Raw genomic sequence first — 72,089 nt, forward strand, 5'->3', positions numbered from 1 at the left:
AAAATGTCCCTAGTGGGTGTAGGGTAGTGCTAATGTGCGGGGATCGCTGGTCGGCGCGGACCCGGTGGGCCGAAGGGCCCGTTTCCGTGCTGTATCTCTAAACTAGAATGTGCTGCCAGGGATAGGGGTGAAGGCAGATACGAGTGGAAATGTAGAGGCTTTTGGGTTGGCACATGGACATGTAGAGAATGGAGTGGGGTGGATAAAGTGCAGGTTAGATTAGGATTAGTTAGAGGAGATTAGTTTAACTTGGCATCATGAGCGATGCGGACTTTGTGGGCTGACGGGCGCGTTGCTGTGCTGTGCTGTTCGATGTTCTGTAAACGAGCAGAGATGGTTCACTGGAGGTGCAAATCATTGTTATAAAAGATGTGCAGGAAGATTGTTCCCGATGTTGGGGGAGTCCAGAACCAGGGGCCACAGTTTAAGAATAAGGAGTAAGCCATTTAGAACGGAGACGAGGAAACACTTTTTCTCACAGAGAGTGGTGAGTCTGTGGAATTTTCTGCGGTGGAGGGCGGTGGAGGCAGGTTCTCTGGATGCTTTCAAGAGAGAGCTAGATAGTGCTCTTAAAGATAGCGGAGTCAGGGGATATGGGGAGAAGGCAGGAACGGGGTACGGATTGGGGATGATCAGCCATGATCACATTGAATGGCGGTGCTGGCTCGAAGGGCCGAATGGCCTACTCCTGCATCTATTGTCTATTGTCTATTGACATTTGAAAAAACACCGCGCGTCATACGTCACCACACTGCGTCACGCTGACCTGATACGTTAGTCAATGATGCCGGCAGTCGCTGAAAAAATCGCCAAGTGGGACAGGCCCTTAATGCAATCCTTTCATTCAGATTCATTAAACACAACCACCACAAGATGGTGCTGTAACCAAAGACTGGATATTTTTAAGGATTATATATATAAAAGGATATTTTTAAAGCAGAGATAGATTCTTGATTAGTACGGGTGTTAGGGGTTATGGGGAGAAGGCAGGAGAATGCGGTTAGGAGGGAGAGATAGATCAGCCACGATTGAATGGCGGAGGAGACTTGATGGGCCGAATGGACTAATTCTACTCCTATTACTTATGATTTATGACTATCACTGCTTTGACTCCTGCGTGGGTTTTTCTCCGAGATCTTCGGTGTCCTCCCACATTCCAAAGACGTACAGGTTTGCAGGTTAATTGGCTTGGTAAATGTAAAAATTGTCCAGTATAAAATTGTCCAACTTCCAATACAGTCCCTGGTGGACTCTTCAGAAGGTACACGTTACAAGGTGCCCGCAGTCAGGATCGAACTCGGGTCTCTGGCGTAGCGAGGCAGCATTTCTTCCGCTGCGCCACCGTGCCGCCCCTTTGTACAGGTCCGATGGTTCATTTATCTGTGTTCACCCATGGAGAGGAGACGATCACGGCCTGTGGACCTGTTGGCCACAAGAGCTCATACCTTCCTCGTGAGGGATCACCCAACCCACTCGCAAGGGACGAGTAGCCTTCACTTAGTTTCAGACATTGTTACATTCCATAAGAACACAAGATTAAACTTGGAGTGGCCAGTGATTGCAGTATTGGCCTGGTACCGTGGGATAAGCAGTGACAAACCAGAGTGCATAACTGGGTCAATTTTCCAAAGGTCACTGCGACCGGACTTTAAAAAATAATGTTCCCCAGGGGTCTCATACATTTTTGTTCAATATGTATCCATGATTTTGGATAGCCAGCGCTATAGGAAGGATGTCATTAAGTTGGAAAGAGTGCTGCGAAGTTAAAACAAAGAAACTCAGGTGCAATCTTCAATCATCATCATCCTCCCCCTCCACGTCCCCCTCCCCCTCCCCCTCCACGTCCCCCTCCCCCTCCCCGTCCCCCTCCCCCACCCCCATCCCCTCCTGCTCCCCCTCCTCGCACCACCTCATATTTCGCTTGGGTAGTTTACACCCCAGCGGTATGAACATTGACTTCTCCAATTTCAGGTAGTCCTTGCTTTCTCCCTCCCTCCTTCCCCTCCCCTCCCCAGCTCTCCCACAGCCTACTGTCTCCGCCTCTTCCTTTCTTCTTCCCGCCCACCCCACCCCACATCAGTCTGAAGAAGGATCTCGACCTGAAACGTCACCTATTCCTTCGCTCCATAGATGCTGCCTCACCCGCTGAGTTCCTCCAGCATTTTTGTCTATCTTCGATTTCTCCAGCATCTGCAGTTCCTTCTTAAACAAATCATCGCTGAAAACATCGAAGGGCCCGGTGCGTCACAATGCCTTGTACGACACTATGATCGCAACTTCTACTGAAGTGTGGATGGCCATCGGCTCGCTAGGAGCTCATCCGCCCTTTGACAGGTCTTGTTCTTGGTCCTGCTGGGGGTCCACAGCCCCCTCCTCACCTGGCAAAGCAGGTGGGGGAGACGGTTTAGTCGCCGACTCTCCGACCATGGAGCAGGTAGCACGGGATTACATGGTACCCGTGGCAGTGGGAACACCCCCGACCTGGCCTGATCTTATACCAAAGATTGTTACAAAATGCTGGAGTAACTCAGCGGATCAGGCACCATTAGTGGAGAAAAAGGATGGGTGACGTTTTGGGTTGGGACCCTTGTTCTGACATAGCTTCTTCAGAGATTTATGAGGATCTTGTCGGGACTTGAGGGGCTGAGCTGTAGGGAGAGGTTGGTCAGGGTAGGACGTCATTTCTTGCAGTGCAGGAGGCATAGAAGTGATCTTGTAGAGGTGTATAAAATCATGAGGGGAACGATAGTGAATGCACGGAATCTTTTACCCTGAGTAGAGAAATCAGAAACAAGAGGATGGAGCTTTAAGCTGAGAGGGGCAAAATATAATACAAAGTCGAGGGGCAGCCTTTTCAATAGACAATAGGTGCAGGAGTAGGCCATTCGGCCCTTCGAGCCAGCACCGCCATTCAATGTGATCATGGCTGATCATCCCCAATCAGTACCCCGTTCCTGCCTTCTCCCCATATCCCCTGACTCTGCTATCTTTAAGAGTCCTATCTAGCTCTCTCTTGAAAGTATCCAGAGAATTCCACAGACTCACCACTCTCTGTGAGAAAAAGTGTTTCCTCATCTCCGTTCTAAATGGCTTACCCCTTATTCTTAAACTGTGTGGCCCCTGGTTCTGGACTCCCCCAACATCGGGAACATGTTTCCTGCCTCTAGTGTGTCCAAACCCTAAACAATCTTATGTTTCAATAAGATTCCCTCTCATCCTACTAAACTCCAGGGTGTACAAGTCCAGCCGCTCCATTCTCTCAGCATATGACAGTCCCACCATCCCGGGAATTAACCTGGTGAACCTACGCTTCACTGACTTGTAAGTTTCCAGTTAATTGCCTTCTGTAAATTGCCCCTGAGTGTGCAGGATAGAACTAATGTACGGGTGACTGTCGGTCGGCGTGGACCCGGTGGGCCACAGGGCCTGTTTTCCTGCCGTATCTCTAAACTAAACTCAACTAAACAGCAGGACATGAACTGGAAAATGGAAGATGAGCAGGTTCTGGGATAAGTTTAAGAAAGAACTGCAGATGCTGGAAAAATCGAAGGTAGACAAAAATGCTGGAGAAACTCAGCGGGTGAGGCAGCATCTATGGAGCGAAGTGAATAGGTGACGTTTTGGGTCGAGACGCTTCTTCAGACCCTTCAAGATGACGACAGCATGAGCTACTTTCAGTTCTTGTTGCATCTACTTCACTCAGTCAATAGGGTAATATCCCCAGTCATTTATTCCACAATTGCCTTCCTCATTCTTGACTCGTATTTCCACAGATGCGAAACTATCACCATGGTGACCAATTTGATCAGAGCTTTATTTCCGTCTACTTTGTCTCAAAGTCTCAGAAGCAATAACCTTACCAACTTCATGTTTCCTCATTTCCAAATAACTTCCTTATTCTTGTTCCTTCATTCATGACTGAGTATCGCGAGTTGACTTCTGGCCTTTCTTGTTCTCCTCTCACGATTAGTGTAACAAAGACCACCCTCGACTGCTCGATGGATATGAAACATTATCGAGGGTTGAAAGAGTTCAGTCAGACAAATAAACTCACCCTAACTTATGGAAAGGCCATTCACAAGATTCTTTCCTTCTGTTACCAGGCATCCATAAGCTGGGGTACGGTCCCATTCACCTCGGCCCCATTATAGACATACGGAACTGATGCACTACAAGCCCGACAATACTGAGATCTATAATCTGCACTCTGCATCTTTGTTACAATACAATACAATACCGTTTATTGTCATTTGAACCTCAAATGAAGTTCAAACGAAATTTGGTTTCTGCAGTCATACAACAAGAAAAAAAAGAAGGAAAAAAAACTACGACACACAATTAACACAATTTACACAAACATCCATCACAGTGAATCTCCTCCTCACTGTGATGGAAGGCAAAGTCGTTGTCTCTCCCCTGTTTTCCATTCTTCTCCCGATGTTAAAGCCCCCGGCAGGCGATGGCAAGTGCCGTTAAGGCCGCGCGTGCGATGTAAGGCCCTGCTCCGGGTCTTGATGTTGTACATGAGTTTGAACCACATGTGTATACAGAGATTTAAAGTAGCTTATAATGATGCCATGAGAATATTACTTCTTCTTGCGTGTGGTGTGTACAGCCTAAAGTTGTAGGACAACTTGTTCTATTTGATCTTATTTGATTGTGCACGGCAGGTTGATTGCATTCGTCGAAACAGGGCGGACCACGTGAAGGTTGCAATCTTCCCACCCCAGAATATTACTTAAGGGACCAAGATGGTGTCGTGCAAGTGAAAAGTGCGTGGGTGCAGGAGTCAATACTTTTTTTTTTCTCTCATCTTTCACAATTCACATTGTTATTATTATTTTTATCTAATTTATTTTTTTAATTAGAATTTATTAGTCAATACTTTACAAACTTTCTTAAGAAATCTTATGTATACATTTATTTGCCGGATTAATGACTGAAAATGAAATAATCTCGGCCTTATCAGACATAAGTTTTAGCGCTACACGCTATCAATCCCAGCTGTGGAGACATTGGTAAAGTTGCCTCGTTGTAGGACACTGATTTTTTTAAATTCTTGATCTTAAACCATGAATTGTGCTTCTGTAGGTGATTTATTTTATGTAACGTCTTGTCTTATCTGGACCTTGAGTCTGTAATAAAAAGTAAGTATTGGATCTATGGAGCGAAGGAAATAGGCAACGTTTCAACGTTGCCTATTTCCTTCGCTCCATAGAAACATAGAAAATAGGTGCAGGAGGAGGCCATTTGGCCCTTCGAGCCAGCACTGCCATTCATTGTGATCATGGCTGATCGTCCCCTATCAATAACCCGTGCCTGCCTTCTCCCCATATCCCTTGACTCCACTAGCCCCTATAGCTCTATCTAACTCTCTATTAAATCCATCCAGTGACTTGGCCTCCACTGCCCTCTGTGGCAAGGAATTCCATAAATTCACAACTCTCTGAGTGAAAAAGTTTTTTCTCACCCCAGTCTTAAATGACCTTCCCTTTATTCTAAGACTGTGGCCCCTGGTTCTGGACTCGCCCAACATTGGGAACATTTTTCCTGCATCTAGCTTGCCCAGTCCTTTTATAATTGTATATGTTTAAATAAGATCCGCCCCCTCATCCTTCTAAACTCCAGCGAATCTCCATAGATGCTGCCTCACCCGCTGAGTTTCTCCAGCATTTTTGTCTACCTTCGTTTTTCCCGCATCTGCAGTTCCTTCTTAAACACCAAGTATCTGATCTGTTTGGTTAGCCCGCAAAATAACGCTTCTCACTGTACATGTGACAATAATCAGCCTAAACCCAGGGCAGCACGGTGGCGCAGCAGTAGAGCTACTGCCTTACAGCGCCCGAGACCCGGATTCCATCCCGACTACGGGTGCTGTCTGTACAGAGTTTGCACGTTCTCCCCGTGACCTGCATTGGTTTTATCCAAGATTTTCGGTTTCCTCCCACGCTCCAAAGACGTGCGGGTTTGTCGGTTAATCGGCTTATGTGAATGGTCCCTATGTGGGTGGGATAGTACTAGTGTGATTGTCGGTCGGCGCGGACTCGGTGGGCTGAAGGGCCTGTTTCCGCGCTATATCTTTGAATTCGACGGTAGGTTTGGACAACTGCAAGGCTTTTAGAACAGTCGTCAATCGAACCGGGTTGCATCACAATCTGTAACCTCACAACTTGGCTGGCCTATCATGCTATAAACATTATCAAACTAGGGGATTGAGCCTGGTTCAGCGAAGGCACAAGAGTAAAATAGGACCAGCACCAGGCCTAAAGGGCCTGTCCCACTTTCACGACCTCTGCCGAGTTTGCCCTTGACTCATACTCGCAGCATGGTAATCACGAGGTCGTAGGAGGTCGTAGGTAGTTCGTAGCAGGCCGTGATGCTAGTCGTAGGTACTCGTGGCATCAAGTAGGTCGCGGCGTTTTTCTAGCCTGATCAAAAATGTCCACGAGTAAAAAAAGGTCGTGAATTAGGTGGTGAAAGTGGGACGGGCCCTTAACTAAAATAAACACGCCAACTTGGTGATTTATTCTCCTCTGACGCTCCCTGCCGTCTCAGAATCGAGTTGGTGAACCTTTGTTGTACTCGCACCACGGCAAGCGTTTCATTAATAAGGGGAACAAAACTATGCACAATAAACACAAAAAGCTGGAGTGACTCAGCGGGTCAGGCAGCATCTCTGGAGAAAAGGAATAGGTAACGTTTCGGGTCGAGACCCTTCCTTCAGACACTCCAGCTTTTTGTGTCTATCTTCGGTTTAAACCGGCCATCTGTAGTTCCTTCCTACACAAAGCATAATAATCCTGGTGTCGACTCCCTGAAGCCTGAGGCAATTGTAACATGAAACCCTAGCTCCTGTATTTAAAACCATCATGTCATGCCATGGTACACAAAAATGCTGGAGAAACTCAGCGGGTGCAGCAGCATCTATGGAGCGAAGGAAATAGGTGACGTTTCGGGCCGAACCCCTTCTTCAGACTGATGGGGGGTGGGGGGGAGAAGGAAGGAAAAAGGGAGGAGGAGGAGCCCGAGGGCGGGGGGGATGGGAGGAGACAGCTCGAGGGTTAAGGAAGGGGAGGAGACAGCAAGGGCTAGCAAAATTGGGAGAATTCAATGTTCATGCCCGCCGGACGCAGGGTACCCAGGCGGAATATGAGGTGCTGTTCCTCCAATTCCCGGTGTTGCTCACTCTGGCAATGGAGGAGACCCAGGATGGGCCGAGACCCTTCTTCAGACTGAGAGTCAGGGGTTTACAGTCTCTCACTATTTAAATATCACGGTGACAAAGAAAACATCATCGAGTCTTCTGGTTTTTGCTCCCAATATGAATGACCTTCACCTCAGTAAATGTGTTTAGTGCCTCTCTCAGTTATTTGCCTGTCGCTAAACTAAACCACCTTGAAGCGTTTTGGTTAGCAACTTCCGCAACTCCTGCTGCAACCGGTTTCCTGCCGTGGCAAATGAATGTATGTCAGACCTGTTTGTCATTCAACTCACTGACACTGTGAATGGCTGGGCTCAAACACCGATCCCACAAGTCACTGACTGCTTCCCTAAAAAGACTCGATCATTCCTACAATAGACCCAGACTTCAGGTCTGAAGAATTGTCTCGACCCGAAACGTCGCCCATTCCTTGAAACATATAAGATTGTTAAGGTACACAAAAGTGCTGGAGAAACTCAGCGGGTGCAGCAGCATCTATGGAGCGAAGGAAATAGGCAACATTTCGGGCTGAAACCACCAATTTTTGGTTCAATAGGGATGACGGTGATAAAGTCGAACATAATGCTTCTTCTTCCTACGTATGGCGTGCGCAGCCCAAAGTTGTTGGACAACTTCTATTTGATCTTATGCACGCCAGGTTGATTGCATTCGTTGAAACAGGGCGGACCGCGTGAAGGTTACATAGAAACATAGAAAATAGGTGCAGGAGGAGGCCATTCGGCCCTTCGAGCCATACCGCCATTCATTGTGATCATGGCTGATCGTCCCCTATCAATAACCCTTAGAAACATAGAAAATAGGTGCAGGAGGAGGCCATTCGGCCCTTCGAAATCACCCTTCGAAGGTTGAAATCTCCCACCCCACACAGTACTAAAAACTGCACAATCAAAATTACAAAAACATTTAATAATTGGATCACAAAATAAGAAGAGCATTTGCAGTACAGAAGAGTACATTGGCAACAGGAGGTCCATGGGGGAGAACGACAAGTCCAAAAGGCACAATACTCTATAGTACTAATAGCAAATAAAAAGCTGGAAATATCCAGGATGCCAGGCAGTATTTGCTCCCCACAGACGCTGCCTGACCCACTGAGTATTTGCAGCATGTCCTATTTCAGATTGCCAGCATCTGCAGTTTTTGCACTTTTTAAAACTTAACACGTTGTTCCAGTTTTATCTTCCAATTTGAAGGACGTGGAGAACAAAATAAAACCAGCATTTTCTTGGCGTCGAAGCTCTGACGAATCTAAACTCGGAGAGGTCGTGCAGTGCCAAACTGGATTAATGCTTTGGCTCAACACGACAGCCTAAAGCAATCGGCTTCCTCGCAGATGTTAATTCTAACATGAGCAAAACAAAACAAAAATTCACATAACTTGCTGGCCCTCCTCCCTCCCCTATTCATAGTCGCCTGTGATGGGAATCGCTTGGATTTCAGACATGGGTGGATGCTGTACTTTCCCATTGTGAAATACACACTAGACAATGGCATTGTGAGTTTGGAGCCAAGTGCAGGCAGGTGGGGGACTGGTGTAGATGGGACCATGCTGGTCGCTGTGGGCAAGTTGGGTTGATGGGCCTGTTACCAGGCTTTATGGCTCACAGTTTTGAGCTGGCTAAAGACTGCAGATGGCAGTGGGTAGGGGAGAGGTGGTGGGTGGGTGGAGGGGGAATACGCAAGAAATCGATCACGTATTGTCTATAACAGCGGTGGCTAGAGGCCGCGGACAGCAAGATGGCGGGTGGGTGAAGTGGGGGGGAAATGGGCATGGTCCAGATCACGTGTCAAGGAGCAATGACAGTCTGTGGGCACAGCGATGCACAAGTTACAATTAACTTTGCAAAAAAAGGGTTTGCCAATCGATTGCGTCAGGGTCAGGGAGAAAGCAACACGTCCAAGCCTGCATTGACGGTGAAGCAATGTGCAAGACCTGGTGTCCTGAACATTGCGCAAGGTTTACTGTAATCCCAGGGATTTAACTCAGCCACAGTCTCTTCACTGCTGCCCCTCCCCAACATCAGCCAGGCTTGAAAAAAATCCACTTTGTTTTGAGAAGCAACAAAGAGAAATGTAAACGCGGCGGCTTTGGAATGCTATTGGAGTTGGCAGGGCGGAAAAATTGGAAACAGGTGTCTGCTTTTTCCCAGCCAGACGACTCTCACGGACACAGAACGCCGGAGTAACTCAGTGGGTCAGGCAGCTTCTCTGGAGAAAAAGGAATAGGTGACGTTTCGGGTCGAGACACCCTTTGTAGGGCACGTCGAACGATTCCTATTCTGTGCGTACACTGGGCCTGACCCCGAACTCTATCTCCATTAAAAAACGTTGCCCCTTCTCTCGCAGAGAACTGCCACACACACACGCGCGCGCGCACACACACACATGCACACGCACACGCACGCACACACACGCACGCACACACACACACGCACACACACACACACGCACACACACGCACACACACATAGACACGCACGCACACATACATAGACACGCATGCACACACACACACACACATAGACACACACGCACGCACGCACACGCACCCACACACACACACACATTCACGCCCCAGAGCATTCACAACCTTTTTGTTGAAAAAGGAGGAAATATCTATTGATTTAAAAAAAAACAAATCCTTAAAAACAAGCTGTTCTCACTTAAAATGAACACTCTTGTGGGACGAGTTACAATGGCTGGAGACTCGAAAGGACAATCGCTAAACATTGCACCGTCACTAAGCGCTGCTTTCTCCCGTCTCCTTAATAACGAAACAACAAATACCCCCCCCCCCCCCCTTAACCCCTACCTCCCCAAACGTCAGCCACTTCACGGCAACGCCAGTAAGAGTTCTTGTTTTAAATTTGAAGAACATATTTTCGGAGGAAACAAATGTCTTCCTTTCGGGGTTTGTATTACAGGGTTTGTATTGCAAGTTAAACAAACATGAGGATTTTGGAAGGCAGATTAATATCAGCTTCTGGTCACAATCACTAGAGTAATGCCCCTGTCCCACTTAGGAAACCTGAACGGAAACCTCTGGAGACTTTGCGCCCCACCCAAGTTTTCCGTGCGGTTCCCGGAGGTTGCAGGTGGTTGCCGGAGGTTGCGGGTAGTGGAAGCAGGTAGGGAGACTGACAAAAAACCTCCAGGAACCTCACGGAAACCTTGGGTGGGGCGCAAAGTCTCCAGAGATTTCCGTTCAGGTTTCCTAAGTGGGACAGGGGCTTAAACATACTTGAAATGTTGCAGAGACATTCGCTGCGACAGAGGGGAAAGTTGGGACATGGCCACATAAACTCCAGCTGTTACTCTGCAGTGTCCGCGATGGGGTGCCGGGGTCAGTATTGCTGGCCTGGGTGCTCTGGCACGTACTCTGGATTGTAATCGGTGTGGCCCCCGTTCTGTCCTTGCTCAGTCTTGGTGCAATACTTGGGATCGTAGATCTGCCGACCCAGGCCGAAGTTGGTGCCACTCTGGGTGGCTCCTTGGTTGCTCCCCATCTGCAGCGAGGCCGTACTGTTGTCGCACTGCTCGTTGCCCAGCTTCTTGTCGTAAATGGGTCTGCGGGTGCCCGGTGCTGTCATCCCAGCCTGGGACACAAGTGGAGAAAGTTTAGTTTAGTTTAATCGTCTAACGTGTACTGAGGTACAGTGAAAAAGCACTTGTTGAAACATAGAAAATAGGTGCAGGAGTAGGCCATTCGGCCCTTCGAGCCTGCACCACCATTCAATATGATCATGGCTGATCATCCAACTCAGTATCCCGTACCTGCCTTCTCTCCATACCCCCTGATCCCTTCAGCCACAAGGGCCACATCTAACTCCCTCTTAAATATAGCCAATGAACTGTGGCCTCAACTATAATAATAATAATAATGGATGGGATTTATATAGCGCCTTTCTAATACTCAAGGCGCTTTACATCGCATTATTCATTCATTCCTCAGTCACACTCGGTGGTGGTAAGCTACTTCTGTAGCCACAGCTGCCCTGGGGCAGACTGACGGAAGCGTGGCTGCCAATCTGCGCCTACGGCCCCTCCGACCACCACCATTCACTCACACACATTCACACACAGGCAAAGGTGGGTGAAGTGTCTTGCCCAAGGACACAACGACAGTATGCACTCCAAGCGGGATTCGAACCGGCTACCTTCCGGTTGCCAGCCGAACACTTAGCCCATTGTGCCATCTGTCGTCCCAATCTTCCGTGGCAGAGATTTCCAGAGATTCACCACTCTCTGTGTGAAAAATGTTTTCCTCATCTCGGTCCTAAAAGATTTCCCCCTTATCCTTATCCTTAAACTGTGACCCCTTGTTCAGGACTACCCCAACATCGGGAACAATCTTCCTGCATCTAGCCTGTCCAACCCCTTAAGAATGTTGTAAGTTTCTATAAGATCCCCCCTCAATCTTCCGATTGGGTGCTAACCAGAAAGACACTGGGGAGAAGGCAGGAGAATGGGGTTGGGGGTCCACAGAGTTTTATTGCCATATGTCCCAGATAGGACAACAAACTTCTTAATTGCAGCAGCACAACAGAATATGTAAATATAGCAGGTAGACAAAAATGCTGGAGAAACTCAGCGGGTGCAGCAGCATCTACGGAGCGAAGGAAATAGGATAACGTTTCGGGCCGAAACCCAAAGGAAATAGGCAACGTTTCGGGTCGAAACCCGAAGGGTTTCGGCCCAAAACGTTGCCTATTTCCTTCGCTGCATAGATGCTGCTGCACCCGCTGAGTTTCTCCAGCACTTTTGTCTACCTTCGATTTTCCCGCATCTGCAGTTCCTTCTTAAACACTCTTTAAACAATATAATAAAGGGAGAGGTAGATCAGCCATGATAGAATGATTATTCATGTTTTATTCATGTTTTACTTGTATTTATTTATTCATTTTTCTTTACACAAATGTTGATGACCTCACAGGAGGGCCGATGCATAATGCATGAGTGTATTCTGCACCATCTGACACGGTGTCCAAAGACGTACAGGTTTGTAGGCTAATTGGCTTGGGTCTAAATGTAAAATTGTCCCTGGTGTGTGTAGGAGGGTGTCAATGTGCGGGGATCGCTGGTTGGCGAGGACTCGGTGGGCCGAAGGGCCTGTTTCTGCGCTGCACCTCTAAAACTGGTGCGTAGGATAGTGTTAGTGTGCGGGGATCGCTGGCTGGGGTGGGCTCGGTGGGCCGGAGACCCTGCTACTGCACTACAACTCCCACCGGATCACCTACAAAATCCTGGTCCTCACCTACAAAGCCCTCCACCATCTGGCCCCCCCCCCATATCTCACTGACCTCCTCTCCCCCTACCAACCCTCACGGTCCCTCAGATCCACATCAGCCGGTCTCCTCTCCATCCACATGTCCAACCTCCGCAGTTTTGGGGACAGAGCCTTCTCCAGGGCAGCTCCCAGGCTCTGGAACTCCCTCCCCCAACTGATCCGCAATTCCGTGTCCCTCACCATCTTCCAGTCCCGCCTCAAGACCCATCTCTTCACCTCTGCCTATCCTTAGCCCCACGTCCCCGTCCCTTTTCATCTGTGCATTAATTGCCTCATACTGTGTTTTGTATTGAATTCTGTCTTTACTTTGTGTACTAGTCATGTCTCTACTATTTATTTCATTCCCCTTACATGTTTTTCCTCTACATGCTCAATTTTTGTAAGGTGTCCTTGAGACTCTTGAAAGGCACCCATAAATAAAATGTATTATTATTATTATTACAACTAGAGCTTCAGCCTGGATTTTCAAGGCAAAGTGGGACATGAGAAAAACATTTTTCACACAGAGAGTGGTGAATCTCTGGAACTCTCTGCCACAGAAGGTAGTTGAGGCCAGTTCATTGGCTATATTTAAGAGGGAGTTAGATGTGGCCCTTGTGGCTAAAGGGATCAGGTGGTATGAAGAGAAGGCAGGTACAGGATACTGAGTTGGATGATCAGCCATGATCATATTGAATGGCGGTGCAGGCTCGAAGGGCCGAATGGCCTCTACTCCTGCACCTATTTTCTATGTTTCTATGTTTCTATGGACCTTGGGCGCGAGTGTCCAAGGCGCGAGTATCTGCCTACACCCTGGACCACATCGTGGAGCAGATCTGTGCTCATATTCGCAGTTGGCCATTGGACATCTACTCTTTACCATCACAATTGTCACAGCGGCGTTAGAGGGCAAACGGCACCAACCTGGCTCGCTCCCTTGTTGGTCCCCATCTGTAAACTGATCGTCGACTGGTCCATTGAGGTGGGGATTTGTGTCCTTGGGTCATAGAGATGCCGCCTGGTTCCATAGGCACTCATGCCACGCTGGCTGGCACATTTATTGGTTCCCATCTAGACAGCAGAGAGACACACACACACACACACACACAAAACCATCAACACAATGTGACAAAGCATCCAACCGCAGGAACTAACCACAAGGGACAGGTAAGGTTTCGGGTGAAGGACCAGACCTTCTTCAGACTGAGAGTCGGGGGGGGGGGGAAAGGGAAACAAGAGATATAGACGGTGATGTAGAGAGATGTAGAACAAATGAATGTGTTCAATAAAGTAACAATGATAAATGTAACAGGCCGTTAATTAGCAGGTAGACAAAAGTGCTGGAGAAACTCAGCGGGCGAGGCAGCATCTATGGAGCGAATGTTTCGGCCCGAAACGTTGCCTATTTCCTTCGCTCCATAGATGCTGCTGCACCCGCTGAGTTTCTCCAGCATTTTAGTCTCGCTGTTTGAGTGTGCAGTGGTATGCTGTAAAACATGACATGGATCAGGTCAACTAGTACTGACTGATCTACAGCCAGTGGTGGTGGGTCTGTGATGATGTTGGCTGCCCTTTATGATGGTGGGGAGGTCAGTGCCCGCGGTGGGCCGGGCAGTGCCCGCCACATTTTTATGATCACCTTCGCTCCTGGGATTGCGAGCTACTGAACCAGGCAGCAATGCGATCGGTCGGTCTCCACTCTGCGGAAGGTCAGGCAGGTACAACTCTCAATGGGGAACAAAACTTAAGTAAACATAAATACCTGAAGTCCAATAACGCAATGCCCTGCATTCAGGACCTCTTGATCGAACGACCGTGCCTGCTTGTCGGCATACTTGACACCAATGTCAACTCCAGCCTGCATGCCTTTGGTTTTGGTCTGGAAAAAGAGGAAAATGGTGTTTAAAAATTGCCAAACTCATAGAACAGGCATTTGCCCCTTTTCACAAGTCACAAATGGGCCATTGTTTAAGAATAGAAATATAGAAACATAGAAAATAGGTGCAGGAGTAGGAGTAGGCCATTCGGCCCTTCGAGCCTGCACCGCCATTCAATATGATCATTGTTGATCATCCAACTCAGTATCCTGTACCTGCCTTCTCTCCATACCCCCTGATCCCTTTAGCCACAAGGGCCACATCTAACTCCCTCTTAAATATAGCCAATGAACTGGCCTCAACTACCTTCTGTGGCAGAGAATTCCACAGATTCACCACTCTCGGTGTGAAAAATGTTTTTCTCATCTCGGTCCTGAAAGATTTCCCCCTTATCCTTAAACTGTGACCCCTTGTTCTGGACTTCCCCAACATCGGGAACAATCTTCCTGCATCTAGCCTGTCCAACCCCTTAAGAATTTTGTAAGTTTCTATATGATCCCCCCTCAATCTTCTAAATTCTGGCGAGTACAAGCCGAGTCTATCCAGTCTTTCTTCATATGAAAGTCCTGACATCCCAGGAATCAGTCTGGTGAACCTTCTCTGTACTCCCTCTACGGCAAGAATGTCTTTCCTCAGATTAGGAGACCAAAACTGTACGCAATACTCCAGGTGTGGTCTCACCAAGACCCTGTACAACTGCAGTAGAACCTCCCTGCTCCCTGCTATAAGGGGTAAGCCATTTAGAACGGAGATGAGAAAAAACTTTGTCACACAGAGAGTTGTGAGTCTGTGGAATTCTCCGTCTCAGTGGGCGGTGGAGGCCGGTTCTCAAGATGCTTTTAGGGATAGTGGAGTCAGGGGATATGGGGAGAAGGCAGGAACGGGGTACTGATTGTGGATGATCAACCATGATCACATTGAATGGCGGTGCTGGCTCGAAGGGCCGAATGGCCTACTCCTACACCTATTGTCTATTGTCTACTGTATTGCACATTCACCACAACTCTGCTGCCAAGCAATACAGCTGATCTCTAGGCAACTGAAAGGAACCATCCCACCACAACCAGAGAGCAGTGCTGAACTACTATCTACCTCATTGGTGACCCTCGGACTATCTTCGATCGGACTTTGCTGGCTTTGTCCTGCACTAAACGTGACTGCTTTATATCGTGTATCTATGCACTGTAAACGGCTCGATTGTAATGAAGTATTGTCCTTCTGCTGACCGGATAGCACGCAACAAAAGCTTTTCACTGTACCTCGTGACAATAAACTAAACTGAAGCTGAAACTCCCTCCTGATCTACTAGGCGGCACAAACCCAGTCTTCAACAGGAGCCGGCGTGCTTTGTAACTTTGTCAGTGCCATTGGTGGCCGGCATTTGTGTACTGATGCTCCCCGATTTACGATGCTGCGATTTACGATGTTTCCAATTTACGACGGTGCAAAAGCTGGCGACGTCAGCGAGCCGCAGATCGCTTCCGGCCACGTGGTCACGTGTATTAAATGCGTTTTCGACTTACGATATTTTCGATTTACGATGGGTTTAATGGAACGTAACCCCATCGTAGGCCGATGATCAACGGTACATTGTGTATGCATGCAAAGAATCTCACTGTGTGCCTAGTCACATATTGTATGACAATAAGTATTCCTATTCCTTCCAAATTCTCCCCCAAAGTTTCACACACTTCTCTCCTGCCTGAATGAAGACATTTCAATAATCGAAAGTGGCGTCGACCTCACCCACCTCCAGAGACAATCATTTAATTTGTCTTGAATGTAAGTAAGTAAGTTTATTGGCCAAGTATTCATATACAAGGAATTTGCCTTGGTGCTCCACCCACAAGTAACAACATGACAACACATTGACAGTTACGAATGACTCAGAAAACACTAAACATTCATAATAATAAAACATTAATGATCAGATTAATGTCATCAGATAAAACAGTAATAAGAAGGGACTGTAGATGCCGGTTTATACCATAGATAGGCACACATTGCTGGAGTAATGGGGCTGTCCCACTGTACGAGCTAATTCAAGAGTTCTCCCGAGTTTCCCCTAATTCGAACTCGGAGAATTACGGTAATAGCCGCTCGTAGGTACTCGGGGCTCTCGTGGACATTTTTCAACATGTTGAAAAATCTTCACGAGCCTTCCCGAGCTTACCGCATTTCCCGAGTACCTGCCGTTAGCGTTACGAGCCGCTAAGAAGCTTACCACGAGTTTGATTTTTTTTTAAACTCGGAGGAGCTTTTGAATGATCTCGTACAGTGGGACAGCCCCTTTACTCAGCGGGTCATGCAGCATCTCTGGAGAAAATGGATAGGCGATCAGGTAAATCAGGCAATTTATCAGTCAATTTAAGTAAGACTGCTCTTAGGGAGCGGCAGTGAGTGAGCGGCCTTGTGAGTGAAGTGCCCTGTGAGAAAAGTGTGAGTCTTTGGCTCGAGAGTCTTCGGCGAGGAGGCTGAGGAGAGGAGAGGAGACTACGCAAAACACTGCAGAGGGAGAGACGAAAGAAGGAGATGTCAGGCAAGCTGATTCAGTGTGATGCTTGCAGTATGTGGGAGGTCAAGGACACCGCTGGTGCCTCTGGCTGCTACAAATGCGAAAAGTGCATCCAGGTAGAGCTCCTGAAGGGCCGTGTTGGGGAACTGGAGAAGCAAGTGGATGACCTCCGGTTCGTCCGAGAAACGGAGTCGTTCCTTGACAAGTCTTACAGTACGATTGTTACACCAAAGGTACTGGAAGAGAGAAGGTGGGAGACAGTGAGAACAGGAGGGAAGCATGGAATGCCAACGTCCCCGGGTGTTGTACCTCTTGTGAACAGGTTCACCCACTTAGAAGCTGTCGGGACAGAAGAGGTGTTTACACTGGGCGGCGGACTGGCTTGTGATGCGAATAGGGCTGTTGAGCCAAAACCAAAAAGGCCTAAGGCAGGCAACGCCATTGTAGTAGGAGACTCCATTGTGAGAGGTACGGACAGGGGTTTCTGCAGCAACAGACGGGATGCGAGGATGGTGTGCTGCCTTCCTGGTGCCAGGATCCAGGATGTCACGGACAGAGTGCAGAAAATCCTCAAGGGCGAAGGTGAACATCCGGAAGTGGTAGTGCATGTCGGCACAAACGATGTCGGAAAGAAGGGGATGAATATTCTGCAGCGCGACTTTAGAGAGCTCGGAAAAATGCTGAAAAGCAGGACCTCCAGCGTTGTTATCTCCGGTTTGCTTCCAGTTCCTCGTGCTGGCGAGAGCAGGAACAGGGAGATACGGGACCTGAACGTGTGGCTGAGGAACTGGTGCACGGGGCAGGGATTTAGATTCTTAGATCACTGGGATCTGTTTTGGGGTAAGGGGGAACTGTACAAAAGGGACGGATTGCATCTTAACAGGTGTGGGACCAGCATTCTGGCAGGCAGGTTTGCCACTGCTACACGGGTGGTTTTAAACTGAATAAGGGGGGTGGGGGTGTCGAATGGGCTAGTGGAGGTTGGAGTTAAAGGGAAAGGGTTTCTTAAATGTGTGAGCGTAGAGACAGAGGGGTGTAAAATGAGGGTAGAAGCAATAGGTAGGAAGGTGAAAAGTAAAAGTGGCAGGCCGGAAAATCCAGGGCAAAAATCAAAAAGGGCCACTTTTCAACAAAATTGTATAAGGGGTAAGAGTGTTGTAAAAACAAGCCTGAAGGCTTTGTGTCTCAATGCAAGGAGCATTCGTAATAAGGTGGATGAGTTGAATGTGCAGATAGCTATTAATGACTATGATATAGTTGGGATCACGGAGACATGGCTCCAGGGTGACCAAGGCTGGGAGCTGAACATCCAGGGATATTCAATATTCAGGAGGGATAGAGAGAAAGGAAAAGGAGGTGGGGTAGCGTTGCTGATTAGAGAGGAGATTAACGCAATGGAAAGGAAGGACATTAGTTTGCAGGATGTGGAATCGGTATGGGTAGAGCTGCGAAACACTAAGGGGCAGAAAACGCTGGTGGGTGTTGTGTACAGGCCACCTAACAGTGAAGTTGGAGATGGTATCAAACAGGAAATTAGAAATGCGTGCGACAAAGGCAAAACCGTTATAATGGGTGACTTCAATCTACATATAGATTGGGTGAATCAAATTGGCAGGGGTGCTGAGGAAGAGGATTTTTTGGAATGTATGCGGGATAGTTATCTAAATCAACATGTAAATGAACCAACGAGAGAGCAGGCTATTTTAGACTGGGTATTGAGTAATGAGGAAGGGTTAGTTAGCAGTCTTGTTGTACGTGCCCCCTTGGGCAAGAGTGACCATAATATGGTTGAGTTCTTCATTAGGATGGAGAGTGACATTGTTAATTCAGAAACAATGGTTCTGAACTTAAAGAAAGGTAACTTTGAGGGTATGAGACGTGAATTGGCCAAGATTGACTGGCAATTAATTCTAAAAGGGTTGACGGTGGATATGCAATGGAAGACATTTAAAGACTGCATGGATGAACTACAAAAATTGTTCATCCCAGTTTGGCAAAAGAATAAATCAGGGAAGGTAGTGCATCCGTGGATAACAAGGGAAATCAGGGATAGTATCAAAGCGAAGGATGATGCGTACAAATTAGCCAGAAAAAGCAGCATACCGGAGGACTGGGAGAAATTCAGAGACCAGCAGAGGAGGACAAAGGGCTTAATTAGGAAAGGAAAAATAGATTATGAAAGAAAACTGGCAGGGAACATAAAAACTGACTGCAAAAGTTTTTATAGATATGTGAAAAGAAAGAGATTAGTTAAAACAAATGTAGGTCCCTTGCAGTCAGAAACGGGTGAGTTGATCATGGGGAACAAGGATATGGCGGACCAATTGAATAACTACTTTGGTTCCGTCTTCACTAAGGAAGACATAAATAATCTGCCGGAAATAGCAGGGGACCGCGGGTCAAAGGAGTTGGAGGAATTGAGTGAAATCCAGGTTAGCCGGGAAGTGGTGTTGGGTAAATTAAATGGATTAAAGGCCGATAAATCCCCAGGGCCAGATAGGCTGCATCCCAGAGTACTTAAGGAAGTAGCTACAGAAATAGTGGATGCATTAGTAATAATCTTTCAAAACTCTTTAGATTCTGGAGTAGTTCCTGAGGATTGGCGGGTAGCAAACGTAACCCCACTTTTTAAGAAGGGAGGGAGAGAGAAAACGGGGAATTACAGACCAGTTAGTCTAACATCGGTAGTGGGGAAACTGCTAGAATCAGTTATTAAAGATGGGATAGCTGCACATTTGGAAAGTGGTGAAATCATTGGACAAAGTCAGCATGGATTTACAAAAGGTAAATCATGTCTGACGAATCTTATAGAATTTTTCGAGGATGTAACTAGTAGCGTGGATAGGGGAGAACCAGTGGATGTGGTGTATCTGGACTTCCAGAAGGCTTTCGACAAGGTCCCACATAAGAGATTAGTTTACAAACTTAAAGCACACGGCATTGGGGGTTCAGTATTGATGTGGATAGAGAACTGGCTGGCAAACAGGAAGCAAAGAGTAGGAGTAAACGGGTCCTTTTCACAATGGCAGGCAGTGACTAGTGGGGTACCGCAAGGCTCAGTGCTGGGACCCCAGCTATTTACAATATATATTAATGATCTGGATGAGGGAATTGAAGGCAATATCTCCAAGTTTGCGGATGACACTAAGCTGGGGGGCAGTGTTAGCTGTGAGGAGGATGCTAGGAGACTGCAAGGTGACTTGGATAGGCTGGGTGAGTGGGCAAATGTTTGGCAGATGCAGTATAATGTGGATAAATGTGAGGTTATCCATTTTGGTGGCAAAAACAGGAAAGCAGACTATTATCTAAATGGTGGCCGACTAGGAAAAGGGGAGATGCAGCGAGACCTGGGTGTCATGGTACACCAGTCATTGAAAGTGGGCATGCAGGTGCAGCAGGCAGTGAAGAAAGCGAATGGTATGTTAGCTTTCATAGCAAAAGGATTTGAGTATAGGAGCAGGGAGGTTCTACTGCAGTTGTACAGGGTCTTGGTGAGACCACACCTGGAGTATTGCGTACAGTTTTGGTCTCCAAATCTGAGGAAGGACATTATTGCCATAGAGGGAGTGCAGAGAAGGTTCACCAGACTGATTCCTGGGATGTCAGGACTGTCTTATGAAGAAAGACTGGATAGACTTGGTTTATACTCTCTAGAATTTAGGCGATTGAGAGGGGATCTTATAGAAACTTACAAAATTCTTAAGGGGTTGGACAGGCTAGATGCAGGAAGATTGCTCCCGATGTTGGGGAAGTCCAGGACAAGGGGTCACAGCTTAAGGATAAGGGGGAAATCCTTTAAAACCGAGATGAGAAGAACTTTTTTCACACAGAGAGTGGTGAATCTCTGGAACTCCCTGCCACAGAGGGTAGTCGAGGCCAGTTCATTGGCTATATTTAAGAGGGAGTTAGATGTGGCCCTTGTGGCTAAGGGGATCAGAGGGTATGGAGAGAAGGCAGGTACGGGATACTGAGTTGGATGATCAGCCATGATCATATTGAATGGCGGTGCAGGCTCGAAGGGCCGAATGGCCTACTCCTGCACCTAATTTCTATGTTTCTATGTTTCTATGTTTCCAATTTAGTTTGGTTCAGAGATACAACGTGGAAACAGGCCCTTCGGCCCACCGAGTCCACGCCGACCAGCGATCACCCCGTACACTAGCACTATCCTACACACACGAGGGATAATTTACAATTTTACCAAAGCCAATTGACATATTAAACGTGCATGTCTATGGACTGTGGGAGGAAACCGGAACACCCGGGGGAAACCCACGAGGTCACAGGCAGAACGTTCAAATTGTGTGCAGACAGCACCCGTAGTCAGGATCGAACCTGGGACTCTGGCGCTGTGAGGCAGTGACTCTCCCGCTGCGCCACCTGTTGAGATTCTGAAGGAAACAGTGACTTTGGTCTTGAGTGCGATTGTTTTTAGCGGATGCTAGTCCTGTACTCACCATGCCTGCCAGGGCCAGTAGTGCTGTCTGTACCTGGGTCATATTCCCATTCTCAAAAAGATCATTTGCCTCAAACGTGTCGTGTGGTTTGATGCCGTAATTCTGCATTGCTTTGATAAAATTGGACACATTTTCCAGCTGTTTCAAACAAAAAACAAAGTTCTTAACCTCACCAAGTATGATGACATTCTGCATTATTTCCACTTTGACCTAAGTTAAGTTTAGAGATACAGCACGGAAACAGGCCCTTCGGCCCACCGAGTCCGTACCTACCAACGATCCTCACACATTAACGCGATCCCCGCACACTAACACTACCCGAAACATCACCCATTGCTTCTCTCCAGAGATGCTACCGGTCCCGCTGAGTTACTCCGGCATTTTGTGTCCATCTTCAAACGTCACGCGCTCCAGACGGCTGTGCGGGCGCATGAAATCGCGCCCGACCTTCGCGGGACCGTGGCTGCTCAACGCGACCGCGAGGTCACGTAATTCGCGTGCCAAGGACACGTAAGTGGGACAGGCCCTTAACTCTATCCTACACACACTAGGGACAATTTACATTTATACCAAACCAATTAACCTACGACCTGTACGTCTTTGGAGTGTGGAAGGAAACCGAAGATCTCGGAGAAAACCCACGCTGTCACGGGGAGAACGTACAAACTCCGTTCAGACAGCACCCGTAATCGGGATCGAACCCAGGTCTCGAGGCAGCAACTCTACCGCTGCACCACCGTGCCGCCCTTAAAGACACTACTTTATTTGGTTTGAAAGAAGATATCAATTTCCTCCCACTCCGATTCCGAATCCGACCTTTCTGTCCTGGGCCTCCTCCATGGCCAGAGCGAGGACCACCGTAAATTGGAGGAGCAGCACCTCATATTTCGCTTGGGCAGTTTGCACCCCAGCGGTATGAACATTGACTTCTCTAATTTCAGGTAGTCCTTACTTTCTCCTCCCCTTCTCAGCTCTCCCTCCGCCCACTGGCTCCACCTCTTCCTTTCTTCTTCCCGTCCCCCCTCCTCACCCTCACATCAGTCTGAAGAAGGGTCTCGACCCGAAACGTTGCCTATTTCCTTCGCTCCATAGATGCTGCCTCACCCGCTGAGTTTCTCCAGCATTTTGTCTACTATCAATTTCCTTTATTTATATTCCTCGGTCGGGCTTGAAGTCATCGTATTAAACTGCGGGATGAACTGTTTTCTCAGAATTTATAATAACTAAAGCTGCAATTTTCTTCATTCGAATATTTAAAAATGCTGGTAAAATCCAGAAAATGCACCAAACAATATAATCTTTCTTTTACGATGTGATATTGTACAATAAGTGAATACATATATGTACATTTTTATAAACAAGGTACCTTATGCCAGTTTAAAGCGGACATGTTGATTTTCTTTACAGAGTTTGGTTTGATTTTGTTAATGAGCCTGTCGGATGGGGAAGATAAAATAGGTTTAGTATAGATAGGTGTCTGACGGGCTGTGCAGACTTGGTGGGTCAAAAGGCCCCCATTGCTCACGCTGTTTAAATTGTACAAAATTAAACGGGCGTGTTCACCAGGGAAGGTTGGCACCACATTGTACGCCCATTGAGGTCAATGTTCAATGGGCAACTTGGAATAAAAACATCATCAGGTTCACCATGAATGACTGCGGCAAATGCCATATTCTACCACGGTCTGCCTTGGGGCCCAAGAGCAAAGTTGGTGAGAAGATGAGGACAGACACGGTGGCACAGCTATAGAGTCGCTGCCTTACAGCCCTGTCCCAATGTACCAGTTCATTCAAGAGTTCTCCAGAGTTTGCCCTGATTCGAACTCTGAGATTTACGATAATGGCCGCTCGTAAGTACTCAGGGCTCTCGTGGGCATTTTTCAACATGTTGAAAAATCTTCACGAGTCAAGACTTGCTTACCTGCCGTTAGCGAGTCTTCCCGAGTACCTGCTGTTAGCGTTACGAGCCACTAAGAGACCTCCCTGAGCTTCCGACGTACCCACTACGTACATTCAACGTGCTTACCACGAGTTTGATTTTTTGTTTTAACTCGGGAGAGCACTTGAATGAACTCGTACAGTGGGACAGGGCCATTACAGCCTTTGCAGCACTGGAGACCCAGGTTCGATCCCGACTACGGGTGCTGTCTGTGCAGAGTTTGTACGTTCTCCCCGTGACCCGCGTGGGTTTTCTCCGAGATCTTTGGTATCCCCCCACACTCCAAAGACGTACAGGTTTGTAGGTTATTTGGCTTGGTGTAAATGTATATTGCCCCTGGTGTGTGTAGGATAGTGTTGATGTGCGGGGATCGCTGGTCGGTGCGGACTCGGAGGGCCAGAGGACCTGTCTCCACGCTGTATCTCTAAAACTAAACCAAAATGACAGGTTAAATCTCCCCCCAGAGATGTGAGCTCCTTGGCTGACAGTTCGAAGATAGACACAAAATGCTGGAGTAACTCAGCGGGACAGGCAGCATCTCTGGAGAGAAGGAACGGGTGACGTTTCGGGTCGAGACCCTTCTTCAGATGCATCACTGGGAATCTTGTGCATTACTGGAGATATTGACTTTCAGTGGCAGTGCCACCTTATTGTCACATGTACAGTGAGTCCAGTTTGCATGTAATTCAGTGACCACCTCTCTATACATCTGGCACCATCTTACTAAATATAAGAGAAGATAAACACCAAAAAGCTTGAGTAACTCAGTGGGTCAGGCAGCATCTCTGGAGAAAGGAATAGGTGACGTTTCAGGTCGAAACCCGAAGACTGTAAGATAGTGGACCACATTGCATCAGTGTACAAGAGTCGCCACGTTTTAGGCGCCAACAATTGAGATGTTCCACTGAGGCCCCATCCAACCTTTCTAGTTGGCGTAGAGGATTACAGGGTTTCAAACGATAGCCCGGATCCTTCAGCCTGTCAATATTTGCAGCCCGTTGGAATAAGTCAACAGTTTGATGGCAATTGCCACAATGGGAGGAGGAGGTGGGTGGGAGGATAGGCAAAGCAGCCAGGTGTGTGTAGTCTGACTGGCTCTTCTCATCCATCACCCCTCCCGCTGCGACCCACGGCTTGGGGTCAGGTCATAAGGTCATAAGTGATAGGAGAAGAATTAGGCCATTCACCCATCAAGTCTACTCTACCATTCAATCATGGCTGATCTATCTCTCCCCCCCACCCAACCCCATTCTCCTGCCTTCTCCCCATAACCCCTAACACCTGTACTAATCAAGAATCTATCTATCTCTGCCTTAAATATATCCACTGACCTGGCCTCCACAGCCTTCTGTGGCAATGAATTGTAAAGATTCACCACCCTCTGACTAAATAAACTTCTCCGCATCTCCTTTCTAAAGGTACGCCCTTTTATTCTGAGGCTGTGCTCTCTAATCCTAGACTCGAGATCAATATTACCCGGAGTGCAATAAGCTGCAGAATTTGAGCGAAGGAAATAGGCAACGTTTCGGGCCGAAACCCTTCTGAAGAATAGGGTTTTGCCTATCTCCACAGATGCTGCCTCACCTGCTGAGTTTCTCCAGCATTTTTGTCAACCTTCGATTTTTGCAGCATCTGCAGTTCCTTCTTAAACGCATCATCAGGAGTGGTTGCTGGGGAAATGGCAGCAATGGGGCCACGTGAGGAGGGTTTGTTTTTTTTTTTGCGATGGATTTTTTTTCTTTGCGGAATCGCCTGCGTCCACAAGAACACGACGGCGGAACGGTACTCACTCGCAAAGGATGACTCCGTCCTTCAGGCCTTTCTGAAAGTCGTTCCCGATCTGCTTCCCGGTGATCCCCTCAATCCAAACTCGGAGCTCGCCCTCCTTCTGGTGATCATATTTCTGAGCGATCTGCGGGAAAAGAGTTTGGGATCAGATTGCTGGCGTGTGCGGGGTGATAGAAACATAGACATAGAAAATAGGTGCAGGAGTAGGCCATTCAGCCCTTCGAGCCTGCACCGCCATTCAATGTGATCATGTCTGATCATCCAACTCAGTATCCTGTACCTGCCTTCTCTCCATACCCCCTGATCCCTTTAGCCACAAGGGCCACATCTAACTCCCTCTTAAATATAGCCAATGAACTGGCCTCAACTACCTTCTGTGGCAGAGAATTCCACAGATTCACCACTCTCTGTGTGAAAAATGTTTTTCTCATCTCGGTCCTAAAAGATTTGCCCCTTATCCTTAAACTGTGACCCCTTGTTCTGGACTTCCCCAACATCGGGAACAATCTTCCTGCATCTAGCCTGTCCAACCCCTGAAGAATTTTGTACGTTTCTATAAGATCCCCCCTCAATCTTCTAAATTCTAGCGAGTACAAGCCGAGTCTATCCAGTCTTTCTTCATTCTGTGTGCAGGGTGGGAGGGGAGGGGACAGGAAGAAAAGATGGCAGGAGCTTATTTATGCCCTTCTGTATGAAGTGAGCACACACCACCAAATCAATAATTCAATCAAGAGTTCAGCAAGGATTTCTATGTCGCCACAACACCAGTTTACCTGACTTTATCTTGCACTAAACGTCATTCCCTCCATCCTGTATCTGTACGCTGCGATTGTAATCATGTACGTTTGTCCGCTGACTGGTTAGCACGCAACAAAAAAGCATTTCTTTGTACCTCGGTGGGCGTGGCCATAATCTAAACCACGGAGCAGTGGTAGAGCAGCTGCCTTACAGCGCCCAGGTTCGATCCTGACCTCGTGTGCTGTCTGTGCGGAGTTTGCAAGTTCTACCTGTGACCGTGCGGGTTTTCTCTGGGCTATCCGGTTTCCTCCGAAATTCCAAAGACGCACAATTTGCTAGGTGGATTAGCTTCTCTAAATTGCCCCTAATGTGTAGGATACTCGAGTGGGATAAGGTCGAACGAGTGTGTGGGTCAGCATGGACTCGGTGGGCCGAAGGGCCTGTGTCCATTGCTGCATCTCTAAACAAAACGTGGAAGGAGACATCTGTACTGATGGTAATCCATCAGCACAGTGAAGACGAATAAACCTCAGAAGTTTTTGAAATGTATATGCAGTGAATGAGCCCGGTGGAACAGCATGGAGTTAACTTTGTGTCCAATACATTCGGATTATGACCAAATATTGTTTTTTTAGTTTAGAGATACAGCGCGGAAACAGACCCGTCGGCCCGCCGAGTCCACACCGACCAGCGATCCGCACACGTTAACTCTATCCGACACACAGTAGGGACAATTTACATTTACACAAAGCCAATTAACCTACAAACCTGCACGTCTTTAAGCGGCCTTTTCACGGGGCGACTTGACGCAAGAGTTAACCAGAGTTTAACATCGTGGGAACCTCGTGCGATAACAGTACGGCATTCGTGGACCACCGTGGACCACCGTAGCGCTAACGGCAGGTAATCGTGTAACTCGGTGACTCGGGAGAAAATTCAAGAAAGTTTGAATTTCTCCAAGAGTGACTTGTACACTTGTGGTTGAGCATTGCAACATTGTATGAACGTAGTGGCCAGTGCGATATCCATGCGATATCCGTAATAACTCTTGCCGGTACCGTGGGAACTCCTGCGAACGGTGAGTAACTGAGCAGTTTGATTGTAAGTGCTTGTTTTACCTCATTGTTAAATAAATATATTTTTTACTATCAGATTGATGTCTGCAATTCTTCATTAACACATCACTACAAGATGAATGTCTCTAATGTTATAATCCCTCTCATGCTGAAACACAAAATAGTTGAAGGGAGGTGAAATAATCACATTTTCATTCTTTTTCATTTTTGAGTGTTCAGGTACCTCACTTGCTGAGCTTTTTTACTCCAGCAGTTTGTGTCTCTTTTTGTCTAAAGCAGTTTCTAAGACTGTAGGAACTCCGCGGGCCAGGCAGCATCTACGGAGGGAAATGGACAGGCGACCCTTTCTTCAGGCTGCCTTATCTCTCTCTCTCCCCCCCCGCTCCCCCCAACTCCCACCCACACACACAAATGCTGGAGAAACTCAGCGGGTGCAGCAGCATCTATGGAACGAAGGAAATAGGCAACGTTTCGGCCCGAAACGTTGCCTACTTCCTTCGCTCCCTAGATGCTGCTGCACCCGCTGAGTTTCTCCAGCATTATTGTGTACCTTCGATTTTCCAGCATCTGCAGTTCCTTCTTAAACACAAATGCACCGAGTTCCTCCAGCATTTCGTGTTTTGCTCAGTATTCCAGCATCCGCTGTCTCCCGCGTCTCCAATAAAACAAAACTACTGTCAAAAGGGTGAAGAATAGGGGCAGAGATAGATACATTCCTGATTAGTGCGGCTGTCAGGAGGTTATGGGGAGAAGGCAAGAGAATGTGGTTGAGAGGGAGAGATAGATCAGTCGCGATTGAATGGCGGAGTGGACTTAATGGACCGAATGGCCTAATTTTGCTCCTATAACTAACAAAGATAGTAATTGTTAGGGAAATGTAGTTATTAAAGACGAGGGGGAGCAGAAATGGGCAGTCTGGGATGGCTCGCGAGATACTTGCATAGAGGCACAAAAGTTAAAGAAAGGGCAGATAAACAGAGAGGGGGGGGGGGGGGGGACTTCCCTCAGTGTCCATCTGTTACCATTAATTGGACAGTTCGGTCTGTGAAACGCAACACGCCAGCCCCGACATCCAGCCCGGTGGTCAGTCCTTTGAAGATAGACACCAGTTGCTTGGAGCAACTCAGCCGGACAGGCAGCATCTCTGGAGAGAAGGAACGGGTGGCGTTTCGGGTCGAGAGCCTTCTTCAGACTGAGGTCAATCCCCTGCATGGATAACAGGAGTCCCAGCCAACACGACAATCGCCCGCTGCACAGTCTCGGAGCTTCCACTGCGAAAACGGTGCCTACATTTGAGCACTTATGTAACTGAACCATCCTAACACAAACCACAGAGCATTCCTGAACTACTACCTACCTCATTCGAGACCCTCGGAATGGGTGACGTTTCGGGACGAGACTCTGAAGAAGGGTCTCGAACCGAAACGTCACACATTCCTTCTCTCCAGAGATGCTGCCCGTCCCGCTGTGTTACTCCAGCATTTCGTGTCTATCTTCCGTATGCTCTGTGATGGTCATCTCGGAGTCAAGTGGCAACTCTGGTCTGTAGACACGAGGAACTGCAGACGCAGGAATCACGAGCAAAACACAGAGCGTTGGACGAGCCTGACCCTTTGAGTTCCTCCATCACTTTGTGTTGAAGTCAGGTCTGGACATTGCTTGGCTCAGTCTCAGGCGCCGGCTAACTAGGAAGGTCGAGTCAAAGTCCAGCACTAACACTCAAGAAATAACGTTTGCGGCCTGATGTTCCCAATATTTAATTGAAATCATTAATAAAGTAAATAAATAGATACCGGTCTAATCAGTATCTACGGGATTGGACAGGCTAGATGCAGGAAGAATGTTCCCGATGTTGGGGGAGTCCAGAACCATGGTCCCAGTTTTACAGTCTACTGTGGGAACTCTTTAACTCAGTAAAGTAAAGTAAAGTAAAGTAGCCTTTATTGTCATATCAGCGCACAGGCAGCAGTTGATTGTTGCTCTATTCAGTTTCCCAGGGGGTCGGGACGGGACTGGAGTTGGGAGGGAAAGGTGGGGGAGTCGAGGGAGAGGAGGGGGAGACAGATGGGGGTGTCTTCATTTACTGGCGGCGGGTGTCTGTCACTGAAACAGGCAGGTGAGATTTCACATCCACCTTGTGTGTGCCTCTCTCTCTCTCTCTCCCTCCCTCCCTCTTACACAGGCTGAGAGACTCTGCCTCTGTGAGTGTACATCTCTTTCTCCCCCTCTCCCACACACAGTAAGACCGAGGTACTGTGCTCAGTCCATCTGTGTCTCCCACATACACAGTAAAACATGTCTCCAAATGAGCCAATTCAACCAAGGGAGGATATTTATAGTGTGTGAAAAAAAAGTGACATCATTTGTGCCACGTGATGATTTAACAACACTTCACAATGTTCATTCAAGATTTAACGGGAAAGCTCGGGAGACGGACAAGTCACTCGCACAAATAACAGAAATGCCGAGTACCGTGGGAACTCTTTATCTACCCCCCGTTATATCGTGTGATATCGTGCTAGACCACGACCACTTCACTCTGGTTACATCTTGCGTCAAGTCGCCCCGTGAAAAAGCCGCATTAGAGTGTGGGAGGAAACCGAAGATCTCGGAGAAAACCCACGCGGTCACGGGGAGAACGTACAAACCCCGTAGTCAGGATCGAACCTGGGTCTCCGGCGCTGCAAGCGCACTGTGCGGCAGCAACTCTACCGCTGCGCCACTGTGCCGCAAAAGGGCGTCTGCGCGAGGCCGCTTTAGTTCCTCCTCAAACGTCTTAAAGTTGAGCAAAAACCAATCATTGCAGAAATATGAGTCATTCCACCAGACTTCCTTCAGCTTTCTTGACATTTCTGGAATGACTACCCAGTGTGCACGATGCTACAACCTCTGCTTTGCTGCAGATTCTTCTCTCCATCAACGCCAGGCCACCAGCGCTGCACAACTCCGCACTAATGCACGGTGGCAATGGCCTGGAATTATTGCCCAGATTACAAACTGTTTCATTGTTCAGTTTCTATGAACGCAATTTCTATCTGGCATATTGACCGTTATGTTTGGAGCCATATTTAAGTCAAACATTTTTTGAAATATCTTTTTTGTGGAAGTGGTCAAAAAAAAAATGTGGAACTCAGTACCTACACTGACTTCATTCACTGCCTGTTTATGTACTGTATAACTGTAACCACATGGCTTGGATTTTGCAGAATCCCATTTGTAGTCAGTTGGGAGAAAGATTAGGTGCCGGTTCAGAGTGAAGAAGGGTCTCGCCCCAAAACGTCCCCCATTCCTTTTCCCCCAGAGAAGCTGCCTGACCCGCCTGAGTTACTCCAGCACTTTGTGTCTCTCTTCGGTGTAAACCAGCGTCTGCAGTTCCTTTCTACACACGCAAAGAAAGATACGTTTATTTCCACGTTTCCGGGATGACAGAGAAAGAAGGAACTTTAGTCCATCGAGTCCGTGGCAGCTCTCTCCGGAAATTCATTTCCCCATTGGTTTTCCCCCGTAACCCATTCATCCCACACTTCACCCATTATCCCGGAATTCTACCAGATACCTTCGCATTGGAAACAATCTACAGTGGTCACTTAGCCGACCGAACAACATGCCTTTGGGTCATGGAGAGGAACTGGAGTTCCCAGTGAAAACCAGCTGGTCATTCGATCACAGGGTAGGTTTACAAGGTTAATTCCCGGGATGGCGGGACTGTCATATGCTGAGAGAATGGAGCGGCTGGGCTTGTACACTCTGGAGTTTAGGATGAGAGGGGATCTTATTGAGACATATAAGATTATTAAGGGTTTGGACACGCTAGAGGCAGGAAACATGTTCCCGATGTTGGGGGAGTCCAGAACCAGGGGCCACATTTTAAGAATAAGGGGTAAGCCATTTAGAACGGAGATGAGGAAACAGTTTTTCACACAGAGTTGTGAGTCTGTGGAATTCTCTGCCTCAGAGGGTAGTGGAGGCAGGTTCTCTGGATGCTTTCAAGAGAGAGCTCGATAGGGTTCTTAAAGATAGTGGAGTGAGGGGATATGGGGAGAAGGCAGGAACGGCGGGTACTGATTGGGGATGATCAGCCATGATCACATTGAATGGCTCGAAGGGTCGAATGGCCTACTCCTGCACCTATTGTCTATTGTCATAGGATCAGCCTTCCAACACCACACAGACAGCAGATCTGGAATTCTCTGCCTCGGATGATGGATCATTAGAAGTGGAGACAAGTCTGAAGAAAGGTCTCGACACGAAACGTCACCCATTCCTTCTTTCCAGAGATGCTGCCTGAGTTACTCCAGCACTTTGTGTCTATCTTTGGAGATAGATAAATATATGATTGAGTCAGGTTTACAGTTTAATTTATTGTCACGTGTACCGAGGTACAGTGAAAAGTTTTTGTTGCGTGTTATCCAGTCAGCGGAAAGACAGTGATTACAATCGAGCCGCCCACAGTGTACAGATACAGGATTAGGGAATAACATTTAGTGCAAGGTAAAGCCAGCAAAGTCCGATCAAGGATAGTCCGAGGGCCACCAATGAGGTAGATAGTAGTTCAGGACTGCTCTCTGGTTGTGGTGGGATGATTCAGTTGCCTGATAACAGCTGGGAAGAAACTGTCCCTGAATCTGGAGGTGTGCGTTTTCACACTTCTGTACCTTTTGCCAGATGGGAGAGGGAGAGGGGAGAGAAATAAAGGGGCAAATGAAAATGGAGCAGAAGTCAACAGAGAGTCCGAAGAAGGGTGTCGACCCGAAACGTCACTTATTCCTTTGCTCCATAGATGCTGCCTCACCCGCTGAGTTTCTCCAGCATTTTTGTCTACCTTCGATTTTTCCAGCATCTTTCTTAAAATCAAGATTCAGGGACAGTTTCTTCCCGGCTGTTATCAGGCAACTGAAACATCCTATCACCAACTTGAGAGCGGTCCTGACCAACCATCTACCTCACCGTGAAAACCTCGGAGTATCTTTAATCGGACTTTATCTTGCACGAAACGTTATTCCCTTTATCCTGTATCCCGGTTGGGGAAGTCCAAGACAAGGGGTCACAGTTTAAGGATAAGGGGGAAATCTTTTAGGACCGAGATGAGAAAAACATTTTTCACACAGAGAGTGGTGAATTCTCTGCCACAGAAGGTGGTTGAGGCCACAGTTCATTGGCTATATTTAAGAGGGAGTTAGAAGTGGCCCTTGTGGCTAAAGGGATCAGGGGGTATGGAGAGAAAGCAGGTACAGGATACTGAGTTGGATGATCAGCCATGATCATATTGAATGGCGGTGCAGGCTCGAAGGGCCGAATGGCCTACTCCTGCACCTATTTTCTATGTTTCTATGTGCAATGCAGACGGCTTGATTGTAATCACGTGTAGTCTTATAGCACGCAACAGAAAAGCCTTTCGCTGCACCTCGGTACATCTGACAATAATCATAATCTAAACTAAACTATATTGGTTGTTGGTACACAAAATTGCTGGGGAAACTCAGCGGGTGCAGCAGCATCTATGGAGCGAAGGAAATAGGCGACGTTTCGGCCCGAAACGTCGCCTATTTCCTTCGCTCCATAGATGCTGCTGCACCCGCTGAGTTTCCCCAGCAATTTTGTGTACCTTCGATATTCCAGCATCTGCAGTTCCCTTTTAAACTATATTGGTTGTTGTCCTGAGGCAAGATAGAGTCGGTGCTGGAGAGTTAGTTCTGTGTGTGTGATGGACTGGGCCACATCCACAACACGCTGCCTTCATTGGGACAAAAGAAATACAAAGTTCTACTTTTTGGAACAAGTTGTGTTTATGGGGGGACGTTGATAGTAGGAGTGAGTCCAGTGGATGTTGGCCAGGAGCGGGATTATGTTTAGCTACAGTGCCTCGTGCTAATGTCCAACCAGCGTTCCAACATTGTCGTTTGTTTAAGAAGGAACTGCAGGTGCTGGAAAATCACCGGTGGACAAAAGTGCTGGAGAAACTCAGCGGGTGCAGCAGCATCTATGGAGCGAAGGAAATAGGCAACGTTGCCTATTTCCTTCGCTCCATAGATGCTGCTGCACCCGCTGAGTTGCTCCAGCACTTTTGTCTACCTTCCAACATTGTCAGCTCAGCTCACAACTGGTCAATGGGTGGGCACAGCAACTCAAAACCCTCACCTATCCAGAGGATGCTCCATATAGTGAATACTATCGAATAATGTTGAATAGCCGAATAGATAGATACACAGATACATAGAAAATAGGTGCAGGAGTAGGCCATTCGGCCCTTCGAGTCTGCACCGCCATTCAATATGATCATGGCTGATCATCCAACTCAGTATCCTGTACCTGCCTTCTCTCCATACCCCCTGATCCCTTTAGCCACAAGGGCCACATCTAACTCCCTCTTAAATATAGCCAATGAACTGGACTCAACTACCCTCTGTGGCAGAGAGTTCCAGAGATTCACCACTCTCTGTGTGAAATTTTTTTTTCTCATCTCGGTCTTAAAGGATTTCCCCCTTATCCTTAAGCTGTGACCCCTTGTCCTGGACTTCCCCAACGTCGGGAACAATCTTCCTGCATCTAGCCTGTCCAACCCCTTAAGAATTTTGTAAGTTTCTATAAGATCTCCCCTCAATCTCCTAAATTCTAGCGAGTATAAGCCGAATACTGTTACCGAATAGTGAAAGGCCAGGATAGAGTGGACGCGGAGAGGAAGTGTCCACCAGCCTAAAACCCAGAGGGCACCAACCTTAGAATAAAATGGTGCACCTTCAGAAAGGATTGACACAAAATGCTGGAGGACTCGGCGGGATAGGCAGCATCTCTGAATAAAAGGAATGGGTGACGTTTCGGGTTGGGTCTGAAGAAGGGTCTCGACTTGAAACGTCGCCCATTCCTTCCATCCAGAGATGCTACCTGTCCCGCCGAGTTGCTCCAGCATTTTGTGTCTGTGTCTTCGATGTGAACCAGCATCTGCGGTTCCTTCCTATACCTTCAGAAAGGAGATGGGGAGGGATTACTTTAGTCGGGGGTGGTGAATCTGTGGATCTGTGGAGGCCAAGTCATGGGGTCATTTTTAAAGTGGAGATTGTCAACTTGTTGATTAGCAAGGGTGTGAAGGGGATATGGGGAGAAGGCAGGAGAGTAGGGTTAAGGAGCAGCATTGTTGGCGTGCGTTCACCACCCAGGCTGTGTGACGGTTTACTACCACTTTTGTAGGAGCACCACCTCCAGGTCCTTCAAATCGGCCGACTTGGGCTTACTGAACATCCAGTAACCGTCTAGTAACTGAGCTTACGTCTAGGCATAAGCTCAGGGGCGACCGCACCTTTGCGGTTGCAGCTCCTAGACTGTGGAACAGCATCATCCCCCTTCCCATCAGAACTGCCCCCTCCATCGACTCTTTTAAGTCGAGACTTAAAACTCATCTCTACTCCCAAGCCTTTTTTGACGTCCTCTGAGCGAGGGCGATATGTATGTATGTAGTTTGTTTGTTATACTATTTTTACACCAATGTAAAGCACTTTGGCCAACAAGAGTTGGTTTTTAAATGTGCTATATAAATAAAAGTGACTTGACTTGACTTGACAATGAAGGATGGCCAACAGGTTCTTTACCGGCTAGTGGCGCCCCTTGCCCAAGAATTAATTTAAAGAGATTCTGGAGTTTGAGCATGTGCAGTATTGATCAGACAAAATAAATAACATGGATAAACGTACAACGCTAGAGTAACTCAGCGTGTCCGGCAACATCTCTGGAGATTCGGGTTGGGAGACTGAAGAAGGGTCTTGACCTGAAACGTCACTTGTCCATTAACTCCAGAGATATTGCTTGACCCACTGAGTTACATCATTTTCTCCAGAGATGCTGCTTGACCCTCTGAGTTACTCCAGCATTTTGTGTCTATCTTCAGTGTAAACCAGCGCCTGCAGTTCCTTCCTACACAGACAAGACCGAGACACTGACCACCCGTAAACCACCTTTCCACTGGGGGAACCCATCGATTTCAGAACAAAACAGTTAATATTCGTGTGTGCGCGAATATTTTCAATGTTCAATGGTAATAGAATCTTGGGCAGACGCCACCTCCGGGCACCTTTCTGGAGAAAGATAAAACTCACAACAGTCACAAAAGTGTGGAGAAGAAAGGAGACTGAGAAAGACAGTGAGGAGTGACTTGCATTAAAGCTCAACACTCTACAGCCAAAACCCTTCAGCCCACCGGGTCCGCGCCGACCAGCGATCCCCGCATATTAACACTTATCCTACACCCACCAGGGACAATTTTTACATTTATACCGAGCCAATTAACCTACAAACCTGTACGCCTTTGGAGTGTGGGAGGAAACCGGAGATCCCAGAGAAAACCCACGCAGGTCACGGGGAGAACGTACAAACTCCGTACAGACGGCACGCGCAGTCGGGATCGAACCCGGGTCTCCGGCACTGCATTCGTTGTAAGGCAGCGACTCTACCGCTGTACGGGCCACCGTGACTGCCCTAATTTTCATCTTATTTTCACATAATGTTTTATTTGTGATTGTCTGCTGTAAATCGTGCTTTAAACCAAGTGCGAGCAAAGCACCAAGTCAAACTCCCTGTATGTATACCATACTTGGCCATTCAAATGTTATTCTGTGTCTGATTCTGACTAGGATCCTGAAGGATGTCTCCCTCCCTTTGTGGGAGAATCCAGAACGACAATCCAGCCACTGTTAGGGACAAACCAGCATCTGCGGTTCATTTTTTATTGCGTTGAGATAAATAACATGTTCTGTGTGTGTGTGGAGGATGTGAAATTCCGATGCGATTCTCTGGTTGATTTACTCTTTCTATTGGAGATACGGGGGTCAGGGTGAATAGAGGCCGGGGTCGGGGGGCCACATGAAGAATTGCTTGGGTTTTTTTTGTTGTTGCCGGAGCCCTGGGGATCTATGACTCATGCCGCAAGCACGAAGAGGAAGTCTCGGACGGGGGGACAAGTTGAGCAGCCGCTTTGCTGATTCCATCTGCTGCGTTCTGGAGAAATTCAGACAAATTGCAAAGCTCGGCAGCTGCTGAAAGCTTGTGCTTGTGAGAGGGAAGAAGAAACTTCCCTCCCCCTCCCCCCCCCAGAGGGAAATGAAAGCGCTGAGAGAACTGATCCACACACGTGGGTAAAATGGGAATTTCACCACCCATTACCAAATCTCTCGTGGCCACTGGGGAACCTCCACGATCAAGGGAGAGGAGATGTGTACATCTGTTGTGGCACCACAAATTATTAAAAGGCTCGATCGAACCTGGGTGTGGGGGTGGGAGATTGCAACCTTCACGTGGTCCGCCCTGTTTCGACAAATGCAACCAACCCGGCGTGCACAATCAAATAAGATCAAATAGAACAAGTTGTCCAACAACTTTAGGCTGTGCACGCCATACACAAGAAGAAGGAGAAGAACCTGGGTATTAGTTCAGGATATTAATGTCCCTGGGAGAGAGGTGTGTGCCATCATTCAATGAGCTGGTTTATATAATAGGCATGAGGGAAGTGGTTGAGATTCCTTCGCCTGGACCTTGTCTTGTCCCCATTCTTCATTTAGAATGAGATTTATTCAGCAAAAAAAATAAATCTCTTTAGAATTCCAGCCCCACAAATCAGCTCGGTTTTGCAATCTGATCTTATCGGCTGTTGGAGGCCAGCCGGGTTCGTTGCATTTTCACAATTTTCCATCGTTAGAAAATGCGTCTGAAGGAAAGATTCTATATTGAAGGATGTATAAAATTACACTTGAGAAACCAAATGCAACATTTGGACTTTGGTATCGATAAAGATATTGGTAAATCAAGATGTGTATGAAGGAGCTGCAGATGCTGAAGAATGGTCTCGGCCCGAAACGTCAGCCCTTCCTTCGTTCCAGAGGTGCAGAGAGATGATGTAGGGAGATGAGAGATGATGTTATCTCTCCACATCAGCGTCTATATCTCTCGTTTCCCTCTCCCCCTCCCCGACGCTCAGTCTGAAGAAGGGTCTCGACCCGAAACATCACCTGTTCCTTTTCTCCAGAGACGATGCCTGACTCCAGCTATTTGAGTCTAAAATACTGCAGTTGCTGGAAATCTTAAATAAAGCAGAAATTAGCAGGTCCCTCTCTCTCTGTCCCTCCCCCTTCCTCGATCTCCCAGCGAACAATGATCTGTTCTACATTTTCCTTCAACCTCATCTCTTTTGATGTCTCCTTTTCACACCTTAACCTTCCTTATCTCGGTGTCTTCCTCTTCCCTGACTCTCAGTCTGAAGAAGGGGTGGGAGATTGAAACCTCCGCCCTGTTTTGACGAATGCAATCAACCTGGTGTGCACAATCAAATAAGATCAAATAGAACAAGTCCTACAACTTTAGTGTTCAAAAGGGAACTGCAGATGCTGGAATATCGAAGGTACACAAAATTGCTGGAGGAACTCAGCGGGTGCAGCAGCATCTATGGAGCGATGGAAATAGGCCTATTTCCATCGCTCCATAGATGCTGCTGCACCCGCTGAGTTCCTCCAGCAATTTTGTGTACCTCCTACAACTTTAGGCTGTGCACGCCTTAGGCAAGAAGAAGAAGAAGAAGTCTGGAGAAGGGTCTCGACCCAAAACGTCACCCATTCCTTCTATCCAGAGGTTCTTGCTGCCTGTTTCAGGTTGAAGATCCTTCAATGAGGTGGTGGGATGACATGGCCTCACAGCAACAAGGACCCTTCTCCAGACCTGTTTGTTTACCTGCTCTTTAACGTGGAGTCAGTCACACTCTGCCTCGAGTCCCTGCTTCCGTTATCTCGGCTGAATCTCCTTCTTGCTACAACTTTCTATCCTTTTGCAGCCTTGGCTCCTCACTAAACGCCCCGTCACATTGACTCAACTCACTGATCAATGAATGTGACCACCTTTCCCCATCGCAAAACATAATATCTTTGTGGTGTTAAGTCCTTGCTTGGTCATTTCCCAATTGCAACCTCATAGCTCCCCTATAATGGCGGCCATGGTGGCACAGCGGTAGAGTTGCTTGCAGCGCCGGAGACCCGGGTTCGATCCCCATCGCAGGTGCCGTCTGTACAGAGTTTGTAAGGGCAAGATTATTAAGGGCTTAGACACGCTAGAGGCAGGAAACATGTTCCCGATGTTTGGGGGAGTCCAGAACCAGGGGCCACAGTTAGGAATGAGGAGTAAGCCATTTAGAACGGAGACGAGGAAACACTTTTTCTCACAGAGAGTGGCGAGTCTGTGGAATTCTCTGCCTCAGAGGGCGGTGGAGGCAGGTTCTCTGGATGCTTTCAAGAGAGAGCTAGATAGGGCTCTTAAAAATAGCGGAGTCAGGGGATATGGGGAGAAGGCAGGAATGGGGTACTGAATGGGGATGATCAGCCATGATCACACTGAATGGCGGAGCTGGCTCGAAGGGCCGAATGGCCTACTCCTGCACCTATTGTCTATTGTACGTTCTCCCCGTGACCTGCGTGGGCTTTCTCCTAGATCTTCAGTTTCCTCCCACACCCCAAAGACGTACAGGTTTGTAGGTTAATGGTCTTGGTCTGCATACTTGATGTAAGTGTAAATTATCCCTAGTGCCTGTAGGATAGTGTTGAGGTGTGGGGATCGCTGGCTGGTGCGGTCTCGGTGGGCCGAAGGGCCTGTATCCGCGCTGTATCTCTAAACTAAACCAAAGATATAACCCGGCATTTGCTCAGCGTGAAATGGCAGACAATTCGTCTGCATTTGTAATGAGTTTCATTTCTTCATTTCCGCAGGAGATTTGTTATGCTAAGGAGCCAATAAGGACCAGATGGAGCAAGTGGCTACCTTGTGTGCCATGGGAAATTCCTGCCCAGGCAAGCAGTACTGTTTCGATAACATCAAAATGATTTTGCATTTATACGATATATGTTGCCCTTACACAACCTCAGGATGTCCCAAGACGTTGCGTAATGAACTCAGCTCTTCTGAAATGTTGTCACCAACGTGGGAAACGCAGACACAAGGAACCGCAGGAACTTGTTTAACCAAAAAAAAAAGACACAAAGTGCTGGAGTAACCACAAGGCTGTAAGTGATAGGAGCAGAAATAGGCCGTTCGTCCCATCAGGTCTACTCTGCCATTCAATCATGGCTGATCTATCTACCTTTCCCCTTCAACTCCATTCTTTCTTTCCCATTCAACTCCATTCTCCTGCCTTCTCCCCATAACCACTGACACCTGCACTAATCGGGGATCTATCTATTTGTTTAAGAAGGAACTGCAGATGCTGGAAAATCGAAGGTAGACAAAAGTGCTGGAGGAACTCAGCGGGTGCAGCAGCATCTATGGAGCGAAGGAAATAGGCAAGGTTTCGGGGCGAAACGTTGCCTATTTCCTTCGGGTTTCGACCCGAAACGTTGCCTATTTCCTTTGGGTTTTGGCCCGAATCGTTGCCTATTTCCTTTGGGTTTCGGCCCAAAACGTTGCCCATTTCCTTAGCTCCATAGATGCTGCTGCGCCCGCTGAGTTTCTCCAGCACTTTTGTCTACCAAGGATCTATCTATCTCTGCCTTAAAAATATCCATTGACTTGGCCTCCACAGCCTTCTGTGGTATAGGTAATTCAGTGGGTCAGGCAGCATCTCTGGAGCCAGGTGTCGTTTCAGGGCTGGGACCCTTCCTCAGTAGGAGGTGCATCGGTCAACAGATGCACGGGAGTTTCACAAAGCCACCAAGAAATAATCATTAATCATGAGGCAGGTTTGTTTCACAACGCTGACTGAGGGATAAATGGTGAGCCTGGGTCATGCAGTGTTCAACTGAAACGTCAACTGCTTCCCTTTCCATGGCCTGCACAGTGTTTCCAGCAGTTTCGATTTTTGTTTCAGAATTCCCCCCCCTCCCCCCACTAAAGTTTTTTAAAGTTTCCGTAATTTGTGGGCAATTCCAACAGAAATTTATGCAGCGAGAAATCAGAAGCTAAACATGTTTTTTCTTTAATTCTCTGCCTTTGCAGTAAAAATTAAGACCGACACAAAATACTGGGCCTGTCCCACTTACGTGACTTTTTCGGCAACTGCCGCAACCGTCACAGGTCGTTGCAGGTTGCCGGAAATTGTCAACACGTTGAAAATCCAGCGGCGACCAGAACAAGGTACTTGCGGTGCTGGCTCGAAGGGCCGAATGGCCTACTCCTGCACCTATTGTCTATTGTCTAAGGTACGACTCTTTGGGCGACTACTCACGGCCATACAGGCTTCACCCCGCGACATGTCGCCTGTATGGTCGTGAGTCGTCTCCTCAGGCGCCCAAAGAGTCGTAGCGTCTTTCTGGTCGCCGCTGAATTTTCAACAAGTTGACAATTTTCGCCGACCTGCAACGACCCATGACGGGTGCCACGGAAAAGTCGCGTAAGTTGGACAGGCCCGTAACTCAGCGGGACAGGCAGCATCTCTGGAGAGAAGGAATGGGTGACGTTTCGGGTCGAGACCTCAGTCTGAAGAAGGGTTTCGACTCGAAACGTCACCCATTCCTTCTCTCCAGAGATGCTTCCTGAGATGCTCCAGCATTTTGGGTCGATCTTTGGTGTAAACCAGTGTCTGCAGGCCCTTCCCACACAATAAAAATGCTTCATGTCCCTCTATTTCTCCCCCCTGCGCACTCCTGAAGGGGTGAGCCCTTGTTGGGTTTCAGATTCCATCGGCATGGATTGTCCTCTTCTCCAATGTCACCCCAATGCGGGCAGCAATGCAGAGGGGGAAGGGCTACAAGACACGGAACGCTGCTTTCAGCTGCACCTTGAAGGCAGGTTTGTGCAGAACAACATCTTTGACATCCAGTCCGATGGTTTTGCACAGAGTGTACTCGTTATTCTGCAGTGGTAGGTGTTCCCCGAGCAGTTGGCGTGGCTCATCACCACAGGCTCAAACAAGCAGCAAGACCTCGTCAGGTTGGTGTTGCGTGGGAAGGAACTGCAGATGCTTAGAATATTCTTTATTCTTAGAATAAAGGGGAGGTCATTTAAGACTGAGGTGAGAAAAAAAAACGTTTTCACCAAGAGAGTTGTGAATTTATGGAATTCCCTGCCACAGAGGGCAGTGGAGGCCAAGTCACTGGATGGATTTAAGAGAGAGTTAGATAGAGCTCTAAAGGCTAGAGGAATCAAGGGATATGGGGAGAAGGCAGGCACGGGTTATTGATAGGGGACGATCAGCCGTGATCACAATGAATGGCGGTGCTGGCTCGAAGGGCCGAATGGCCTCTTCCTGCACCTATTTTCTATGTTTCTATGTCTACGTTGATTTAAAGCGAAGATAAGACACAAAAAACTGGAGTAACTCAGCGGTGAAGGCAGCATCTCTGGAGAAAAGGAACGGGTGACATTTCGGGTCGAGACCCTTCCTCAGACAGTCTCGACCCGAAACGTCACCTATTCCTTCGCTCCATAGATGCTGCCTCACCCGCTGAGTTTCTCCAGCATTTTTGTTTACCTTCGATTTTTTAGCTGGGTCATTCAGCTCACATTTCCTCCCCACCTCAAAACCGATCAGAGCTCTTGTCACTGCTGGGATCTTCGTGTTATTTCCTGCACTTAAAAATTGTACCAAGACGTGTTGCATCAAGTTGCGAAAGGGGAAGTTGGGCAAACATATTAATTTCAGAATCACATCCTCACCAAATGATACAAGCCCACAAAGAGGAAGAAACTAAATCACTGATCATCTCCAGAGAGAGTTTGAGAAGAAAATAAGTCTCCTTATTTTCTTATAGGGGGGTCTTATAGAAACTTACAAAATTCTTAAGGGGTTGGACAGGCTAGATGCAGGAAGATTGTTCCCGATGTTGGGGAAGTCCAGAACAAGGGGTCACAGTTTAAGGATTAGGGGGGAAATCTTTTAGGACCGAGATGAGAAAACATTTTTCACACAGAGAGTGGTGAATCTGTGGAATTCTCTGCCACAGAAGGTAGTTGAGGCCACAGTTCATTGGCTATATTTAAGAGGGAGTTAGATGTGGCCCTTGTGGCTAAAGGGATCAGGGGGTATGGAGAGAAGGCAGGTACAGGATACTGAGTTGGATGATCAGCCATGATCATATTGAATGGCGGTGCAGGCTCGAAGGGCCGAATGGCCTACTCCTGCACCTCTTTTCTATGTTTCAATGTTTCTAAGTCATAATCAAGTCTTGTAGCACAATTTATTTTTTAGACTTTATTTGAGAGCTTGATCTAGAGGTTACATACAGTGTGTACAAAAAATACTTCACCAGGATGGTAACAAGATCAAGATCAAGGATGTAATCATCAGGAAAATCTAAAGAAACGGAGACTCTTCTCCAGAACAGACAAGGCTGAGAAGTGAAGTGTGGGAAGGAACTGTGGATGCTGGTTGAAACTGAAGATAGACACAGAAAGCTGGGGTAACTCAGCGGGTCAGGCAGCATCTCTGGAGAGAAGTGATAGGTGATGTTTCGGACTTCTTCTGAAGAAGGGTCTCGACCCGAAAAACGTCACCTGTTCCTTTTCTCCAGAGATGCTGCCAGACCTGCTGAGTTACTCTAGCTATGCGTGTCTATCTTAGGCTGAGGGGTGAGCTGATCGTTGGTGGATAAGGCAGAAGGGCACCCTTGCCAGGGTTAGTGGCCAGGGGATTGACAGAGAATGCTGGGGCAACTCGGTGGGCCAGGCAGCATCTCTGGAGAAGATGGCCAACGGATATTGGTGGGCTTGGAACTTTACTCCACTCTTGCATTTACAGGTAAATACAACAAAAGTAAAGATAGCCTGGTCTACATTAAACCCACCCTAGACATTGCATCCAAGTCAGTCATCTAATTCCCTTGGAAACAAAGTCTGGGGAAGGAAAGTCCTTCCAAGGAATTGTTTGCAGCAAGAGCCATGTCTGAAATAGGACAAGCTCCAGCCTAGCACAGTTTTCAATAGACAATAGGTGCAGGAGTAGGCCATTCGGCCCTTCGAGCCAGCACCGCCATTCAATGTGATCATGGCTGATCATCCACAATCATCCCTGCTCATCCCTGCTCCAATTCTTTACCCCTCTTCCCAAATCAACCACATCTTACTGTGTAGGAAGCAACTGCAGATGCTGGTTTATATTGAAGATAGACACAAAATGCTGGAGTAACTCAGCGGGACCGGCAGCATCTACTTGGCTAATAAAGATGTTTCGGGTCGAGATTCTTCTTCAGTTTGAAGAAGGGTCTCGACCCGAAACGTCACCCATTGGTTCTCTCCAGAGATGCTGCCGGTCCTGCTGAGTTACTCCTGCATTTAGTGTCTATCTCCAATCGTCTTGGCCCCGCTCTGGGAGTAGGAGTGGGGGAGGATTCGGATCCGCAACGGCCGTGAGCCCCAGGCCGAGCTCGGCGATCGCTTGCCTGCTTCTGCTGCCGTTGGAGGTGAGATGTTGCGCCGCGCCAGTGTGTCCCACTTGGCCGTCAGTTACGCGACAGGCTGGTGGTGCGCGAAGATTTCGTACAGAACAAAATCCTGGCGCGCTGCTCGATACTGCGCGCTACTCCACACTCCTCCACGCCACGCCATGCGCCTGTCCCGCGCTACCCACACGCTACCAGATCGCGCAAATAATGGCGCGCAAATGATGGCCAAGTGGGACAGGCCCTTCACTCTCAGTTTTAAGAAGATTTTCTTGACGTACATCTTCCTAAACTGAGAGTAAAGACACTGTGTGGACCCAGACCCTTACGACTCGCCCTTCAGCCCTGCTTGGCCAACAACCCAACAAAGGTCCCTCCCACTGCCTGGTGCCGACCCACATCCCTCCCCACCCCCAACCCCGCCCTTGAAGCTCCTCCTCCCACCCTGCGGCTCACACTGTTGTGTTCAAGAAGGAACTGCAGATGCTGGAAGATCGAAGGTACACAAAATTGCTGGAGAAACTCAGCGAGTGCAGCAGCATCTATGGAGCGAAGGAAATAGGCAACGTTTCAGGCCGAAACCCTTCTTCAGACTGATGGGGGGTGGGGGGGAGAAGGAAGGAAAAGGGGAGGAGGAGGAGGAGCCCGAGGGCGGGCGGATGGGAGGGTGGGAGGAGACAGCTAGAGGGTTAAGCAAGGGGAGGAGACAGCAAGGGCTAGCAAAAGCCTATTTCCTTCGCTCCATAGATGCTGCTGCACTCGCTGAGTTTCTCCAGCAATTTTGTGTACCTGCGGCTCACACTGTTTGCACGATAGACACATCCTGTCACCTGATGCTCAATGATTCACCACTACAGGGCCTGCCTGTCCCCATGGTAAGTTTGAAGAGAAGAATGGTTCATTCGTGTGAGAGGAAGAACTAAGTTTCAGGTGGTGACCGGGTACTTTCCCAGACAGTTGGAGAAGTCCCAGGCAAATGTTGGCAGGAGATTCAGACAAAACTCACTGCACATCCAATATATTTTATAACAGAAGCCATGTCAGGGAGAAATAAGAAACTGATTATTTTTTTTTCCTAGCACCAAGTTGTTTAATTTTTTTTTAATATTATAAGCAGTGTGCAAAAATGTAAACGGCATATGACCTAATACAGTTATTGCTGTATTTCATTTTAATTTTTAGCTAAAGAAGAGAGAAAAAGCAAGAGAGAGAGAAAAGTGGAACGTGCAAGAATAGAACCCCTAGGCTACCATGTTTTTAAGAAGGAACTGCAGATGCTGGAAAATCGAAGGTACACAAAAATGCTGGAGAAACTCAGCGGGTGCAGCAGCATCTATGGAGCGAAGGAAATAGGCAACGTTTCGGCCCGAAACCCTTCGGGTTTCAACCCGAAACGTTGCCTATTTCCTTTGGGTTTCGGCCCGAAACGTTGCCTATTTCCTTTGGGTTTCGGCCCGAAATGTTGCCTATTTCCTTCGCTCCATAGATGCTGCTGCACCAGCTGAGTTTCTCCAGCATTTTTGTGCACCCTAGACTACCAAATTGGTGTAGCACAAGAAGTTGCTGCGAGTCATGAAACACTGTCTGTCATTTTGAGCTCAGCAAGAATATAGATGTGTTTCTGTGTATTTCAGCTCTATGACGCCACACACTTGGACACCTACATGGATAGGAGCAACCCAGCGGTATGGATATTGATTTCTCTAACTTCAAGTAGCCCCTCTCTCTCCTTCCCTCCCCCACCCAAGTGGTTGTACTAGGTTGATAGTCATCTTGTTGAGTCTCATTGTCTGCAGCGAGTTTTCACCCCGCCCCCAGCCAACAATGGCCTGGTTCCTTTATAATCATCACTTTTTTGCATATCTTTCATTCATTTGTTCTGTATCTGCCTTATATCACCATCGATATCTCTCATTTTCCTTTACCCCGTCTCTCAGTCTGAGGAAGGGCCTCGACCTGAAACATGGCCTATTCCCTCTCTCCAGAGATGCTGTCTGACCTGCTGAGTTACTCCAGCTTTTTGTGTCTGTATCGCGGATAGGAAAAGGTTTGGAGGAAAAATGGACCAGTGGGACCGGCAACGGTTAGGCAAGGGCGGCACGGTGGTGCGGCGGTAGAGTTACTGCCTCACGGCCGCCAGAGACCCGGGTTCGATCCTGACCACGTGTGCTGCCTGTACTGAGTTTGTATGTTCTCCTCGTGGTCGCGCGGGTTTTCCCACGGTACGAGTTCATTCCAAGAGTTCTCCCGAGTTTGGCCCTGATTCGAATTCGGAGATTTACGGTATTGGCCGCTCGTCGGTACTCGGGGCTCTCGTGGACATTTTTCATCATGTTGAAAAATCTTCACGAGTCTTCCCGTGCTTACCTGCCGTTAGCGAGTCTTCCCGAGTGCCTGCCGTTAGCGCTAAGAGACGTCCCCGAGCTCCGACGTACCCGCTACGTTCATTCTCCGTGCTTACCACGAGTTTGATTTTTTTTAAACTCGGGAGAGCTCTTGGAATGAACTCGTACAGTGGGACAGGGCAATTAGTCGCACAATACTTTCAACATCCTGCCTATTCAAGACAATGATCTGCACATTCGTCGCTGTGGGTCTTTCAGCAGCAAATCTCGCCAGGGTCATTTCAAATGCCCTTTAAAATAAATAAACAGTGTTCGCACCGAAAACCACTTGTAGTGCATTTCCTCCTGCGATGCCTCTGCTTTAGGGACAGAGTTTCCTGCATTAGTAAAAACCTCTCCTCATCACTCTGACCTCAGGAAGTAACCCTGATGAAGTCCCACAATACAACCAGTATTCCTGAGACACAAGAATGCCGGAGCAACTCAGCGGGACAGGCAGCGTCTCCGGAGAGAAGGAATGTGTGACATTTCGGGCCACAGTTTAAGAATAAGGGGTAAGCCATTTAGAACGGAGATGAGAAAACACTTTTTCTCACAGAGAGTTGCGAGTCTGTGGAATTCTCTGCCTCAGAGGGCGGTGGAGGCCGGTTCTCTGGATGCTTTCAAGAGAGAGCTAGATAGGGCTCTTAAAGATATGGAGAGAAGGCAGGAACGGGGTACTGATTGGGGATGATCAGCCATGATCACATTGAATGGCGATGCTGGCTCGAAGGGCCGAATGGCCTACTCCTGCACCTATTGTCTATTGAGACCCTTCTTCAGACCGTGAGTCAGGGGAGAGCGAGACTAGAAGTGTGAAAAGATACGGAACAAATCAGAGCCGGGACCAACAGCCACAAGAGCCCACACTGGTCTATTGTTGGCTGTAGTGGAGGTGATAACGAGGGGATACGAACAGTGACACTAGCAGGATGACTAGGGTGGTGGACGGACAGAGAGAGAGAGAGAGAGAGAGAGAGAGAGAGAGGGAATGCAAGGGTAAATCAGCTGAACAAGAGACAAAGTGCTGGAGTAACTTAGCCGGTCTGGCAGATTCTGGAGAACATAGCTAGGTGGTGGAAACGTCTGAAGAAGGGTCTCGAACCGAAACATCGCCCATTCCTTTTCTCCAGAGATGCGAGCTGACCCGCTGAGTTACTCCAGCATTTTGCGTCTAGCTTCAGTGTAAACCAGCACCTGCAGTTCCTTCCAGCACTCCTTAGGGACTGGGGCAAGGAAGGGGCACATACTGCAGTGCGGGGTATGGAATGACAAAGGAACTTGCCCAGGCTTCATAGAAACAGTGCACACAAGAGGCATCTTCCACGAGTGCCTCACCACGGAGATGTCAATAAGGGAATGGGAGGCCTCCATCACCAACAGCACCTTGGGAAAAGCTGCACTAATCACAGACCAGACCGACCTCCCTTGAAGTCTGAAGAACCGTCTCGATCCGAAACGTCACCCATTCCTTCTCTCCAGAGATGCTGCCTGATCCCACTGAGTTACTCCAGCATTTTGTGTCTATTTCCCTTCCAGTGACTCCATCTATACCTCACGCTGCCTCGGCAAGGCCAGCAGCGTAATCGAGGCCGAACGGCTCCCTGGCCACTCCTCCTTCTCCCCTCAACTATCAGGCAAAAGGTACAGAAGTGTGAAAACGCACACCTCCAGATTCAGGGACAGTTTCTTCCCAGCTGTTGAACCATCATGCAACTGAACCATCCCACCACAACCAGAGAGACAGTGCTGAACTACTATCTGCCTCATTGGTGACCCTCGGACTACCTTGATCGGACTTTGCTGGCATTACCTTGCACTAAACCTTTTCACCAATCTATAAAATGTAAATGGCTCGGCTGCAATCAGGTTTTGACTTTCCGCTGACTGGTTAGCACGCAACAAAGGCTTTCCACTCACTGTACCTCGGTACACGTGACAATAAACTAAACTGAGCTGAAAGTGAAACTCACAAATGGATGGTTCACCACTTTGCAAGTTTACTGCTCATCTTGGACTTCTACATTGCAACAAAGAGCAACAAGATGTCACACGTGGCCTGTGGCAGCAGAGACACTACACAAGGATCCACAAAGCTGTCTTGTTCAGTCTCATTGTCTGTAACTCATTTTCACTTTGCACACAGCTCAGTCTGACTGAAGAAGGGTCTCGACCAGAAACGTCACCCATTCCTTCGCTCCATAGATGCTGCCTCGCCCGCTGAGTTTCTCCAGCATTTCTGTCTACCTTCAATTTTTCCAGCATCTGCAATTCACATAAACACAGCTGACAATGACCAGTTTCCTTTATATCATTGTCACTTTTTTTTTGGGCATATCTTTCCATTAATTTGTTCTAAATCTCTCTTCATCACCGACTGTATCTCTCATTCCTTCTCTCCAGAGATGCTGCCTGCCTGACGCGCTGAGTTACTCCAGCATTTTGTGTCCATCCTAAAATGTGAACATATGTTCATTCACCGCCCACGACATGTGGAGGAAGGATTCACAACTGCTACTGTGTTAGAGCGGGATACTGCACGCTGAGCCAGGAATTAAGTGCAGGCATTGAGACTGTGATGCAGAACAGAGGCCAACTTCATCTGATCCGGAGACAGACACAAAAAAAGCTGGAGTAACTCCGCGGGACAGGCAGGCAGCATCTCCGGAGAGAAGGAATGGGTGACTTTTCGGGTGAAGATCCTTCTTCAGACACATCTGATCCAGCCTTGCCGCTAGGGTACAAGACCAACGCCCTAACCTGGTGAGGAGTTGTCAGGTAAACAGCCACTTGTACAAGTCAGCTGAAATCCTGCTGAGAGCCACGTACAAAGTTACCAGCAGCGAGAACACAAAAGCAACCCGCAAAAACTCATGAATTGAAAGTTAAACTCACCTTGTTTTTCACTTCTGCTGTCAGCCCGTACGAGGGCCCGCTGTTAAACTGCTTGCTGGAGTGTGACATGTTGCTGTTTGAAAACTCTTGTAACTCTTCACTCGAACTGCGCGCAGTTTCCTTCCAGGAGAAATGCGAATGGGGATGAAATGTCAACGCTCTTTTGATGGGCTAGTTGCTCCGCCCGCTTGGTAGCTCCTGCCTATATATGGAGAGAAAGTTGACAAATTCCAGTCTGGGCCACAAGGCTCTCGTCCACCCCCTCCACCCACCAAAAGACGAATCTTTGTGCCCCGGCGCTGAGAAAGAAGCAGGAAACTGACGTCAAGCGGCGGCAACACCTTTTGCTGAAAGCAACATCCACACAGACACAGCTCCTGGTGGACGGGCCGAGTGGCGGTACCGCCGAGCGCCCTCTCTCCCTGAAGAGTCCTGTGTGTTTTAATTGCCATGTGTCCCAGAGAGAACAACGAAATTCTTGCTTGCAGCATCACAACGGAATACGTCAACACAGGACTCTGTAAATAATATAACAAACGAGAAAAAAAAATCAGTGTATGTATTCTCTATCTTCGGTGTAAACCAGCATCTGCAGTTCCTTCCTATAGATATATATATACATACATATATCTGCATACACATATACACACACACACACACATATATATACACACACATACACACATATACACACACACATACACATATATACACACACACATATACACACACACATACACACACACACATATATATACACACACATATACTATATATACACGCACATATATATATATATATACACACACATACATATATATACACACACACACACATACACACATATACACATACACACACATATATATATAGACACACACATATACATATATATACACACACACACACATATACTATATATACACACACACATATATACACACACACACACATACATATATATATACACACACACACATATATATATATATACACACACACACATATACATATATATACACACACACACACATATACATATATATACACACACACATACACTGCACATAAAAAACAAACAAAAATAGAGCAAAAAGACAAAACCAATGCTACCAAGTGTAAGATAGACAGACACGGCAACACAGCGGTAGAGTTGCTGCCCTTACAGTGAAAGCAGCACCAGAGACCCAGGTCCGATCCCGACTACAGGTGCTGTCTGTACGGAGTTTGTATGTTCTACTCGTGACCTGCGTGGGTTTTATCCAAGATCCCTCCACACTCCAAAGACATAGAGGTTAATTGGCTTGGTAAATGTATAAATTGTCCCTGGTGGGTGTAGGATAGTGTTAATGTGCAGGGATTGCTGGTCGGCGCGGACCCGGTGGGCCGAAGGGCCTGTTTCCGCGCTGCAGAAACTGGAGTAACAGCGGGCCAGGCAGCATCTCTGGAGAGAAGGAATGGGTGACGTATATCGGGTCAAGACCCTTCTTCAGACTCAACTATGAAGTTCAAAGCTTATTTGGAGGTTGTAGTGTTTAATAGCCCGATGGTTGTAGGGAAGAAGCTGTTCCTGGACCTGGACGTTACAGTTTTCAGGTTCCTGTACCTTCTTCCTGATGAAATGAGAGTGTGGCCAGGATGGTGTGGGTCTCTGATGATGCTGGAGGTCTATCCAGATCAGAAACCATTTCTGGGTGATGATGGCTGGAGCAGCAACTATTGCCCACAAAAGACTATTGGTCCTCCGACTCTATCAGAATTCAAAATTGAATCAGAATTGTGTTGAGGAAAAATGTAGGGACCAGATAGAGTGATGGATATAAAGTGCTGGAGTAACTCAGTGGGTCTGGAGAAAAAAGATAGGTAGCTCTAAACTAAACTAAACATGCAACAAAAAAATAGTGCATATACAGAGAGTAAAGGGCCTGTTCCACTTGGGCGACCTAATCCGCGATTTCTGGCGAGTTTGCCCTCGACTTTTTTTTTTTTTTTTTTATTTTTTATTTTTAAATTAATTGTATTTTAACTTGTATTTTAACTTGTATTTTAACTTGTGAAGCTGTCGTGGCACTGTAATTTCCTGTAAAGGATTATTAAAGGTATAATCTAATCTAATCTGACGCATACTCGCAGCATGGTCGACACGAGGTCCTAGGAGGTCTTCGTAACTCTCCATCATGCTCGACATTAGTCCCCGTGTACTCGAGGCCTCAGCTAGGTCGCGGCGTATTTTTCAACACGTTGAAAAATGCTCGCGAGTAAAAAAAGGTCGCCATGGAAAAAATCGATGCTTTTTAAACTCGTAGGTTTAGTCGTAGTAGGTCGGCATGTTAGTCGTAGGTAATCAAGGGTAGTCGAAGGTAGTCGTAGATAGTCTTCATCATAGTCGAAGGGAGGTCGTCTTCACTCTCCACTATTCGGTGTCCGATTTTCCCGGTTAGTCGAAGCTAGTCTTCAACATAGTCGAAGAAGGTCGTAGGTTGCAGGGAAGAAGCTGTTCCTGAACCTGGACGTTACAGTTTTCAGGTTCCTGTACCTTCTTCCCGACGGCAGGGGTGAAATGAGTGTGGCCAGGGTGGTGTGGGTCTCTGATGATGCTGGAGGTCTATCCAGAGCAGAAACTATTTATTCTACATTACATTTTTTTAAACTCTCCTAAACTCTTCTAAACTCACCAATCAGGTTCCCCAAGTGGGACAACCCCTTTAACACACACACACACAACATAATTGACATAAACACACACAAACAATTTACAAAAACACATAATAGACACCTATATACACATACAACAGACCAGAATACACTCACAACAGTCACAAAACATTTAGGTCTAATACAGGCTGACGGGTCTGTGTTAACAGTAGATGATAGACACTGAGTGCTGGAGTAACTCAGCGGGACAGGCAGCATCTCTGGGGAGAAGCAATGGATGACGTTTCGGGTCGAGACTCTTCTTCAGACTGAGAGTCAGGGGAGAGAGAGACCTTCTGTCCCGGGGCCTCCTCCAATGTCAGAGCAAGGCCAAAGGCAAATTGAAGGAACAGCGGCTCGCACTTCGCTTGGGCACCTTATAGCCCAGCCAATGGTTCATAGCAGAACAGGTGATAACAATGACTACTAGTTACACCCTGTGTTAGAAACAAAATGTACAAACAGAAAATATAAAGAGGGACCTAGCTGAAAAATACCATCGCCAAAAAGGGCAAAACTGATGGAATTAAAAAGATGAACCACGAAATAACTACGAAAATTACGAACAATATGAACATTGACTTCTCTAACTTCAAGTAGCCCTTGCTTTCCCTCTCTCTCCATCCCCTCCCTCTTCCCAGTTCTCCCACCAGTCTTACTGTCTCCGACTACATTTTATCTCTTTGTTGTTTCCTTCTCCCAACTAACAATCTATTCTGCATTTGCCTTGATCTCCATTCCCTTGGTGTTGTTTTCACACCCTACACTTCCTTATCTATGCACCGCCCACTCCCCTGACATCAGTCTGAAGAAGGGTCTCGACCCATAAACGTCACCCATTCCTTCTCTCCAGAGATGCCGCCCGTCCCGCTGGGTTACTCCAGCTTTTTGTGCCCTAACTATGAAAGCAGCTGTACAAAATCAACATTGTCGAATGTGAATAGTGGGACTGCCTGCCTTGAATGTGAATGCCAGTGAGAAGATGCGCATGTGTGTTGGCAGAGAACCAATGGCCATCTGCTGTGCATATGTGGCAAGAGGCATTAACATGCAGAGTACACAGTGGGAGAAACTGTACTAACTGGAAAAAACATCACCTGTTGCAGAACACAAAGCACAACTCTCTCGGTGAAACCCTGCTGTGAACGGGAGTGAGGATCGCCTGGGGAGGAACTGCAGATGCTGGTTTACACCGAAGATAGACACAAAAATGCTGGAGTAATTCGTCGGAACAGGCAGCATCTCCGGGTAGAAGGGATGGGTGATGGTTCCTTCTTCAGACTGTCGTTTCTCAAACTGAAACGTCACCCATTCCTTCCATCCAGAGATGCTGCCTGTCCCGCTGAGATACTCCAGCATTTTGTGTGTGTGTGTGTTTGTGCATGTATGTGTGTATATGTATCTATACACACATCAAACTTTTTTTTCTCATTTATTATAGTTTACAGAGGACTATGTTTACATATTCTGTTGTGATGCTGCAAGTAAGAATGTCATTGTTACACCTTGCCCTTCCTTATCTCTAGTCTCCCCCTCCCCCGAATCTCATTCTGAAGAAGGGTCTCGACCCAAAACGTCACCCATTCCTTCTATCCAGAGATGCTGCCTGTCCCGCTGAGTGACTCCAGCATTTTGTGTCTATCTGTATGTCGATATGTATGGTTATGTACAGCTGTTTGTATCTGTGTTCTTATAGATTTCAGATGTCTAGATCATATTGAACAACCATGTAGAAAGAGGCCATTCGGCCCATCACATCTATCTGCTCCCAGAGCATTTCCATCATCAGTTCCCCCATTTATCGCCCTGTATCTAATTCTTCCAGATGACTAACTCTTCCTGATCCTCCAGCATTAGGAGTCATTTACAGTAGCCATTTTACCAACCAGTGTATCCTTGGTGGGTGTGGTGAGAGGAATACAATAGTATCAGAGGAAGCCCATGCAGTCACAGGAAGCACATGCACACTCCACATAGACAGTATCCAATTGAGCCAGAGTTGCGGCAGCTGTCCAGTAGCACAAACTGCTGCATCCCAAAGCTGCCCTATTTCTGCATGTTAAACTATATCTATTAATGACATACATGTTCTCTCTCTCTCTCTCTCTCTCGTTCAACGTTCAAAATCTTTCGGCGACCCTGATACGTCAGTCAATGACGCCGGCAGTCGCTGGAAAAAAAAATCGCCAAGTGGGACAGGCCCTTTGATGTATGAGGAGTGTTTGATGGCTCTGGGCCTGTACTCGCTGGAGTTTAGAACGATGAGGAGGGGGGGGGGGGGGGGATCTCATTAAAAATTGAAAGCACCGTACCATGAAAGTCCGAGATAGAATGGATGCGGAGAGTGGATGCTGCCAGTTAATTTACACTGCGGTATTTACATAAAACACCAGGGGTATTTTACAGGGGGAAGAGAAGTTAAGAGGAAACAGTATTGTGCCAACCTTCAGGAACTCGCTAGAATTTAGAAGATTGAGGGGGGATCTTATAGAAACTTACAAAATTCTTAAGGGGTTGGACAGGCTGGATGCAGGAAGATTGTTCCCGATGTTGGGGAAGTCCAGAACAAGCGGTCACAGCTTAAGGATAAGGGGGAAATCCTTTAGGACCGAGATAAGAAAAACATTTTTCACACAGAGAGTGGTGAATCTCTGGAACTCTCTGCCACAGAAGGTAGTTGAGGCCAGTTTATTGGCTATATTTAAGAGGGGGTTAGATGTGGCCCTTGTGGCTAAAGGGATCAGGGGTTATGGAGAGAAGGCAGGTACGGGATACAGAGTTGGATTATCAGCCATGATCATATTGAATGGCGGTGCAGGCTCGAAGAGCCGAATGGCCTACTCCTGCACCTATTTTCTATGTTTCTATGTTTCTATAAAAGGAACGCCACACATTTGATCAAAGAGTTGGAATTTTAAGAAACGTATGCAGAGTGGTAAAAGGTCATTGAAAGGGCAAAGGGGAAATAAGAAGGGTCTCGACCTGAAACTTCACCCTTTTCTTCTCCCCAGAGCTTTGCTCTGCATTACTTTAATGCAGAGAGCAGAGGGCTTCCTGAGTAGAGGCTGATGCTCTGTACTTGTAAATAAGACCACAAGTTTAAACCAGACCAAATCATTTCCTGCAGATAGACACAAAATTCTGGAGTAACTCAGTGGGACAGGCAGCATCTCTGGAGAGAAGGAATGGGTGACGTCTCGGGTCGAGGCCCTTCTTCAGACCCGAAACGTCACGCTTTCCTTCCATCCAGTGATGCTGCCTGTCCCGCTGAGTTACACCAGCATTTTGTGTTTATCTTCAGTGTAAACCAGCATCTGCAGCTCCTTCCTACACGTTTCCTGCAGCTTGCAGCCTTGCTGTTGACAGTAATACTATGAGTCAAAGTGAAACTCAGGTGACCAAACAGGCCCTTCAGCCCACCGAGTCTGCACCAACCAGCGAGCTCTGCACACGAACACTATCCTACACACGTTAGGGGACAATTTACAATTATATCAAGCAATCAACCTACAAACCTGTACGTCTTTAGAGTGTGGGAGGAAACCGAGGATCTCGGAGAAAAACCCACATGGTCACGGGGAAACGTACAAACTCCGTACAGACAGCACCCGCAGTCAGGACCGAACCCGGGTCTCTGGCGCTGTAAGCGCTGCAAGGCAGCAACTCTACCGCTGTACGCGCCACCGTGACGGATGTGATTTTCTGGTTGCAGTTTATAATAATTTTTTTTTCATTTTTTAATATTTCTTTTATTGGAAGCAATTGTACAAAAAACTTGACAATGTCACAACTTTGTGAACAGCTTCCGATTTTCCAAACAGAACATTAATTTAAAAAGAGAAGAAGGAGAAGAGAGAGAGAGAAAAAAGAAAGAAAGAAGAGAAGAGAGGAGATATATCTGTCGCCCCACCCATGCGCCCACTCACCCAGCCCTACGATCAGTTTCGAATGTGTGTTCAACCACTGTGTTGCTCAAGAAATTCAATAAAAGGAGACCATATTTTTTTTTAAATTGTTCTGGTTTATCATGCAAGACAAACCTAATTCTCTCTAGATGTTGTGTATCCGTCATTTCTGTAATCCACATCTTCACTGGAGGGACTGCTGTCTTTTTCCAGCATTTAAGTATGTTTTTTTGCTGATATTGGACCGTAATCGAGAAAGCGTCGTTGAGAGACCGTTAAGTTGCTACATGCCTCTGACATTCCCAGTATTATTAATTTTGGCAGTCGTTCCAGGTGCGACAAAGGTTCACCTGTATCTCCTCCAACCTCATCTACTGCATCCGCTGCTCTAGATGTCAGCTGATTTACATCGGTGAGACCAAGCGTAGGTTGGGCGATCGTTTCGCCGAACACCTCCGCTCAGTCCGCAATAACCTACCTGACCTCCCGGTGGCTCAGCACTTCAACTCCCCCTCCCATTCCCAATCCGACCTCTCTGTCCTGGGTCTCCTCCATTGCCAGAGTGAGCAACAGCGGAAATTGGAGGAACAGCACCTCATATTCCGTCTGGGGACCTTGTGTCCTTATGGCATTAACATTGAATTCTCCCAATTTGGCTAGCCCATGCTGTCTCCTCCCCTTCCTTAACCCTCTAGCTGTCTCCTCCCACCCTCCCATCCGCCCGCCCTCGGGCTCCTCCTCCTCCCCTTTTCCTTCTTTCTTCCCCCCCCCACCCCCCATCAGTCTGAAGAAGGGTTTCGGCCCGAAACGTCGCCTATTTCCTTCGCTCCATAGATGCTGCTGCACCCGCTGAGTTTCCCCAGCAATTTTGTGTACCTTTATTAATTTTGGGTCTGGCTCTAATTTAGTGTTTTGGAGGTGACGCTGAATACTTCCGTCCAAAAACGTTCTAATTTTGTACACAGTACAAAACTGTGGCTTCTTGAGACTGACATTTATCGCAAAGAGGGGAAACACTGGGGAACATCTTGCTCAGTTTGGTCTTTGAGTAATATAGCCTGTGCAGCACTTTGAACTGTATCGGGCAGTATCTGGCATTTAAGGAGCACCAGTGGGTGTATTGTAGGCTTTTGTCCCATATATCCCTGGAGATTTGTTGACCCATCTCATCCTCCCATGCACGCCTGTACACCTCAGATGATGGGGTGTTGATGTTTTGAAGGACATTGTAAATGTGGGATATCAACTTCTCTGTATCTGCTTGTCTATTCAAACACTCATCACTGGACCTGCAGAGGCGTAGTCTTGCCTATATGGTCTCACATAGTCCCTAACCTGGAGGTATCTGAAAAAATTATTAGTGTTCAGATCGTATTTCTCCTGCAACTCTTGGAGGGAGGAAAGAGTCCCCTTCTGATAAAGGTCTCCCACAGTGTTGATTCCCTTGTTCTTAATAATTAAGAACGTTTAAAAAAATCTCAAAATGAGCTCTCCTCTGAGGATATCCACCAGTGTGATAAATACTAAGAGCAGGAAATTGCTAACAATGAACTGTGGTTTCTGAGCGGAGGCAGGTTCTTGAGTGACCAAATGGATTTGGCCGTGCAGAGTGAGATATTTATCTCATAATTGCTTGAAGTAAACTATTTTCCTTTTCCATATAATTTTAAAGGGCCTGGGAATTCTCCCGAGGAGGAAAATACAAGTTGCAACTATGGGATGAGATCTCTGTCGATGTCAGAAACGTGGCGACTCTGCTACTGCCCAGGTGAGGTCTGCTGTAGGATTTCACCGGGGTGTCTGCAAAACAAACCATTTCACTGATCCTAGGTACACATGACATTAACTTATCATTCCATTGAATTTAGTTTAGTTACGTTTAGAGATACAGCGTGGAAACAGGCCCTTCGGCCCACCGAGTCCACGCCGACTAGCGAGACACACACACACACACACACACACACACACACACACACACACACACACACACACACACACACACACACACACACACACACACACACACACACACACACACACACACACACACACACACACACACACACACACACACACACACACACACACACACACACACACACACACACACACACACACACACACACACACACCAATTTACGATCTTTACCGAAACCAATCAACCCACAAACCTGCACCTCTTTGGAGTGTGGGAGGAAACCGGAGCACGCGGAGAAAACCCACGCGGTTCACGGGGAGAACGTGCAAACTCCACACGGGCAGCACCCATTGGTCAGGATCGAACCCGGGTCTCTGGCGCTGTGAGGCAGCAACTCTACCCGCTGCGCCACCCTTGAGAAATCATCGCGAAACAGCGTTAACTTTTCAGGTGAAGGTCTGAATTTTGGGAAAGGTCCCTGGATTTGAAAAGCATCTGCAGTTTTTTTAGTTTTTTTTTGATTTTTAATCTAAAAGAGACGTTTAAAAAGATGTTTTTTTAAAGAAGGAACTGCAGATGCTGGAAAATCGAAGGTACACAAAAAAGCTGTAGAGACTCAGCGGGTGCGGCAGCATCTATGGAGCGAAGGAAATAGGCAACGTTTGGGGCCGAAACCCTTCTGGAAATAGGCAACGTTTCAGGCCGAAACCCTTCTGGAAATAGGCAACGTTTCGGGCCGAAACCCAGAAGGGTTTCGGCCCGAAACGTTGCCTATTTCCTTCGCTACATAGATGCTGCTGCACCCGCTGAGTTTCTCCAGCTTTTTTGTGTACCTTCGATTTTCCAGCATCTGCAGTTCCTTCTTTAAAAAACATCTTTTTAAACGTCTCTTTTAGATTAAAAATCAAAAAAAAAAAAACTGCAGATGCTTTTCAAGTTTCCACAGAGGGGAGGAACAAGCGCGCATGATCGGGTATTGTAGCTCATGTAGGAAGGAACTTCAGATGCTGGTTTACACCGAAGAGAGGCACAAATTGCAGCAGTAACTCAGCGGGACAGGCAGCATCTCTGGAGAGAAGGAATGGGTGATGTTTCAGAAGAAGTGCCTCGGTCCGAAAAGTCACCCATTCTTTCTACCTAGAGATGCTGCCTGTTCCGCTGAGTTGCTCTAATATTGTAGTTAGAGCATTTAAAAGAGAAATCAGCAACCTGTAATGGCAGGTGAGACCTGCTACCTGCCTCCTCTGAATTCTCTCGACAGGGAGTCAAATGGAATTCTCAAGACTGAGGTCGTTATTTCATTTTATAGGCAGTCACGGTGGCGCGTACAGCGGGAGAGTTGCTGCCTTACTGCGAAATGCAGCGCCGGAGTCCCGGGTTCGATCCCGACTACGGGTGCTGCCTGTACGGAGTTTTCGTTCTCCCCGTGACCTGCGTGGGTTTACTCCGAGATCTTCGGTTTCTTCCCACATTCCAAAGATGTGCAGGTTTGTAAGTCAAATGGCTTGATAAAAATGTAAAAATTGTCCAGTATAAAATTGTCCAACTTCCAGTATAGGGTGATTTCACGAAAGGTCACTGGAGCGTAGATCCGCACCCACGTGACCGAAAATTTTAACTGGGGGACAAGCGTCACTTCCGGTACATGTTACATGCACAAGAACGCCATGCACGTGCAACAAGAAGAGAGTATTAAAGCAGATTTGGTTGCAGCTCAAGCATCTATAGCTCTGCAAGTTGATGGCGTTCTTGTGCACATTGTCTATCCTGCTCACAGTGGGTGCCCAATCAGGATTGTTGACATCATTCCATGCTGCAGGCTTGTCTGTTATTAGATGATAAATAAATAAATAAGTAGTTTGGGTGATTGTGCAGGCTTTAAACAAGAAACATTGAGAAATATATTTTGGCAAATAATAAAATGTCCTGCTTTTGTCCAACTAACAGCTGACAGCTTGCATCTCAGTAATATTTATTTCAAAACGCATTGATAGTTTACGATTATTTAAATGGTAAATGGAGCTTCAGAAGCATTTTCATTTTGCATGTTAAAACCCACCTGAGAACCATGGGCGATTTTGCAATTTTACTGACGGATTTTTAACTTTTAATACTTTTCATATAACAAATGAATAAAGATAAAAAGTCAATAATGCCACTTTTGATGAAATGCAGCGAGCAAACGCGATAATTCCCGATATTTTCGATCTTTAAATCTCCACAGCAAATGTCCGCTATCAACTTCCGCCTTTTTGGCCCCTTCAGCTCCCTCTTGAATTTACCTTAGTTTCTATCTTTTTTTTGGACTGTAAATTTAGGTAGCTGTGCCTCACGGTCACCCCGACTGGCTCAGTAAATTGCAGCTCAAAACCTGGCCGTTTTCGATGTTTTTAACGGGTGTGAAAGTGCGTGTTTTCCCATTCACTAACATGTACCGGAAGTGACGCTTGTCCCCCAGTTAAAATTTTCGGTCACGTGGGTGCGGATCTACGCTCCAGTGACCTTTCGTGAAATCACCCTATAGTTCCTGGTGGACTCTTCGGAAGGTACAAGTTACAAGGTACAAATTACAAGGTTTAAACCAAAGATAGACACAATGTGTTGGAGTAACTCATCGGGTCGGAGAACGTAGATACGGTGTGGAAACAGGTCCTTCAGCCCAACCTGCCCACGCCGGCCAACAGGTCCCAGCTACACTAGTCCCACCTGCCCGCGCTTGGCCCATATCCCTCCAAACCTGTCCTATTCATGTACCTGTCTAACTTGTGTAATGCTTCTTAAATGTTGGGATAGTCCCAGCCTCAACTACCTTCTCTGGCAATGGACACAAAAAGCTGGAGTAACTCAGCGGGACAGGCAGCTTCTCCGGAGAAAAGGAATGGGTGCCGTTTCGGGTCGAGACCCTTCCTCATACCTCCTCTGGCAGCATGTTCCAAACACCCACCACACTTTGTACGAAAAAGTCACCTCTCAGATTCCCATTAAATCTTTTTCCCTTCACCTGAAACCTATGTCCTCTGGTCCTCGATTCATTGACTCTGGGCAAGAGACTCTGTGCATCTTCCTGATCTAATCCTCGCATGATTTTATACACCTCTATAAGGTCATCCCTCATCCTCCTGCCCTCCACGGAATATGGTCCCAGTCTACTCATCCACTCCCTATAGCTCAGACCCTCTGGTACGAGCAACATCCTCTGGTACCCTTTCCAGCTTGACAACGTGAAGAATCTCTGGAGAAGCAAAATAGGTGCCCTTCAGCAGACACGCGCTCCCACATCACCCGTTCCTTTTCTCCAGAGATGCTGTCTGACTCACTGAGTTACTCCAGCTTTTGTGTGTCCACCCTTAATTCATTGTTACGCGTAGGAAGACCACAAGGTGAACACAGTGTACTCACCCACCGGGGGAGGGGAGGGGGGGGGATGATCCTGTAGACTGGACTGGAGTTGAATAGACTGGAACAACTCCAATTCCCACAAGCCTATTGAGACACACCCACTCAGGCCACACTCTCAGTCTGTGCGGAGTCACCAGAAACAGAGGACGTTGCATTTGCAGTTTGCAATCCTGGAATTGGTGGTGATTCCGTTCCCGATCCAGTTCACTGTTCAGTTCTTCTTGATGGATTCACATCACTGCACTGATCGGTGAGAAGAGGGAATTATTGACCAGTGCGGTTGGCGGGGGAGAAGGCAGGAGGATGGTGTTAGGAGAGATAGATCAGCCATGATTGAATGGGGGAATAGACTTGATGGGCCGAATGGCCTAATTCGGCTCCTATCACTTATGACCTTATGGGTGAAGGCTGAGGAATGCGTGAGAAGGGTGGGACAGGGACTGAGACTTTATTTTCACCGTTGTTCCCTGGTGAACGGACATATCTACAGGAGGCAGATGATGCTTGTTTATTTGACTCTAAACAATGGACCACTTGATTGCGACCCGACTAATGAACGAAATGGGCCTCTGTGCAAAAATCACATGAACCCTATATATGCTGAACACAATTGTTTGGTATAAAGTAATCTCCATTCATAAACTTCCCCCCATCCTTTGCTGTCAAACTTTATTCTGCTTCCAGCTGCCCAAAGGAACTTTTTGCAGAGAGCTGCTATGTGGGTATAAGCCCACTTCAATCCACACAAGCTACCTGCTTCAGTTATACAGCACAGTTCACTGAAGAAGGAACTGCAGATGCTGGAAAATTGAAGGTAGACAAAAGTGCTGGAGAAACTCAGCGGGTGCAGCAGCATCTATGGAGCGAAGGAAATAGGCAACGTTTCGGGACGAAACGTTGCCTATTTCCTTCGCTCCATAGATGCTGCTGCACCCGCTGAGTTTCCCCAGCACTTTTGTCTACCTTCACTGAAGTAGTCCTGGGCACAGATCTAGCTGCTCACTGCTCTCCAATGACCCCTGCTGGAGGTTGGCAGGGGTGCATGCCTGCTGAAGGTCAGGTCTCTCTTGAAGGAATGTGTAGGAAGGAACTGCAGATGCTGGTTTAGACCCAAGATAGACACAAAAAGCTGGAGTAACTCAGCGTGTTACTCCAGAACAGTATCTCTGGAGAAAAGAAATCGAAGAAGGGTCCCGACCCGAAACGTCACCTATTTCTTTTCTCCAGAGATGCTGTTCGACACCGCTGAGTTACTCCAGCTTTTTGTGTCTATCCTTTGAAGGAATAGTCAATACTGACTGCCCAACCTTGTAGATTATAGAAATGCAACTCAAGTGAGGTACCACAGCAAGGGGGGGGGGGGTGGGGGGGCAGAGACTGGAGGGTACAGTCCCTGTGGATTATGTTCCCCAACCACAGCCCACGGCTGCAGGACGAGAGGAAAAGCTACAAGACAAAACGCAGAGTGCTGGAGTAACTCAGCGGGTCAAGCAGCATCTCTGGAGAACATGGACCTATGACGTTTCAGATCAGAATGGTCCCGACCTGAAACTTCACCTATCCATGTTCTCCAGAGATGTTGCCTGACCCGCTGAGTTAATCTAGCAGTTTTTTTGTAAACCAGCATATATTTCACCAATTAAAATATATTTAGATATGTTTTTGTTTAAGAAGGAACTGCAGATGCTGAAAAATCGAAGGTAGACAAAAATGCTGGAGAAACTCAGTGGCCGATATTTAGATATGTTTTGTTTTGTTTGCAAACCAGCTTCTGTAGTTCCTTGTGTCTCCATACTTATATATAATTTAGATCCAACTGATTTCACGTTACTAAATGTTGAACATGGTGGACAAATATATCTACCAGCCGCGTTAGTTGGTTAAACATAACTCTGAGTGACTGGAAGCAAACTTCGTGGTAGTAATTTTAGTCAGCATATGGAAACATAGAAAGTAGAGTAGACCATTCGGCCCTTCGAGCCAGCACCGGAATTCAATATGATCATGGCTGATCATCCAAAATCAGTACCCTGTTCCTGCTTCCTCCCCCCCCCCCCCCCATATCCATGGATTATTTTAGCCCTAAGAGCTAAATCTAACTCTCTCTTGAAAACATCCAGTGAATTGGCCTCCACTGCCTTCTGTGGCAGAGAACTCCACAGATTCACAACTCTCTGGGTGAAAAAGTTTCTCATCTCAGTTCTAAATGGCCTACCCCCTTATTCTTAAACTGTGACCCCTGGTTCTGGACTCTCCCAACATGGGGACATTTTTTTTCTGCATCTAGCCTGTCCAATCCTTTAAGAATGTTATATGTTTCTATAAGATCCCCTCTCATCCATCTAAATTCCAAGCCCAGTCAACCCATTCTTTCTTCATATGTCAGTCCTGTCATCCGGGGAATTAACCTGACATAAAATATTATTTGAATTATCATCCCTGTAGTTCACACTGAACTTGATTATATCAGATTCCACAGACACTGTGTAACGGAATGGGAAACAGGAGAGCAATATGGTTTTTATTTCCCCGCTAAACTCAGCACATATTAAACTTTGCCCCATAAAAACAATTAGGAGAAATCGGAGCTAAATGTCCATTCGGATCGTTCCCAGCGTGTCTCGACAACTGGGGGTCACTGAAGGTCACTGAGCATCTGGGGGCCATCATCAGCTCAGGATGTAGCCTGCCTCAGTCAGTACCCAATACACGCCTCATTCAAGACCCAGTCGCTTGAATGCGTCGGAAGGAACTGCTGGTGCTGGTTTAAACCAAAGATAGGCAAGGAAAGCTGGAGAAGGGTCTCGACCCGAAGCATCACCCGTTCCTTTTCTCCAGAGATGCTGCCTGACCCGCTGACTTACTCCAGCCTTTTGTGTCTGTCTCCATTGGCTTGAAGTTCAGCGTGACAAACTGCCAGGCTGCAGCTTCCAACTCATCTTGACCTCTAGTGGAGTAAAATTTCTGGATAGAATGGAATGCAGGACAAGTAAATATTCAGAAGTAAAGAATGCGAGTCGTATCTCCTGGGAACGTGTTTGAGGATACCAGAGCACAGAACTGGGGATAGGTGTGCGATTGGGTGTAGAGGAGTTTGAGAAGACTCGTGTCCCCTTACATTGTTCACAAGTTATAGGAGTAGAATTAGGCCATTCGGCCCATCGAGTCTACTCCGCCATTCAATCATGACTGATCTCCGCCTCCTAATCCCATTTTCCTGACTTCTCCCCATAGCCCTTGACACCTGTTCGAATCAAGAATTTGTCTATCTCTGCCTTAAAAATATCCACTGAGTTGACTTCCACAGCCCTCTGTGGCAATGAGTTCCACAGATTAACTACCCTCCGATTAAAGATGTTCCTCCTCACCTCCTTTCTAAAAGAGTGTCCTTTAATTCTGAGGCTATGACCTCTGGTCCTAGACTCTCCCACCAGTGGAAACATCCTTTCCACATCCACTATCGATGCCTTTCATTATTCTGTAAGTTTCAAAGAGGTCTCCAGCTTTTTTGAGATTTTCTGAGTTAATATGTATTGAAAAGATAACCCTGGAGATAATGCTGAGAAGCCTTGTTCTATCACTGCCTGGGTCAAAGATCCCCACGGTGAAACTTTTCACACTCGAGTGGCACGATTAGTAAGGAATGATATCTAGCATAGCATGCAACATTGGTACAGTGGACAGTGAAGGTAGGTGGTTGTCGTAGGGTTCAGATCAATAGGGAAGGTAGGTCAAGGAATGGAACCGAGGTAAGCGTGAAGTGATGTATTTTGGCAACACGCTGACCTTTCTGTCCTGGGCCTCCTCCATTGTCAGAGTGAGGCCCAGCGCAAATCAGAGGAACAGCACCTCATATTTTGCTTGGGCAGCTTACACCCCAGCGGTATGAACACTGACTTCTCTAACGGTTCAGAAATAGCCACTTCCCCACAGCCATCAGGCTATTAAACTCAACTGAAACAAATCTCTGAACATTAATAGACCATTATCTGTTTATTTGCACTTTATCAGTTTATTTATTCATGTGTGTATATATTTATATAATGGTATATGGACACACTGATCTGTTCTGTATTCATGCCTACTATATTCTGTTGTGCTGAAACAAAGCAAGAATTTCATTGTCCTATCTGGGACACATGACTATAAACTCTCTTGATTCAAGTATCCCTCTCTCCATCCCCTGCCCCTTCCCAGTTCTCCCATCAGTCTTACTGTCTCATTTTAACTCTACCGCCCACTCCCCTGACATCAGTCTGAAGAAGGGTCTCGACCCGAAACGTCACCCATTCTTTCTCTCCATAGATGCTGCCTCACCCGCTGAGTTACTCCAGCATTTTGTGTCTACCTTCCATTTAAACCAGCATCTGCAGTTCTCTCCTACATACCCATGCTGTACTGTTGTTCAAGTGTTCTATGTTCGAAGATGCACAGTGCATGGCAGGGCCCCGAGGAGTATTGCAGAACAGAAAGACCTTGGGTTACAGGGACATACTTCCTTGAAAGCAAAGATACTAGCTTGAAAGCGCTGCCATGGCTAGACAGGTCAAGGTGCTACCACATAGTGGGAAAACACAGTCTGTGCACCAGACTGCAAGTAAGGCTAAAGCAACCAGGATTTAAGATAGACACAAAAAGCTGGAGTAACTCAGCGGGTCAGGCAGCATCTCTGGAGAAATGGAATAGGTGACGGTTTGAGTCGAGACCCTTCTTCAGACTGAGAGTCACAGAAACAACCTTTCTCACAATGTCAGAAAGACAAAGGAGACAGTGATCGACTTTGGGAAGCGGAGCGGAGCGGAGCACATACATACCCCAGATTGCATTGATGGCGCTGAAGTAGAGATGGTTGAAACAACTTCCCCTGGACCACCCACATTGAAGCAACGATCAAGAAAGCACACCAACGCCTGAAAAACATTACCTATTCCTTCGCTCCATAGATGCTGTCTCACCCGTTGAGTTTCTCCAGCATTTTTGTCTACCATTAATTTTTCCAGCATCTGCAGTTCTTTCTTACCCATTTTGTCCAAGTGGTTTGTGCTAGGGATACTGAGCTCCACATGAGATGTCCAATTATAGAAGATTAGCTGTCGGTGCTGAACTAAACTGAAAACGTTTCTTCATCTCATTCCATCAACATAGATCGTTTAGTGTGCGTTTATGAACCCATCAAGTGTAAAACCTATCTGCTTCAACCATTCCCTGTGGGAACGAATACCATCACTCCCACTGATCATCAGGGAGAGAAATTTATCCTGGACTCACAATGGGAATTACAGCAAAACTCATATGATCTGTTATCCAATTATTCAAAATTCCCAAGGTTCAGGATGTGATTCACAGAATGTCATTTACCACACTCCCTTAAAATTCAGGATCCTTTGAACCTACGGGGCTTGGTGTAAAACGCATGATACTGTACCGCATAACATCTTGAAACAACTGAATTTAAAATCTTAATATTGTTATTAATAGGAATACAAGTGCGCCTGATAACGGGGTTTCACTACGTTAGTGGCTTCCTTGTTGTATTGATGGCTCCTTGTTCCGCACCCCCGCCCCACCCCCCCCAAAAAGTGGAATAGTATATTTATACTCCATCAAAACCAAACATTTTACATTTCTATTCATCCCACAACTTCCTCTTTCCAAAAAAAAAACAAAACTACCAAAATATAATTAATAAGCATTCAAACCGGTTTCATGTACATTTTTAATAAATACTTTTCTTTTGACAATTCCTATTTACAATTTGTACAGTTTTGGTAGGCACATTTGTAGGAGGCAACAAGCTTTAAACAAAACCTCCAGAGACAAATTAAAATGTTACACCATTTAATCTTTGCAGATGCTGTACTGAACTCGGGGTGTGTAAAGGTCAGCCAGCACACCTTTTAAGCTGCATTTTAGAACAGGGTTTTTTCACTCGGCAAGTTACGCTTCATAAAATCTCAGGTAACAAAGCTGCAGGTGTGCAGTTATTTGAAAATACCAATGACTATGGCTCACTGTTTGCAGAGTAAAGCTACTTATTTTAGGTCACTTCAAAAAAAAAACATTACAGCCATCTTAGAAGTTCAGCCACTGCTGTAGCGTTTGAGACACGGTGGCTGATTTGCACGCAGCAAAGAGCAACCATGCAAGTGAGCAAATAGTTTCTCTTGCTAGCCGAGGGATAAATGTTAGTCTGGACATGAAGAAAACCTCACTCCCTTCATGGAATCTTTTCCATCAGCCCATGGAAGAGGAGGCAGCTTTTGTTCAGTATCTTATGCAGAATGGTTTGTTGATTAGTACAACTGCCACAATGCCTTAGCGTGATGACAAGCATTTCTCATTCATTAAACTGGAAGCAAATTTTTAGGGGAAGAAACTTGACAACAAAAGCACCTGAACAATTACTAATTATAACTCTCACCTTGAAGGCAAGCAAAATAAAAAACTAAACAGTTTTGCCTTCTCACAAAATACTTGATATCAGCAACCCCCCCTCAAACACCCATGCTCCCCCTTCCAGTTTTTTTCCTGGGATATAGTTCTACAGATTTTACCACTTTATGCTTCACTCTGACCCCAGAATCTCAAAGTGGTTATGGATAGCACACTGGTTGAGCCTGTTTCTTGTCGAGCCAGATTCTTGTCAAGCCAGATTCTTACCCTCAACCAAGACCATACTTTTTTTTTTGTTTAGAGATACAGCATAGAAAGAGGCCCTTCGGCCCACCGAGTCCGCACCAACCAGCGATCCCCGCAAACTAACAATATTCTACACACATTAGCAGCAATTCACATTTCTACCAAGCCAATTAACCTACAAGCCTGTACGTCTTTGGAGTGTGGGAGGAAACCGAAGATCTCAGAGAAGACCCACGCAGGGCACAGGGAGAACGTACAAACTCCATACAGACAGCACCTGTAGTCAGGATCGAACCGGGTCTCTGGCGCTGTAAGGCAGTAGCTCTACCGCCAGGCCACCATGCCGCCATTTTGACAATGGAGTAACCGCAGAGACAGTGGAGAGAATGCTACATGAGCAAATCCACGCCCCTAATTCAAACCAAAGATATGCTATTTCATATAATGTTGGAGTCAGATGAATGTTAAGACAAACCGTTCTTCTGGAACAAGTGTTTAATCTAACTGCACAGGGTTTCAGGCTGTGATCAAGTGCATCATGGCTAAGAGGATTAGAAATGCAGATAACTTGCTCACCATTTGGAGAGTTACAAGAGACTTACTGGACTGCATGTGAACTCGGGACTATCCAACACTGTATTCACGATTCGCGGAAGAGGAGGGTCCAAATATCCTGCTCATCCTTAACAGTGGCAGGGGTGGGAAGGTGACAGAGATGACAGATTTGAGGGACAATGTACACAGGGAACAAAGACAAAACTAATGACTGTGCAGAAAAATGTGGTACACTAGAACTGCAGACACCATCATCCAAATTGCTGGATATGGAAACACACACTATCAACGCAGAAGAATAAGCAATCAAGAGAGGTACAGAAAAAAATGGAACCTGTTACTGTAGCCAGTGATCTGTGAAATCAAACAAGTGGCAATAGTGTAAAAAATAACCAAACCTGGTGCTTCCTCCCAGAATTTGCCCATCTAAAGAATAACTAGCCTTAAGTACAATTCTCATTCTACATTTTTACATGGGGGGGGGGGGGGGGGGTACAGAGTAGAAATACTCCAATCAGCCGCCTAGTATAATACTTTGCACGTGCTTTTTTGTGAAGACTGCTTTTCACCGCCACATCAGTGTTATAGCTATTCATTCTTCCCGTCTCGAAAAGCAGTCGGTCCTTACAACAAACAATCAGTAAAATTAGGTTCACAGAACAGTGAAGTTCAGACATGAAATTCTACTACTCTACCAGTAGCGTAATCTACAGAATAATCAGAGCATTAAAACATAGTGGTTAATTAAGGCTGTAATTAAATCACCTTGTACATGGCAAAGCTTACATGAATGAGACCGTAAATAAGAGAACTCAGACTGATATTTTCAAGCTGATCAATAATTGTGTTGGTCCTTCATCAATGTCAGAAACCGAAGGCTGCCTATTTTTAGAGACTACACTCAAACTCCCCCTGGTCAATTTTCTCAGAGTTGTTTATTGCGAGGTGCTGTGACCAGTTTGTAAAGAACAATTGCCATAATACTGGCCTGATCTACCCCTTGGCTTGCTTGCTCCAAAGCATGCAACATATCTGCCTCACCCGCACCACCAAGCCAATACCTGGATCTGACTTTTTCCATAAAGCCAGGCCACAGATCTCTGCCAAACCAAAAATTTCCCCTTAATGCAATATTTCCTGTTGTCCCAAGAGTCAATTAAAAATAAAACTGTTCGCAATGCACAATTAAAGTGGAGAATAGACTTCAGTAAAGGTCTGAGATCCGGGAAACTTTCAAAAGGGCCTCTGAAGCTCATTATGAGTTCATGTATTGGTGAAGCCTTACAACATTTCCCAAGAAGCTGTCTGCAACAAACAGAAATGCATTGGGGTTCTAATGTGACACAGTACACATGCATAAAATTAGCTATGCCTTGGCTTAGCTCAGGAATTTCAGATTCTTTTTGAGGAATTATCTGCACTCAACATAGAACTGTAGGATTGTCCATCTGGTCCCATTGCCATCCAACCTCCCCAGTTATAGAACACATGCAGCGCTAATGTAGAGTAGTATAATGGGGCTGAATGTTTCTCCAGTATTTAAAAGCTCAGTATTATTAATTTGTTTTTTTCACACTAATCACAAGCTTGCACAAGACGTAGTGCATGTAGTATGGATCTGACTGTAAGGAACTAGCGAGGGACAACGCACTTCACGGAAGTGCATGCAAACTGCAAGCTGGAGAGATGGAGTAGCCTCTAATGCCCCTGTCCCACTTAGGAAACCTGAACGGATACCTCTGGAGACTTTGCGCCCCACCCAAGGTTTCCGTGCGGTTCCCGGAGGTTCCCGTCAGTCTCCCCAATGGTCAAAAGTGGCTTCCGCTTCTTCTATGTTCCGAGAAGAGGCGGAAACCACTTTCGACCATTAGGGAGACTGTCAAAAACCTCCGGGAACCGCACGGAAACCTTGGGTGGGGCGCAAAGTCTCCAGAGGTTTCCGTTCTGGTTTCCTAAGTGGGACAGGGGCACTAGTGTCAATTCAATTAAGTCAATCAGTTGAGCTTCTCAGTAATGACAATATGATAGCGGCTGGCTACCGGTCCTCATAATCCTGCACTAGGGTCTTACCAGGTACTCGGATGACCAATGCGTGAATGGACTTCACAGCTACGTAGATTCCAGATGTGTGGATATCCCAATGGTCGGTATCACAGCCTATCATTTTGTAAACACCAGGCAGAAGCACTTAAAAAAAGATCAGTATCATTACACTTACTAACTGGGAATATCCGGAAGACTGATCATTTTTGGACTCCGAGACAAGTCGACACTGGCACTATTATCATTCTTTTTTTTGTTGTTGTTAAAGATAGGTCACTAAAGCCAGGGAGGGGGTACTGTTACAGATAAATGATGCAGTTAAATTTACAGATAGACAAAAATGCTGGAGGACTCAGCGGGTGAGGCAGCATCTATGGAGTGAAGGAATAGGTGAAGTCTCGGGTCGAGACCCTTAAGGGTGAGGCAGCATCTATGAAGCGAAGGAATAGGTGACGTTTCGGGTCGAGACCCTTCCGGGTCTCGACCCGAAACGTCGCCTATTCCTTCGCTCCATAGATGCTACCTCACCCGCTGAGTTTCTCCAGCATTTTTGTCTACATTCGATTTTTCCAGTTCTTACTTAAACAGTTAGATTTACAGGTCCAGTGTGCAAGGCGATGGACAGGAGGCTATGGTTTATCACTATTTACCTCGCATGCTCATGGATGGAAACAGATCAGCCCACAGTTACATGGCAGATAGATAGATTCGTGCAACCACAATCTAGAGAAGACAGGGCAGAGAAGGGCATGAAAACTAGGCACACTGAAGGTCACGTGCATCTTCCAGAGGACCACCTTTCAGCATTGCAAATTTTATTTCTTATGAAAACAGTTTTAAGAAGCCAAGACCACAAAAATGAAAGAAGATTAAAATCTGCAGATCTTATTGAATCCATCAGCATGGCAGCTGGAATCAATGCATTGTGAAAAGCAGAGACCTAGTCCCCGCTTCCAACTGGACTGTGCCAACCGGATCACTGGAGCCTTCACTCAATCTGCATTGGTCGTATACAGTGGGGGTCACCCATGTGCCAAAGGAGGCAGGAAGCTAGCCTGAGCCAGTTGTCTAGATGGAGCAATGCTGACGAACGAGCAACACTTTTACTAAGACAGATCTCACAAAAGTAATGAAATACACAACAGGATGAGAGGAGTACTATAATTTTAACCACAGAGATATTAAATGAAAAGACTTGCTTTTCTGCAGTGTCTATGGTGGCCTCAAAATGTCCCAAAGAAAAGTACCTACGAAGTGTATTGACCATTTACATTGGAAAAGCAGCCAAAGCTTTGCATGCTACTGTGTAATCAGCAAAGTGTCCCTGCCTAGATAATGTCATTTCTTTTTTATGCTGAGATAAACACTGGGTCACTTCTTTGGACCTACGCCAAGGGATCTTTTACACCTACCCACAAGGCAGACAGGGTCTCACATTAACATCTATGACAGGTGACATCTCTAGCGGTGCGGGTTCACCCAGAAGGCATTGGTCACTATTTATATGCTCAGTGATACCAAGCCATAAGAGCAGGACAATAGCTCAACGCATGAACGCAACAGCCAAAGGGCTTAAAACATGACATTCACTGTGATTGCACCAACAATTATGCTCGTTAAAACTTTTAAATCAGCAAAGCTTTAAACAAGAAATATTTCTAATAAATGCATGATTAAATTATTCTACTTAGCGACTCAGCTTAAATGCTTCCTCTACATCTTCAGATGGGCAAAAACTGAAACATGAACAATCAAGAGTGAGGATTAAGTAATCCAATAGATATTCTTCCTTGAAAACAAGATTAACCTCTCCAGAAGCTTCAAGCAAACCTAAAACTAGCTTTTATATAACAATTATAACTAGCTTTTATATAACAATTATAAAAAAACTCTAGAGGTAGTTGGGATGGATAAAAAGTGGTGATCACCGAGCACTAGTCACACAACATGCAAAGTCCATGTATGAACCTTGCTCTCTCAGCTGATGGGGTTGGGGAATTCCTTTGATGGGATCACTTGGTATTACTTCTGCGCAGTAGTTTGATGGTCTCTTGATATGGGTACGCACTAACCCACTGTATTCTCAGTCTTTAGTTTTGTTCCTCTAATTTGTAGACTTTTGAAGTTATTTTTGAAATAGACTTCTGAAGTAGACCGCGTGCAGGCAGGTGACATTTAGATGGAATAGTTTGCTCAACATTCTATATGCTACAACTCACTGCATGTCAACATGTTATTAAGAGACAGCGCCCAGCTTAGCCGAGTTACAGGTTAAGTGGACTGAAGCTGAAGTGGACTCTTGCATCCCACTTCCACATGAAATATATTCTAACCAAGGGTTCAAATTCCTTATTAACCATTAGGCACCAGCTTCCACAATGAAATTCAACTATGCTGTCAATGCGAGTGGGAACCATACTTACAAACTAAGAGCAATGGGGCTACA

General features: G+C 46.8%; 2 protein-coding genes across 2 annotated transcripts in view; both read right to left on the reverse strand.

The window, feature by feature from the left end:
* Nucleotides 1-10,457: 10,457 nt before the first annotated feature.
* cnn2 (calponin 2) lies at nt 10,458-48,734 on the reverse strand. The gene is made up of 7 exons (XM_033047044.1): nt 48,491-48,734; nt 25,066-25,187; nt 22,704-22,770; nt 21,338-21,475; nt 14,251-14,367; nt 13,413-13,559; nt 10,458-10,818 (listed from the first exon to the last, which is right to left on the reverse strand). Exons 1-7 carry the CDS (start codon nt 48,557-48,559, stop codon nt 10,567-10,569), a joined length of 912 nt encoding a protein of 303 aa, XP_032902935.1. The 5' UTR covers nt 48,560-48,734; the 3' UTR covers nt 10,458-10,566.
* A 22,113-nt stretch (nt 48,735-70,847) lies between these two features.
* Nucleotides 70,848-72,089, reverse strand: part of LOC116989554 (hippocampus abundant transcript 1 protein-like) — a 48,173-nt gene continuing 46,931 nt past the window's right edge. The window contains exon 12 of the mRNA XM_033047045.1: nt 70,848-72,089. This exon is cut by the window's right edge and continues 4,438 nt beyond it. The gene's annotated coding sequence lies outside the window, so the exon portion shown is untranslated.

Source organism: Amblyraja radiata, chromosome 29, assembly GCF_010909765.2.
Source record: "Amblyraja radiata isolate CabotCenter1 chromosome 29, sAmbRad1.1.pri, whole genome shotgun sequence".
NCBI classification, from domain to species: domain Eukaryota; kingdom Metazoa; phylum Chordata; class Chondrichthyes; order Rajiformes; family Rajidae; genus Amblyraja; species Amblyraja radiata.

Coding starts and splice junctions, on each gene's coding strand:
- cnn2 (XM_033047044.1), bottom strand. CDS start 48,559: ATGTCACACTCCAGCAAGCAGTTTAACAGCGGGCCCTCGTACGGGCTG. Junction 13,560..14,250: donor ATTGCGTTATTGGACTTCAG/GTATTTATGTTT, acceptor TCTGCTGTCTAG/ATGGGAACCAATAAATGTGC. Junction 10,819..13,412: donor CCAACAAGGGAGCGAGCCAG/GTTGGTGCCGTT, acceptor CTTGTGTCCCAG/GCTGGGATGACAGCACCGGG.